We start from the raw sequence: 52,493 nt of genomic DNA on the forward strand, positions 1-52,493 counted from the left end.
TAAGGATATCCTTAAATTAACTTTTGGATATCACTTCTATAAACCAACTAACAAATGTTGTTTTGTTGGGTAGTTCATTGTAATCCTACAATGTGATTTGCCTAAGAGCAAATGAACGAGAGATAGAACTCAAAGAATAGGTTCTTTGAGAGACAAGATAGTAATCAACAAATATAACAACCTAGTTCCTATACCACAAGCTCCAAGGTAATCGAGAAGGATTTATAAACCGTCCCAGTTGAATGGTTTGAACTTTATGACTATGTCATAGAGTTACACCTCTTAATTCGAAAGAAATAAGAATGAAAATCCTTATGACTACATTGAGTGTATATATATGATATATACTTAAGGCAATGGTAAAGTACCATTTGACCCGAAATAATGAAACCTTCATAAGCTAATTGGTAGCTTAAGGTGACTACAATCAAAGAGAATGGTTGACTTTGAAGGAACCATCTTTGACGTAGTCTTAGTTTCAATTAATTCGAAGATTGCTAGCTACAACTAAATGGTGATTCAATGTTTGGACATAATTTGGGTTTTCGAAACCATTATTAAGATAGTCTTGATAATATATGTCTAAAACTATGAATCACAAGACATGTAAGTTGTAGAGATCCATCCATCATGGATCTTAGCAAGCTAGTGGGAGCTATAAGCGTCTTATGAGAGAAAGGTCAAATCGTTTGCTTTCTCATAAAGATGTAAATGAATCTTTTGTTTACTAGGTTTACAAAAGATTAGTGGGAGTTAATCATATTCCTAAATTTATATATATATATATATAAATATATATGTGATATATATGAATGTATATATGATATATTAATTTTGGAAATGAAAAGAATATTTCTTCGTTAAAGTTATGACTTTGAACATTCTATAAAGATAGAATGTATATGGGAGACATAGTCTATATACATGGGATGGAAATCTATATTGATAGATTTTAGGATATAATTTGATTATATCAATCCCTAATAATAGACAAAAGATGCTAGGAAGTTTTTCATATGATGATAAACTTTAATTAGAAGAACAACTCTAGTGAGACTAGGAGGTAGCTCTTCTCAAAGGGAACGTACCCTTTGACTCCCAAAGAAATAATGCGTAAATAAGAATCCTTTATGCATACGCATAAAGGTGATTTATGTATTTCATATTGTATGAAAAACATTGATATGAGTTGTACCTAGAACGGTACAAGACGATATCAGTGCAAGCCCAGGATCAGAACCATGGCAACTGTCAAGTGAGTCCTTAAGTATTTAAGAAATACTAAAGGATAAATTCCTCAAAGATCGAGGAAGAATTAGAGTAACGTAAAGGAAGCGTAAATGTATTAGATTATGAATCTAATCCATCATTGGATATTTCTTCATTATGAATGAAGAAATAAACAAATATCTCTTTATTATGACTAAAGAGATATTTGGATGGAAACATTAAAGTAATGACTTTAGTGTGTTCCATTATGAATGCAAAATATATTGCCATATAGAAGCTTACAACAATGTTGTTTGGATGGGAAAGTTCATTTATGAACTCTCTATTCGGTTCCAACCAGAAAGTGTATCTAGTGTACTGACACTATGACACTAATAGGGCGATAGCTCAAGCCAGGGAATCAAGGTCTCATCAAGGTCCGAACTCATATGAGAGACTGAACCACATGATTGAGAATCATGTATAATGGTGATGTCGTTATTCTCAAGGTTGCTTCTATGGATAACATATAGATATCCATTGTCTAGGCCTACTATTCAGCCATTTATAAAATGACTACAGAAGAGGTATCATCACTGATGACCAAGCTGATTGGCTCTAGTGCAAGTGGGAGATTGTTGGAAATGTGCCCTAAAACCAATCATGTGATGATACTTTACGGACATTTCACATGTTAAACTAATCTAGTTTAATATAAAGGGCAAAGATTATTGTTTGAGCCGTCTCATATAAATGTTATATGCTTAAACGATAAAGTCCAAGGAATATGTGATTGGGAGAATGCAATCTAATGAAGTTAGATTCATGAGACCATTCTTTCGTAGACACATCCTAAATGTTCCTGATCATAGGATTGCCAATTGGGCATTGACAGTCCGTCAAGATCGGTACGTGCTATGTCTTCTCTCAGGGAGAGTGACTAGTCTCGAGTCATTGATAGGAGCATATTTATGCGACTTAGTATGTTTGTTTTCTTGCATTTATGTTCTTAGTTCTTAGTTATGTTAGTAGTTTAAGCCATTTTTGTGTGTTTGTAGGTTCTATGGGCCAAGGATGCAAGAAGATGCATTTTGGAGCACTTTGGAGCATTTTTGGGCCAAGATTGGATGGTGCAAACATGGAGACATGAGGATGGACGAATTTGATGATTCAATGGGCTAGAAATCTACATGTGTGTGTGCAAAGTGTTGGCCTACAACTTCAAACATCATAGCTGCCATGTGATGGCAGAAAATGTGTTTATTGCTAGCTAAATGGATGAAGAACATGCATGTGCAAGTATAAACACCACATGGGCAGCAAGAAGGAAAGAAAACAGCAACACACACACCACATGGGCAGCAAGGAATCAGAAATTAAAGCATGGAAGAGTGGGAAGTGATGATGACAACACAAACACACACACACGGCAATGGAATGGAGTTGGCAGATTTCTACAACTTTGATCAGCTGACTTTGGGAGCAAATTGCGAACAGCTCAGAATGAATTAGAGAATGAGCCTTATATGCTTGGAAAGCTACAGATGTCTATTTTCTAGAACATTTCGCGGATTGTTAATATCATTTTTCTAGAAGAAGTTATAGGCATTTGAGTAAGGGAAGGTCTAGCTGACGACAACTTGCAGATTGGAATTGAAAGCAAACAAAAGAAAAGAAATAAAACAAGGGGAGTGAATGGACAGCAGAAAAGCAAGGAAATTGGACCACTATGAAGTGGATTTCTTGTTGGTCTCCCACTTATAGCTTTGGGTGGCTTTGGCATGATTATTTCTAGGTGGAAAGAGCACAAAGACAGCACACACACACAAGGCAAAAAGCTGGCAGCATCTTCCTTCATTGCCGTGGGTTTTTTTTCCCTTGTCCATTACCTTGCAATTGCTTGACATTTCCAACCTCTATATAAGCACCATTCAGCCTTCAAGGATGACACACAGCCATTCATACACATTTCCATTAGTTCCAAGGCTTGCAAAGAAGGAGGAGTGCTTGGAGTTGTGCTAGCCATTCCATTGGAGTTGTTGGAGCATTCTAGGTGTCTTCTACTTTGTTTCTCTATGTTTAATATCAATTGTTTTTGTTTAATTGCAAGTATGAGGAACTAAACCCTTACTTAGCTAGGGTGAAGTTCGAAGCCATGAACATGTTTGAGATATGAATTGATTTCTTCCAATTGTGATTTAATAAGTTGTGAATGCAATTCAATTAACTACTTTCTTCAAAACTAATTCTTGTATGTTGATTAAGGATGCATACTTAGTTTTCATGCATGAATTTGATGCTAGGATATAAATGAGTTTCACCTAATCGTTACAAGTTTATATTCATTGGTAGTGAAGGTTGCTAGTCACAATCGCGTTAATTGAATTCTTGGCAAACGTATCATGCATTCATAGTTACGAATGCCTCGTTAACACTTATGATTTTCATAGAACGTAATGATCTTTAATTGTATCTCTATTATGCATTCATGTAGAGGACTTTTGGAGAATAATTTGGATTGTCGTATGCATTCATCCAATTCAATAAATCAAGGAAAATCTGAGAATTAATTAGTGCATCACGGTTAATCTGGGGTGTTGAGTTTCATAATCTATTGAAAAGCAATTGGAAATCAATTCATGTACAAGTGTGTCATGTGTGAAGAATGGATCTCTAGCTAATCCATCAACCATCTATTTAGTTTTACTTTTTGTTGTTATCTCAATCTCATCCAAACCAATACCTCCCATTTACTTTCTTGTATCGAAGTGTGTTTAAGTTTGTTTAGTTTGTGCCTTAAAGTGTTTTGAACTCTTTGAGTCTAGTTTAGTGTTTTAAAACCTACTTTTGTGTTTTTAAGTTTCTTCTTATATTCTTGAGTCTTATATTTGTTGATTAGCATCCCTAGTTAATCCCCGGTCTAGAACGATCCCTACTTGCATCATTACTACAATTGTCATCAATAGGGTTTAATTTGTGTGTCAAGTAATTCTCACATCAAATTTTGGCGCCGTTGCCGGGGATTAGCAAATTGCTAATCCCTTGTGTTTTTGCCGTGTGTTTTTAGTGTAATTTACCTAGTTTCTTATTTTGTTTTGTTTTCTTGGTTTAGGTACTAATGCATGACGCGGAGTTCTCAAACTGTGCATATCTTGGACTTTAACAACGATTTTGAACGTGATTTGAGAAGAAAGAGGAGGCATCCCGAACCTAGTGAACCTAGTTCAAGTTCAGAGGCCGAATCTGAGTTTGAAGAAGAGAAAGAAGAAGTTATGGCAGCGGACAATCGGACCATTAAAGAGCTTTCGGCCTCGGGGTTGACCAATGCCGCACCATTATGCATTCAATACCCCGCGGCTGCCCAAGGCAAGACCGATGAATTCGAGTTGAAGTCAAGCTTGTTGCACCACATTCCGAAATACCATGGGCTTTCCATGGAAGAGCCAAACAAGCATCTCAAGGAATTCGAGGTTGTTTGTTCGAGCATGACACCCATAAATGTCGACGGGAACATTCTGATGATGAAGGCTTTTCCATTCTCACTTTTGGAAAAGGCGAAGGATTGGCTTTACGAGTTAGCACCCGGAACGGTTACATCTTGGGATAGTATGAAAAGAGCTTTCTTGGAGAAGTTTTTCCCAACTTCAAGAGTCATTCTCTTGAGGAAACGGATTAGTGGCATCCAACAAAATCAAGGTGAATCGTTTCCTTCTTATTATGAACGTTTTAAATCACTTGTTGCTTCTTGTCCACAACATCAAATGAAGGAGGAGCTGCTCATTCAATACTTCTACGAAGGACTCCTTCCCATGGAACGCCAAATGCTTGATGCCTCGGCGGGAGGTGCGCTGGTGGATAAAACTCCGGGGGCTGCAAAAGTTCTAATTGCCAACCGAGCACATAATGCACAACAATACGAAGGTGTTGGACAAAGAGACCACCCACGGCCACAAGTGAATGAGGTAAGTTCTATGCCCGAAATTCAATCCCAATTAGCTAACCTTACTTCTATTGTTTCTCAGTTGGCCGAGGGAATGAAGATTCATGGACCAAGTGTGTGTGGCGTGTGCTCTATGCAAGGACATGCAAATGATCAATGCCCTCAATTGATTGAGAATGGGGGTTGGGAATCTGCCAATGCCGTGGGTTTTGGGAACCAAAATCAACCACGCCATGATCCATACTCTAATACCTACAATCCGGGGTGGAGAGACCATCCAAATTTCAAATGGCGGGATCCTCAACAACCCCAACAACAAGGAGGATTTAGGCAGCAACCACCGGGCTTTTATACAAAGCCATTCGTCCCCAATCAAAACCAAGTGCAATCTGCCCCAACAACCTCAGGTATGTCTTTGGATAATGATCACATTGTTAAGTTACTTACTACTTTGACGCAGGAAGTACAAACTCAAAATAAGGAGAGACAAATCCAAGACAAACGGGTGGACAATTTGGAGAAGCAAATGGGTCAAATTGCAGAATTTATGGGGCAAATTAGAGAACAAGGCAGATTGCCTAGTTCAACCGTTATGAACCCGAAGGGAGGATTTGAAACCGCTAAGGCCATCATGTTAAAAAGTGGTAAACAGGTTGGAACGGACTCCAATACATCCAAATCAAGTCAAGACGAGGAGGACAAGTTGCTGCAAGAAGAAGCACAGGGAGAAAAGCCCAAGGCCAAGGAAGACCAAACCTTGCCGAATTCATCTAGTCCTCCTAAACCATCCCAAACCACCAAGGTAAGTCCCAATTCAACTTTTTCTAGTTCTATTCCACTAAATGTGCCCTTTCCTGGCAGGTTTAGGCAATCAAAGAAGGAAGAAGCTGAGAAGGACATTCTAGAGACCTTTCGGAAAGTTCAAGTCAATATCCCGCTCCTTGATGCGATTAAGCAAGTCCCGAGGTATGCTAAGTTTTTAAAAGAACTTTGTACAACAAGGAGAAGGATTTCGAACAAAGAGGTGGTTCAAGTAAGTGAAAATGTCTCTGCCGTGTTACAAAGGAAATTACCCCCTAAATGCAAAGATCCGGGTAGTTTTACAATTCCGTGCGTTATTGGTAATACTAAGTTTGAACAATGCATGTTAGACTTAGGGGCTTCAATTAATGTTATGCCATACTCTATTTATGCATCTATGAACTTAGGTGAGCTTAAAAATGATGGTGTGATAATTCAATTAGCCGATCGTTCTAATGCATATCCAAAGGGTGTTTTGGAAGATGTTTTGGTGCAGGTTGGTGACTTGATTTTTCCAGCGGATTTCTACGTGCTTGACATGGAAGATTCACCCCATTCCACCCCATTGCCGATTCTATTAGGGAGGCCCTTCATGAAAACAGCCCGCACCAAGATAGATGTGTTTAAAGGAACTTTAACGATGGAATTTGATGGGGAAGTCATTGATTTCAATCTTTCTGAAAGTATTAAATTTCCTAAGGACGATCATTCTTGCTTTTCTATTGATATAATTGATGATTTGGCGCAGGATTTTCTCGATTGTTTGGAGAGGGATACACTTGAAACAACAATTGCACAAGGAATTGGGCAAAAATCTGGTTTTGCCGTGCCTAGAAGTGTGGAGGAGGCCGAGATAGTGGCTGCCCTTGAGTCACTACCTCAATATCATGGTAAGCCTTCTAACCCAATTTCAATTTCAGTCTCCACTAATAAGTTGTTACCCTCAGTAACTCAGGCACCCGTACTTGAGCTTAAACCGTTGCCCGATCATTTAAAGTACGCCTTTCTGGGAGATAACGAGACATTGCCCGTCATTGTCTCCTCATCACTCACGGCCATAGAGGAGGAGAAGTTGATCCGAGTGTTGAAAGAGCACAAGACGGCCATTGGGTGGACTTTGGCCGATATTAGGGGAATTAGCCCGACTACGTGCATGCATCGCATACTTCTAGAGGAGGGGGCTAAACCAACTCGAGAGGCTCAGCGCCGTCTCAACCCTCCAATGATGGAAGTTGTGAAAAAGGAGATTATCAAACTTCTTGATTGTGGAGTAATTTATCCGATCTCTGATAGTCGTTGGGTATCACCGGTGCAATGTGTTCCAAAGAAGTCCGGAGTGACAGTGGTGAAAAATGCCGAGAATGAGCTTGTGCCAACCCGTATCCAAACAGGTTGGAGAGTGTGCATTGATTATAGGAAGCTCAACGCCACCACAAGGAAGGACCACTTCCCTTTGCCGTTCATTGATCAAATGCTTGAAAGGTTAGCCGGTCATTCTTTTTATTGTTTCCTTGATGGTTATTCTGGATATAATCAGATTGTCATAGCGCCGGATGACCAAGAAAAGACAACTTTCACATGCCCCTTTGGTACTTTTGCTTATCGTCGCATGCCTTTTGGTTTATGCAATGCTCCGGCCACGTTTCAAAGGTGTATGGTAAGTATCTTTTCAGATTTTGTGGAAAAGATTATTGAGGTATTTATGGATGATTTCAGTGTGTTTGGTGATTCATTTGATGGTTGTTTGGAAAATCTCACAATAATTTTGAAACGATGTGTAGAAACTAACCTTGTGCTTAATTGGGAAAAATGTCACTTTATGGTTAGACAAGGCATAGTTCTAGGGCATATTGTTTCAGAAAGAGGAATTGAAGTGGATAAATCGAAAATAGATCTTATACGCTACTTACCCTCTCCTACTTCGGTTCGAGAGATTCGTTCGTTTCTTGGTCATGCAGGATTTTATAGGCGATTTATCAAGGACTTCTCCAAGATCTCAAACCCTCTTTGCCGTCTCCTCCAAAAAGATGTGGCGTTTAACTTCAACGAGGAGTGTGAGAAGGCGTTCAATCACCTAAAAGAAATGCTAACTTCGGCCCCTATCATAGTTCCACCAGATTGGAGCTTTCCTTTTGAGCTTATGTGTGATGCTTCCGATTATGCATTAGGAGCTGTTTTGGGGCAAAGGAAGGAAAAGAGGCCGCATGTTATCTATTATGCCTCTCGGACTTTAAATGATGCACAATTGAATTATTCTACCACTGAAAAAGAACTTCTTGCTGTTGTATTTGCTTTAGATAAATTCCGTTCTTATTTGCTTGGTACTAAAGTTATTATTTATACTGACCATGCAGCATTGAAGTATTTATTCACCAAGAAGGAAGCCAAACCACGACTCATTCGTTGGATGCTTCTTCTCCAAGAGTTCGATATCGAAATCCGGGATAAGAAGGGAAGTGAAAACGTGGTGGCTGACCACTTGAGCCGTATGGTGCATGAGGAGGATGTCGTGCCTATCATAGAGACATTCCCAGATGAGCAACTGATGTCCGTCAAGGTAAGTGAACCGTGGTATGCTGATTTGGTGAATTATTTGGTGTCTAAACATGTTCCTAGTGAATTACTTAAACACCAATGTGATAAATTGAAGAAAGAGGCACGGTTTTATGTGTGGGATGACCCGTATTTATGGAAATATTGCCCTGACCAAGTTATACGTAGGTGTGTACACGATTCTGAGTTTAATGCAATTCTAACCTTTTGTCACACTTATGCTTGTGGGGGACACTTTGGCACTCAAAGAACAGCACTTAAGGTGTTAGAATGTGGTTTCTATTGGCCTACCATCTTTAGGGATGCTAGAACATTTTGCATGTCTTGTGATAGATGCCAAAGAACGGGCAATATTGGTCCTAAACAACAAATGCCGCAAACCCCCATTTTTAGTGTTGAAATCTTTGATGTTTGGGGTATAGATTTCATGGGTCCTTTCCCTCCATCTTTTGGTTTCACTTATATCTTGCTAGCTGTTGATTATGTTTCCAAATGGGTGGAAGCCAAAGCCACCCGAACTAACGATTCAAAGGTTGTTGCAGATTTTGTGAAAACTAATATCTTTGCTAGGTTTGGCATGCCTAGAGTTCTCATTAGTGATGGAGGCTCTCACTTTTGTAATCGAACCATTGAAGCTTTGCTCAAGAAGTACAAAGTGACGCATAAGGTATCCACCCCTTATCATCCTCAAACCAATGGGCAAGCGGAAGTTTCAAATCGGGAGATCAAGCAAATTCTTGAGAAAACCGTGGGGCCTTCAAGGAGAGATTGGAGTTTGCGCTTGGACGATGCATTGTGGGCCTATCGTACGGCCTACAAAACCCCTCTAGGTATGTCACCTTTTCGTCTCATTTATGGTAAACCATGTCATTTGCCCGTTGAATTGGAACATAGGGCGCATTGGGCTGTGAAGACCTTCAACATGGACATAGATGCAGCCGGGGTGCATAGAAAGCTCCAACTAAATGAACTCGAGGAGATTAGGCATGACGCTTATGAGAACGCTCGAATTTACAAGGACAAGACCAAGGCGTATCATGACAAGATGCTTCGTACCAAAACATTCTCCAAGGGACAGAAAGTGCTCCTATTTGACTCTCGCCTTCGGTTATTCCCCGGTAAGTTACGTTCCAAGTGGATTGGGCCATTTATTGTTACTAATGTCTTTCCTCATGGTGCAGTCCAAGTCCAAAGCTTGAAAACAGGACATGAAATCAAGGTTAATGGGCATCGATTGAAGCCCTATTACGACCTGTTTGAGGAGCATGTGGTGGAGGATCTATCCCTCCATGCCGTGGGCACCAAAGATCATTGATGAATGATAGACGTCCGGCTGCACGACGTTAAAGAAAGCGCTTCTTGGGAGGCAACCCATGGAAATAGAGAAGACCTAGGAATTTCCGACTCCAAAACCAGGTGTTTGCGTTCTTTAACCCTCCTCTCTGTTGCTTTTACTTTGCCATGTTTATCATGTTTCCTCATTGTTTGTTTGTTTGCTTTTTTGTGAGTTTATGTTTGAAACATTGAGGACAATGTTAGATTTAAGTGTGGGGGGGTAAACAAGTTGCTATTGCATGATTTTCGTGGGATTTTATTCACCTATCACTTACAATGTTGTTTCTTGCTGTTTTAAGTGTTTTTAGTGTGTTTTTAAGCATGTTAGTATGTTTTGACATAAAAATCCGAAAATTTGACAAAAATATAAAAAAATATAAAAAAAAATAAAAAAAAATAATAAAAAAAATTGTTTTGAAAAAGCCAAAAAGAGTTGTTTTTGTGTGTTTGTTTGTGTCTTAGGGTACCTTCCAACACAAATAATGAGGATTTGGTTTTTAATTGCATGACTGTTAAAGAAAGTTATAAACATGGATGGAAGTTTGATATGCTCTTGATTTATGCTTGGTTATAGTTATAGTTTACGAATTCACATGTAATCACAAAAAAAAAATAAAATAAAATAAAATCAGTTTTTGTAACATGCTTGAAGGAAGGAACTCAAACTAACACTACAACCTTGAGAGACTTGAGCCTAATACGTTCTTTGGAGAGTTATTAATCTGTGCATTTTTGTTTTCTAAAGTCGTTGCATGATCTCATCATTCTTTGCCTGGTTGCTACTTAGAAGGCGTTTCATCATTTAGTTCCAAATACTAGAACTTATGCCCGTTCCATTCAAAGCATGACATTGATTTGCATAACACATATTCAAGATGAAGTTCTGTAGTGAACTAGAGCCAAAAAGCTTATCCCGTGCATATTTGTTTAAGTTTAACCCCGTTGAGCCTTGTTTAGCCTGTTTTCTTTGTTAAACCACATTTCCCTTACCTAGCCTAGATTAGGACTATCCTTACCCTTGTTTTTAAAGCATAATGAAGCATGACTTAAAATGAATTCCTTTTGATTGTCCTTATGCAGAAAACAAGTGTGGGGGAATGAGAGTTTTGTGTTTAGTGTGCCAAAAGAAAGTAATAAGGCACGGGTTAAAAAAAAAAAAAAACAAAAAAAAAGAGTTTGAAATAAGTGAGGAAAGGCTCACAAGTGTTGTTTGTTGTAGAAAGGGTCCAAAAAGTTGAAATCGGCCCTAAAAAGTTGAATGAATAACCCCATTGTGTTTAAAGTTAGTTGCTGCATTCAAAAGGAATTCTAAGCATCAATTTCATTACTTTGCTTATTATGCTTTAAAAAACGTTTGTTTCCTTACCTTTCATTGTTAGCCAATCACCCCTAACCCCGTTACAACCCTTAACTTCAATCTTGAGTGTTATGTGTTTCAATATGTGGAGTTTGGGATTGGTACGAGCATATGGTATCCCTGGTTCTCGCATCTAAGTAGTAGCATTCCAGTCATGAGATCATATCTATACATGCTTAATAACTCCAGAAATTGCTTTCTTTGCTTTAAACATATGTGAGTGTTCGTTTTCATGTTTACATCAATCTTCTCACATACACCTAGTGTAGGGTGTGTAGTCAGAAATTCAGAGTGAAAATAAGAGTGTATCTTGTAAGGAATTGAGCAAATTCTCTAAGGCATGTTACTACATTCAAAACATCGTTTTAATTGGTTATATGTGAACTAGTATATGGTGACTATGATTAAGTATGTGCTCAAGGGTAGGGAAGGCCAAAATATGTGGTTATGATGATCTTTTGCATGTCATGTTGCATTGAAAATCCCTAAGGTAAATGTTGGAAGGTTTAGGTTTTGTTTTGTTCTTATGTTTTGTTTCTTTGTTTTGCTCGAGGACAAGCAAAAGCTAAGTGTGGGGGAATTTGATAGGAGCATATTTATGCGACTTAGTATGTTTGTTTTCTTGCATTTATGTTCTTAGTTCTTAGTTATGTTAGTAGTTTAAGCCATTTTTGTGTGTTTGTAGGTTCTATGGGCCAAGGATGCAAGAAGATGCATTTTGGAGCACTTTGGAGCATTTTTGGGCCAAGATTGGATGGTGCAAACATGGAGACATGAGGATGGACGAATTTGATGATTCAATGGGCTAGAAATCTACATGTGTGTGTGCAAAGTGTTGGCCTACAACTTCAAACATCATAGCTGCCATGTGATGGCAGAAAATGTGTTTATTGCTAGCTAAATGGATGAAGAACATGCATGTGCAAGTATAAACACCACATGGGCAGCAAGAAGGAAAGAAAACAGCAACACACACACCACATGGGCAGCAAGGAATCAGAAATTAAAGCATGGAAGAGTGGGAAGTGATGATGACAACACAAACACACACACACGGCAATGGAATGGAGTTGGCAGATTTCTACAACTTTGATCAGCTGACTTTGGGAGCAAATTGCGAACAGCTCAGAATGAATTAGAGAATGAGCCTTATATGCTTGGAAAGCTACAGATGTCTATTTTCTAGAACATTTCGCGGATTGTTAATATCATTTTTCTAGAAGAAGTTATAGGCATTTGAGTAAGGGAAGGTCTAGCTGACGACAACTTGCAGATTGGAATTGAAAGCAAACAAAAGAAAAGAAATAAAACAAGGGGAGTGAATGGACAGCAGAAAAGCAAGGAAATTGGACCACTATGAAGTGGATTTCTTGTTGGTCTCCCACTTATAGCTTTGGGTGGCTTTGGCATGATTATTTCTAGGTGGAAAGAGCACAAAGACAGCACACACACACAAGGCAAAAAGCTGGCAGCATCTTCCTTCATTGCCGTGGGTTTTTTTTCCCTTGTCCATTACCTTGCAATTGCTTGACATTTCCAACCTCTATATAAGCACCATTCAGCCTTCAAGGATGACACACAGCCATTCATACACATTTCCATTAGTTCCAAGGCTTGCAAAGAAGGAGGAGTGCTTGGAGTTGTGCTAGCCATTCCATTGGAGTTGTTGGAGCATTCTAGGTGTCTTCTACTTTGTTTCTCTATGTTTAATATCAATTGTTTTTGTTTAATTGCAAGTATGAGGAACTAAACCCTTACTTAGCTAGGGTGAAGTTCGAAGCCATGAACATGTTTGAGATATGAATTGATTTCTTCCAATTGTGATTTAATAAGTTGTGAATGCAATTCAATTAACTACTTTCTTCAAAACTAATTCTTGTATGTTGATTAAGGATGCATACTTAGTTTTCATGCATGAATTTGATGCTAGGATATAAATGAGTTTCACCTAATCGTTACAAGTTTATATTCATTGGTAGTGAAGGTTGCTAGTCACAATCGCGTTAATTGAATTCTTGGCAAACGTATCATGCATTCATAGTTACGAATGCCTCGTTAACACTTATGATTTTCATAGAACGTAATGATCTTTAATTGTATCTCTATTATGCATTCATGTAGAGGACTTTTGGAGAATAATTTGGATTGTCGTATGCATTCATCCAATTCAATAAATCAAGGAAAATCTGAGAATTAATTAGTGCATCACGGTTAATCTGGGGTGTTGAGTTTCATAATCTATTGAAAAGCAATTGGAAATCAATTCATGTACAAGTGTGTCATGTGTGAAGAATGGATCTCTAGCTAATCCATCAACCATCTATTTAGTTTTACTTTTTGTTGTTATCTCAATCTCATCCAAACCAATACCTCCCATTTACTTTCTTGTATCGAAGTGTGTTTAAGTTTGTTTAGTTTGTGCCTTAAAGTGTTTTGAACTCTTTGAGTCTAGTTTAGTGTTTTAAAACCTACTTTTGTGTTTTTAAGTTTCTTCTTATATTCTTGAGTCTTATATTTGTTGATTAGCATCCCTAGTTAATCCCCGGTCTAGAACGATCCCTACTTGCATCATTACTACAATTGTCATCAATAGGGTTTAATTTGTGTGTCAAGTAATTCTCACATCAGTCATTGGTGTGTGTGACATCAAGACAAGTACGTAGGTGCTCAGTAGAGAATGAGTTCACTGAACGCGATCAACGAAGAGTTCTCATACTCATGTCACATGAGAACTCATGGTTGGGATAATGCAAAGTACTCCTTTGACCTGAGTCATCACAATTGTCTTGTGGTTAAGTCCTTGATCTTTGATTATGTCAAACGTCATTCCATTGGAGTGTCCACGGCATCGTTGGGGTTAAGCCACTTAGCCATGGAGGCAAGTGAATGCGCAACAAGGGATCTCTAACCTTCAAACTGTTTGAGGGAGAATACTCTATGATATGATTTAGAATCTCTGGCCAGAGTATGAATGAGATTTAGAAAAGTCGTTCTAAATCACATTCAAGGTAATCATATAAGCATACGAATCACATTGGATAGTAGACATGGATAAATAAACTATCAAACCAAACAATGTGGTCAGGAGTATTAGATTAGAGAAAGACCGTATTGCATTTGTAATCCCAAACTGAATAGGTTTTCTCTACCTCTTCTGATTAGCTTGGGTAACCATGATATGCTGCAAGGTGTCACTCATGGTTTGTGGAAGCCCTAAACGTGTGTAATCACTAAAGGGAGAATTGAAAGTAAGTTTCAATTCACAATCGATATAAAATGGTTTTAATCGCCCACTGCCTCGCTAAAAGGAACCTAATGGATCGCACACCGTGTAAGGTGGAGATTGAAGAAATAATGGAGATGAGTAAGAATGATTAAATGGTTTAATCATTTATTTATGGCAAGGATTAATTAATATGTTAATTAAGCAAACGAATAAGTTCGTTAAAGACCTCGGGATAGTTTTGGACATTAAGGCCCAATGGGCTTTGAACGTCAAGCCCATTGACTTAAGTTGTATGACAACTTAATGAATAATGATTCACAAAGGCCTAATTAGCCCAAAAATACCCTAGGGCCGGCCATGATGCTAAGGGTAGTGAACTTGGACTTATTTACAAGTTTGCCACTCAAATGAATAAAGGTATAAATATGACTTTATAGCCTAAAATTCATTAGGGTTTGTTTTGGAGAAAATTGGAGAGAACATGTCTCTCCATTTCTCTCTAAAGAGGCCGGCCACCTTGAGGGTGCATCTTGCAATCCCACTACTCCAAGGTCACTCATTTCTTCTCCAATCTCTCCTTGGTGAAGAGACTTAGAGGTTCCCTATTTTGGGAACTTAGAGAAACCTATTCATCCATCCAAATCTATAGATTTAAGATGCGAGGAATGAAGGCCCTCTCTTTGGGTGATTAGCCTTTGCTTATGCAAAGAGGAATCTACAAAGGTATAAATTTCAACTCACTTTGTTTTGAGTTGAGTTTTGGTTCACCAATCTACTAGGCTTTGAATTTCATGGTTAATGTTTTGTTTTTAAGTGCATGCAAGCATGATTCCGCCTTTAATTGTTAATTGCATGCTTATTGATGTTGCTTAAATGAACATGTTTTCACAAAATAATCCTTCAAAATGTCCGTAAAGTATCATCACATGATTGGTTTTAGGGCACATTTCCAACAAAGTTGTGAATGAAATATGGATGAAATGATAGCTAAAGGATTCTCTCCACACAAGAATCATATGCATACAAATCGATTTCCAGTTATTCTTCCTATAAACCATGAATGACAATGCCGCAAATTAACTATGAACAACACCAATTAACACTAAGATTTTCTTAAGTTCATTGAATTGGACTCAGCGACGCAACCAAATTATTCTTCTCAAGTTCCCTAACTATGAAAAACATGATATAGATGTCAAAGATCATTAAGTTCTATGAAAATCATAAGCATTGACAAAGCATTCATAACTATGAAAAGCATGATACTCATGCCAAGAATTTACTTAACTGAATCATGACTAATGACTTTTACTACTTGCAAATATAAATTCATAACGATTAGGTGAAATTCCCTTATATTCTAGCATCAAATCTCCGCATGGAAACTAAGTATGCATCCTTAATAAACATACAAGAATAAGTTCTCTATAAAGTAGATAGGTAAATTGCATTCATGTTTTATGAAACAATTACTGGATGTAATCAATTTATATAAAATTTATGATCAATGCTTCGAATTCACCTCTAGCTAAAAAGAAACTTAGTTAAACATGTTCATCATAATTGAAAAGCAATCTAAATTAAACATTGAAACTTAAAAAAAAAAGAGAAAGAACTCTGAAAATTCCATCAACTTCAATGGATGAATGGTAGGTGCAGCACACCTCTTTTTTCAACGTTGCAGAACACTTCATATATATATAGGGCACAACTAGGGTTTTCTTTAGAATGAATGAAAAGAGAGGAAAAATAGGTAATCAGAATTGAGAAATTTGCCTGGCAAGTAAAAATGACAAAAAGGCAAGTTTTTATGGGGTAAATGAGGCTACAAGATATTCCAAAGTGATCCCAGCAACATAGCCCTTATTTTGCACGTTTTTGCCTTATTTGGCACCTCCAAATCCGGCTAGATATCCCAATTCCTTTCCCATTCTATTCCTGGTCATCTAACAAGCCAAATTCATTTTTGATTCTTTATTTGGACTTCAAAACAAGTAACAACTTCTCTCCAACTAGGATTCCTCTTTCTTGTGTAATTCCTTACCTTCCAACCCTCAACTTTAATTTCTCTAGATTTTAGCACATGTTTAACACCTTTTAAACACCACAACGTCCATCTCATATGCTATCCAATCCAAGTCCAAAACTGCTCCAAATTGCTCCATTTAACTATTTATTGTCCTCTTTACCAACTGGACCTACAATAAAACGAAAATAACTTAAATTACTATAATAAATGGAAATTAATTAAGTAAGTGCAAAGAAATAAGATAACAAAGTCGCATAAATATGCTCCTATCATTCATCCACACTCAAAACTCCACCCATTCTATACACTCTAACATCACCGAAGGCTCATCCCGACAGGCTGTTCTTGGAGAAGTTCAACATCAGAATTGCTTCAAGGGTTTCCTCTCTCTTTGATTTAGTTTCACTCATGTTGTGTATTTCCAATTTCATCTCTATGAACATGATGTGTAACTAAATTCATAGCTATGGATTTCGATGTAACCTTGCACAATTAACCCATGTTTTTATGTTAAAATATTCAATTCACCAATCTGTCTCTTGTTTCATTCATTGAATCTTTTGTTAAATTTGTTTGTTAATTTTAATGATTGATCACCATTAGGTTTTCTTACAGATCATTTGATCAAGATTATAGTAAGACATGTGAATGAATGAAGAGAATGCTATGCAAACATCCTGCCATGTATTTTCTTTGGTTCTTGAACGTTTTCTTGCATGCTAAAGACTCTTAATTTGGAACCGAAGTTGAACATCCCAATTAGGTTGTAGATTAGGAGAATTTGATCAAAACCACACATCATATGGTTGATCATGTATATGTAAAACGAACTCTGGAAACAAGTTGGTAATTGAATACGATTTAACTTTGTAAACATGGAATTGGTTTTGTAATGGTAAACTCGAAATCCCTGGACCCATCCTCATCGTTTCTTAATCAACATATCATTCGTTGTTACATTTTTCTTGCATTTTTAGTTATTCTCATTAACAGCACAAAACCTACATTCAATTTGTTATTTTCATTGTTTAGTTAGAGTTCTTTCAAGGCTAGTAATTTATAAAGGTCTAATCAGTCCCTGTGGTTTGATACCCTTACTTGTGCCATTATACTAACCATTTATTGTACTCGGAAGGAACACAACAAAATTATGGCATCATTGCCTGGGACTGATTTCAGCCCCCTATAATTGCTTGTTCTTCAAACCTTATCTATTTTCATTTTTAGTTTAGATTTCTAAATTTCATTTTTTTTCTTTCTATTTCTTAGGTAGTATATGTCCGATAAACTTACTAAGATAGGCCAAAGACTTGAACATATAAAGAGCAACACTTTTGAGAACTTTCTATCAACTAGTGCTCAAATTAACCGTGAAGAAGAGGACGATCAATCTTCTAGATCAGCGAGGGTTGGTTAATGGCTTTAGCACCTGGTTCGCTCACTACTTGGGATGCCGTAGCTAAGAAATTTTTGAAGAAATTTTTCTCTACTCGAAAGACAACTACTTTGAGAAGGCAAATCTTCAACTTTACACAATATGATGGAGAACCTTTCAATGAATGTTGGGAGCATTTTAAAGGGCTTTTGCTCAATGTCCACACCATGGGTTACCTTTTTACTTACAAATGCAATTTTTTTATGATAGATTAACCCAAACATGTCAATCTACTGTTGACAATGCAGCAGGTGGAGCTTTGAAGAAAAATAATGCTCAAGAGTCATATAACATCTATGAGATGTTGGGATCTAGTGCTTAACACAAAGATACAAGAGGTATATGAGTTGGAGTGTATGAAATGAGCTCTAATAATGATCTTGCATTGCAGGTGGCTGGTTTGGAAAAGAAGCTTGATTTTGTGCTCAATATGGTGCCTAAGATAACTGAGGTGTGTGCCATTTGCAACATACCAGGTCATCCTCTTTATCAATGCTCAAGTAATGAGGCTTATCCCGAATTCATCCAAGAGCAAGTGAATCTTATGAACTCTTACAAATTATAGGCCACGAAATGACCCATTCTCTAATACATACAACCTTGGTTAGAGAGATCATCCCAATCTCTCATGGAAAAATAACAATCAGTTTCAAAATTTCCAACCAAAGCATGCTAATACACTTGAAGATACAGTCAAATTGCTAGCCTAAAACACCGTTCAATTCTAGCAAACTACCAATAGTACTCTCCAACAACATTTGGCTGCTTTATTGATGTGAAACTAGCACACAAATTAAACCCTCTTTTAATATTTGTAGTATGTGTAAGTAGGGATCGTTCTAGGCCGGGGATTAGGAGGGACTGCTAATCAACTCAAATTAGACTCAATTATACTTAACTAGACTTAAAAACACTAAACTAGACTCTTATGACTCGAGACTGACTCAAACTACTCAAAACTACACAAAACAAATAAATTGACTCAAAACTAACACTAAGGATGACTTTGGATGAAATTTGAACTAAAAAGACTCAAAACATTAAAAAGACACCAGTTGGACAGATTCTAACCTAAAACACGAAATAGAAAGGGGGGTTGGTTTTTGGACGAATTTAAGACTTAAACTAAATTGCTTGCAGAAAACAAACTAATTGCTATGAATTTAGGGTGTTTTAAGAGGTGAATGGCTAGCTAGAAGGCCCTTCTCCACACATGACACATATACATACGAATCAATTTCCAGTTATTCTTCCTATAAACCATGAATGACAATGCCATAAATTAACTGTGAACATCACTAATTAACCCTCAGATTTTCCTAAGTTCATTGAATTGGACTCAGTGTTGCAACCAAATTATTCTTATCAAGTTCCCTGCACGAATAGCACGATAGAGATACATATCAAAGATCATTAAGTTCTATGAAAATCATAAGCATTGACAAGGTATTCGTAACTATGAACAACATGATACTCTTGCCAGGAATTTTACTTAACACGATCATGACCAGTGACCTCCACTACTCGTAAAGATAAGTTCATAACTATTAGGTGAAACTCCCTTATATTTTAGCATCAAATTCATGCATGCAAACCAAGTGTGCACCCTTAATCAACATACAAGAATAAGTTCTGAATTAAACAGTTAAGCAAATTGCATTCAGGATTCATGGACTAATAACTGAAAGTAATCAATTCATATGCAATATATGTTCATGGCTTTGAATTCATCTCTAGCCAAAACGAGTTTAGTTCTTCATGTCCACACTTAAACAAAGATAATTTAAATTAAACATTGAAAACAAAAGATAAAATACACCTAAGAATGCTCCAGCAATCCAATGGTCTTGAATGGCAAGGCACGGCAAAGGGTCTTATCTCCTTTCTCCTTGCAAAGCTGTGGCACAAGAAGGATTTTCTGTGTATGATGGATGTGTGGTGTTTGGTGCGAAATTGTGGTGAGAAATGGGTAAATTCTGAGTGTTGTGGGAATTGTATTTATAGGGAGAAGGGAAGGCATGGCATAGGCTGAGAATGAAGGGAATTAGGACTCCAAATTAGCAAGGAAAGATGACACTTCTCATCAGATTCCATCGAGGAAACTGAATAGTCTTTGCATTAGGAAATATAGCTTCTAGAAGGGCTAGGTGTGGCACCAATTTAAGGATAGGGTCTTGGCTTCTAGAAACCTGATTTGTAGGTGCTTTAATGTGAAATTGATCCCCCATTTCAGCTGGAATTAAGGTAGGATAAGATTAGGAAAGGATAAGATAAGATAAGGTTAGTTTGGATAAGATAAGGTTGGATAATATTTTGGATAATGTTCCTTCTTTTTAGCTGATTCCTTATGTTCTTTGTCTTGACTTTATTTTCTTTATCTTTTCAGCATATTCCTAGCCTCTTGAACTTCAAAAATGTTCATCCACCTTGCTCCATGCATGTGTTATCCATTCTTGGCCCAAAACTGCTTCAAAATGCTCCAAATTGCACTTTCTTGCCAACTTTGTCATTCAAACCTAAAAACACACGAAAATAGCTTAAATCACTATGATAAACAGAAACTAGCTATGAAAATGCAAGAAAACATGCTGACTAAGTCGCATAAATATGCTCCTATCATCTAACTAAAATTAAGACACAATTAGGTCAGATTGCCGATGCTTTGAGTCAAAGAGAGCTGGGAAGTTTCCGAGACAATCAATGATACTTCAAAGGAACCAAGAGCAAGCCAAAACAATTATTACACTTAGAAGTGGTAAGGTTATTAATAATGGAGTTGGCAGTGAAGTTACTAATGAATTTGATCATGTTAATATAGGTGCAACTCAAGAAGAGAATGAGAAACCAAATGACGAACCAAGCAATATCACTTCTTCATTTGAATCACCAAATCTCCACAAGGTTGAAAAACCTTACACTCCTCCCATCCCATTTCCTAGAAGACTTGCCAAAAGCAAGCATGATAAGTCATTTAAAGAAATTTTTGATATTTTAAGTAAAGTGAATGTTAATTTACCATTGCTTTATGTCTCCAACAACTATAAGAGGAAGTATGGACCTAATGAGAAGGTGATAGTGTCTGAAAATGTGAGTGTTGTGCTTCAAAGAAAGCTCCCACCAAAACTCAAAGATCCAAGCAGTTTTTCTATCAATGTCACTATTGGAGACAAGTTAGTTGACAAGGCTATGCTCGATTTGGGTGCTAGCATCAATCTAATGCCTTATTTAGTGTATTTTCAACTAGGTTTGGGGGATTTGAAGGCAACAACCATTTCATTGCAACTTGCTGATTGATCAGTGAAATATGCAAGAGGTATAGTTGAAGATATCTTAGTTCAAGTTGACAAACTAATTTTGCATGCTGATTTTGTAGTTTTGGACATGGAAGAGGCTCCTATACATGGTCGTGAGTTACTAATTTTGCTTGCGAGACCTTTTATGGCCACTAGAAAGACTATCATAGACGTGCAAAATGGTCTTCTCACCATGATCGTGCTAAGAGAAACTATACAATTCAAAGTGTTTGAATCTCTTTCTTACCCTTCTAGTTCACTTGATTGTTGTTCGATTGATGTGTTTGATACACTTGTTCAGTGTTCTAAAAAAGGGCCTAGGCGGCGCCTAGGTACTAGGCAGGTTGGAATCGAGGCAATTTTGTGCAAAACGGCTAAAAAAATCAGGCTGGCTCTAGGCGGCCCTCGGCGGCGCCTAGGAGGGCTAGGCAGTGCTAGGCGGCTGGGCGATTTTTATTAAGCCTAAGTTCAAAGTTCTAACCCGTGCCCTGCACTTTCTTTTACTCTGTCTAATTTCACAAACAAAAACAAAACCAAGCTGCCGTCGTCTCGCTCAAACTCTCAACTGCAGTACACAATGCTTGCAAGTGATTGTGCTTCCAGTCTCCAAGACCAAGTGCTTGCGAATCTCGATTGTGCTTCCAATAGCTTTGCCGATTTCACCTCAGGTAAGAATACAGGTAATCTTTCCATCTTCTTCCCTTTTCTCTTCTTCTCCTATCTTATAGTGTCATGGGTAAAGAAAAAATGTTACTAGTGAATTTCTGCAGTCGTCTATGATGATGAGAGAAGATAGTCGTATGTGAAGATGAGAGAAGAAAGAGTGCGAAGAGAGAGAGAGAGAAAGAGAGATAAATATTTCAATATGGTGGTGCAAGTTGCGGGATCTCAAATCCGCGGAGCTGATGGTTTGAAGTTTGAAAACCATGGACTTTGATGGTTTTAATAATGAAAACCACCCAAGGTGGACATATGATGTGGAAAGGCAGAGGTTTGGTGGACGGGTTGATGGTTTGAATAATAAAAACAACCCATTATGTGGGCTTTTTATATTTTTAGAAGTTTGGTATATATGTTGTGTGTGGGTGTGTGTATAAATCTTATATAAAGTATAAATTATTTAGATAATTTTTTTTTCCTAGGCAAGCATATCATATATTTGACATAAAACATTCACATATGTATGTTCTTCTATAAGAAATAACATGTTAGTCAATAATTCTTTACATTTGATATAGTAAATTTAATTAATTCATAAAATATATAAGAAATTTACCTAAATCCGCCTAAGCTGCCTAGGCGCCCGCCTAGACCCTACCTAGCCACCTAGGCGCTAGGCGCTAGCCAGCCGCCTGACTAGCGCCTAGCGTTTTTTAGAACCTTGCACTTGTTTTCTCTAAGTTTTTGCAGACACAATCTAATGATTCATTACAATTTGTTTTGAGTCAATCTCAAGATGATTTTGACGAATAATCTGCACTCATGGAAATGGCGGCTGCCTTGGAAGCATTAAATGTTGGAAGTATGCCCACAAAGCCACTTATTTGATGTAATAGCTTTTGGAATACTTATTGTATTAAACTATTATATGTTTAATGAAGGGTAAAGCTTATTGTTAATCACTATTTATTGTATCATGTGTTTAAGCAATAAGGGAATCCAAGGAAAGTATTTAATCTGAGAGAAGTAATCTAAGTAAGATAGATTAAAGACCTTTCTCTTATGTTCATTCCTAAAACGTTCCTAGCCATAGGATTGCCAATTGGGCATTGACAATCCGCTAAGGTTAGTATTGTTATGTCAACTCAAGCGTGAGTATGACTAGTCTCAAGTCATTTAGTGTTGGACACTAAGACAAACACGTAGGTGCTCGAAAGGGTAATCGAGTACACTGAACAACGATCAAAAGAGAGTTCGAACATACATGTCATGTAAGAACTCGTTAGTTGCAATATGCAAAGTAGTCATTTGACCTGAGGCATCATAGATGTCTAATGGTTAGGTCCTTGATCTTTGATGATGTCAAAGGCATTCCATCGAGAGTGTCCACGACATTGTTGGGGTCAAGATATCTAGTCATGTAGGCATATGAATACACAACAAGGGATCCCTAACCTTCCATGGTGGAGGGAGAATACTCTAAGATATGATTCAGGAGTCTTTGGCCAAAGCATATGAATATGACTTAGGAAGTTTGTTCCAAATCATATTCAATTGAATCATATAAAGAAGTATCACATTGGATAGTAGACATGAAACAAACTATCACTCAAACAATGTGATTAAGAGTATTGTATTAGAAAATGACCGTATTGCATTGTAATTGTAACTGGATAGATTCTCCAACCACTTCTACTTAGCTTGGGTAGCCATGACATACTGCTAGGTGTCACTCATGGTTTGTGGAAGCCCTGAAGATTAGCAAATACTAATCTTCAACAAAGGGAGAATTGAAATGTTGTTTCAATTCACAATCGATCGTTAAAAGTAACAATTGCCCACTGCCTCGCTAATTGGAACCTAATGGATCGTACACCGAGTAAGGATGAAAGTGAAGAAATATAAATGAGATGGATAAGCGATTAAATGGTTTAATTGAGAATGGTCAAGATTAATTAATTAGTTAATTAATTTTACGAAAGGTTCGTATTAGGCTTTTAAGTTGGTTTTGGGTTTCGGGGCCCAAAAGCGTTTTGGTCCACAAGGCCCATTATGTTTAAGTTGTATGACAACTAAAACAAAATGGGCAATTAGCCCAATAACAAAGACAAGGCCGGCCATAAGGGTAAGTGGATGCAAACTTGAATTAATTACAAGTTTGCAGTTCACATGTGATGCTGTATAAAGTCAACTTTATAGCTTTTTCTCATTAGGGTTTTCTTGACGCAAAGAAGAGAAACATTTTCTCTCTTTTTCTCTAAAAGGAGGCTGGCCACTTAGGGAAGAATTAGCTAGCAATCTTTTCTTCTCTAAGTCATCCATTTCATCTTCACACCTTATCCTTGGTGTGGAGACTTAGAGACACCAAATCTTTGGTGTTCTTGGAGATCCTTTCCTCACATCCTCAAGGAGCAAAGGAGAATCAAAAGGAAGAAAAACACAAGGAAGATCCAAAGAGCTAGGAGGTGACTTGAAGACCCTCCACTTGGGTGAATCCCTTGTGTAAACAAGGATGAGCTTCAAGGGTAATGAATCTCTAAATCCTTCCTTCTCTTTAATATTGTTAAAGAGTCTTGTGGTTCACCATTCACTAGGCTTTGAAAGTCATGGGTTTTAGAATTTTTTTTTAATGCATGCCTACTTTAATGTGTTATTAGTTTGCATATGTGTTCAAATGTTCTCACATGTTCTTAGCTAGGACAAAATTTTCCTTCATTAAAACCATATCCCTCCACTATTTCATGTCTTATAGAGTCATTACAACCATTGGCCACACATATAATCCCTTCCATTGTTAAACCTTCAAAACTTGAACTTAAACCACTTCCACCACATCTAAAATATGCTTACCTCGCTGAATTTGAAACTTTCCCAGTTATCATAGCATCTGACCTCAATCCATTGGAAGAAGATAAACAAATTAGGGTGTTAAAAGAGTGAAGGGAAATTGTGAGATTTCATGTGGGATTTCTAGTGACTAGCATGCATATACAATTCAAAATTTATATACGAAAGCAACGGAAGCATGTTATCAAATAATATCAAAGCTATAGTCATGCAAATCCCCTTCAAGATGCATAGGTTTATGTATGATGCATCAAAAACAATTTATTGAAGAACAAAGTGTAGGAGTAGTTTTATACCTCTTGATCTAGACTTTAGACCAAGGATGGACCACCTCCAAGCCCTTTGTTGTTGGAACTCCTTGAGCCTAGCCTCCTTCCTTGCCTCCTCCACTTTGTTAGAATGAGTGCTCCTTGGTTCTCCTTAAGTCTCCAAAGTTGAAGACCTCTAAAGATCCTCACCCACTAGAGTAGTGAGAAGGATGAAGGAATAACCAAACGGGTGAGAAGATGATTAGCTAAACCCCCCTTTGGTAGCCGACCCTTTGAGTGTTGAGAGAGATATTTTCTTTTTTTTCTCTTTTTTTTGTTTTAACATTTCAAAAAACCCTGATGAAACTTTGTGCTATAAAGTTCCTTTTATAACCAAAAAGAAACAAGTCAACATTTGACTCTCTCTCTCCCTCCTTTGGCCGGCCCCTTTAGTGTTGTTTGGGCTTTGGGCTTTTATTATTTCAAGTCATCCTATGCTTGAATAAAAGCCCAATGGGTTTAGGCCCAATGGGCCCAATTAGACCCGAACTTTTCTTTAAGCCCAAAACGATCTTTTATCGCTTTTATGATTTCTTTAGACATTCTAATTAATCACAACACTTAATTAATCCAATTAATTATTTCCATCATCCATTAGTTACTCACTACAAGAGTGTATTGGTGAACAATCATTTTCGGTTCTAATTAGCAAGGCAGTGAGGTGATTGGCACCAATCCAATTGATTATTTTTAATCCAATCACTTAGTGAATTAAAACTTACTTTTAATTCACCTTCTTCTTTGATGACTACATTTAATCATCTAGAAGAACTCACAAGTCATGAGTGACATCTAACCATATATCATGGCTACCCAAGTTAATGTAGAATTTGTTCGGAGAACCTATTCAGTTGGAATTACAATGTAATTCGATCCTTCTCTAAAACAATACTCTCAATCACATTACTAGGGTATAGATATATTATGTCAAACCCCTAATGTGATTATTCCTTCTTATATGATTCATTTGAGTCGTATAGGAACGCTTTCCTTTATTACGCACGATACTTCGGCCGAAGATTCCCGAATCATATCTTAGAGTATTCATCCTCTTTTAACGAGGATTAGAGATTCCTTGTTGCGCATTCACTTGCCTCCATGACTAAGTGGCTTAACCCCAACTATGCCGTGGACACCCGCGGATGGAGTGACTTTGACATAATCAAAGATCAAGTACCTAACCACAAGACAACTATGATGCCTCAGGTGAAAGGACTACTTACATTATTCCAACCATTAGAGTTACTTGCTTGACATGTGAGTAGACCTCCATGCAAGTACTCTCGTTCGATCGTGTTCAGTGAACTCATTCCCTTAATGAGCACATACATACCTGTCTTAGTGTCACTACAAGAATGGGACAAGACTTTCCATCCTTCCAATTGAAGCGGACATAGTATGTACCGGTCTATGCATTGTCAGTATCCCTCCGACAATCCTATGACCAAGAACCTTTTGGACATGATGCTTATGTGAAGAAGGTCTCTGTAGTCTAACATCATTAGATTACTTCTTCCATCAATCCATTATCCATGGATTCACTATTTAGGACATATATCGTGTGTTGAGATAGTCCTAATTAGTATCTTTGCCATTTGATGTACAAGAATCATCTATACATCCATTCATTGTCCTGAAAGGTTTCTTTCAAAGATGGACTTTCAGGGCATATTTCCAACAATCTCCCACTTGCACTAAAGTCAATCACTAGTGTATCTCATAGATGTTGGAAATGTGCCCTAAAACCAATCATATGATGATACTTTACGAACATTTCACATGTTAAACTAATCTCGTTTAATATCAAGGGCAAAGATTATTGTTTGAGCCGTCTCATATAAATGTTATACGCCTAAACGATAAGTCCAAGGAATATGTGATTGGGAGAATGCGATCCAAAGAAGTTAGATTCATGAGAACATTCTTTCGTAGACACATCCAAAACGTTCCTGATCATAGGATTGCCAATTGGGCATTGACAGTCCGTTAAGATTAGTACGTGCTGTGTCTTCTCTCAGGGAGAGTGACTAGTCTCGAGTCATTGGTGTGTGTGACATCAAGACAAGCATGTAGGTGCTCAATAATGAATGAGTCCACTGAACACGATCAACGAGGAGTTCTCATACTCATGTCACATGAGAACTCATGGTTGAGATAATGCAAAGTAGTCATTTGACCTGAGGCATCATAGTTGTCTTGTGGTTAAGTCCTTGATCTTTGATTATGTCAAAGTCACTCCATCAGGCGGGTGTCCACGGCATCGTCGGGGTTAAGCCACTTAGCCATGGAGGCAAGTGAATGCGTAACAAGGGATCTCTAACCTTCAAACCGTTTGAGGGAGAATACTCTATGATACGATTAAGAATCTCTGGCCAGAGTATGAATGATATTTAGGAAGTCGTTACAAATCACATTCAAGGTAATCATATAAGCACACGAATCACATTGGATAGTAGACAAGAATAAACAATCAATCCAAACAATGTGATCAAGAGTATTGTATTAGAGAAAGACCGTATTGCATTTGTAATCCTAAACTGAATAGGTTCTCCACCTCTTCTGATTAGCTTGGGTAACCATGACATACTGCTAGGTGTCACTCATGGTTTGTGGAAGCCCTAAACGTGTATAATCACTAAAGGGAGAATTGAAAGTAAGTTTCAATTCACAATCGATTTGAAATGGTTTTAATCGCCTATTGCCTCGTTAAAAGGAACCTAATGTTGGAAATGTGCCCTAAAGCCAATCATATGATGATACTTTACGGGCATTTCACATGTTAAACTAATCTAGTTTAACTATAAAAGGCAAAGATTATTGTTTGAGCCGTCTCATATAAATGTTATATGCTTAAACGATAAAGTCCAAGGAATATGTGATTGGGAGAATGCGATCTAATGAAGTTAGATTCATGAGACCATTCTTTCGTAGACACATCCTAAATGTTCCTGATCATAGGATTGCCAATTGGGCATTGACAGTCCGTTAAGATCCGTACGTACTGTGTCTTCTCTCAGGGAGAGTGACTAGTCTCAAGTCATTGGTGTGTGTGACATCAAGACAAGTACGTAGGTGCTCAATAGAGAATGAGTTCACTGAACACGATCAACAAAGAGTTCTCATATTCATGTCACATGAGAACTCATGGTTGGGATAATGCAAAGTAATCCTTTGACCTGAGGCATCGTCGTTGTCTTGTGGTTAAGTCCTTGATCTTTGATTATGTCAAACGTCATTCCATTGGAGTGTCCACGGCATCGTTGGGGTTAAGCCACTTAGCCATGGAGGCAAGTGAATGCGCAACAAGGGATCTCTAACCTTCAAACTGTTTGAGGGAGAATACTCTATGATATGATTAGAATCTCTGGCCAGAGTATGAATGAGATTTAGGAATGCGTTCCAAATCACATTCAAGGTAATCATATAAGCACACGAATCACATTGGATAGTAGACATGAATAAATAAACTATCAAACCAAACAATGTGGTCAAGAGTATTGTATTAGAGAAAAACCGTATTGCATTTGTAATCCTAATCTGAATAGGTTCTCCACCTCTTCTGATTAGCTTGGGTAACCATGATATGCTGCTAGGTGTCACTCTTGGTTTGTGGAAGCCCTAAACGTGTATAATTACTAAAGGGAGAATTGAAAGTAAGTTTCAATTCACAATCGATTTGAAAGAGTTTGAATCGCTCACTGCCTCGCTAAAAGGAACCTAATGGATCGTACAACGTGTAAGGTGGAGATTGAAGAAACAATGGAGATGAGTAAGAATAATTAAATGGTTTAATTATTTATGGCAAGGATTAATTAATATGTTAATTAATCAAACGAATAAGTTCGTTAAAGACCTCGGGATAGTTTTGGACGTTTAGGCCCAATGGGCTTCGAACGTCAAGCCCATTGACTTAAGTTGTATGACAACTTAATTCACAAAACCCAAAACCCCAAACAACACCCTAAGGCCGGCCATATGGTTATGGGTAGTGAACTTGGACTTATTTACAAGTTTGCCACTCAAATGAATAAAGGTATAAATATGACTTTATAGCCAAAATTCATTTAGGGTTTGTTTTAGAGAAAATTGGAGAGAACATGTCTCTCCCTTTCTCTCTAAAGAGGCCGCCCCCTTGGAGGGTGCATCTAGCAATCCCACTACTCCAAGGTCACTCATTTCTTCTCCAATCTAACCTTGGTGAAGATACTTAGAGGTTCTCTATTTTGGGAACTTGGAGAATCCTATTCTTCCATCCAAATCCATAGATTTAATATGCAAGGAATGAAGGCCCTCTCTTTGGGTGATTAGCCTTTGCTTATGCAAAGAGGAATCTACAAAGGTATAAATTTCAACTCACTTTGTTTTGAGTTGATTCATGGTTCACCAATCTACTAGGCTTTGAATTTCATGGTTAATGTTTTGTTTTTAAGTGCATGCAAGCATGATTCCGCCTTTAATTGTTAATTGCATGCTTATTGATGTTGCTTAAATGAACATGTTTTCACAAAATATTCCTTCACCTAATGGATCGTACACTGTGTAAGGTGGAGATTGAAGAAACAATGGAGATGAGTAAGAATAATTAAATGGTTTAATTATTTATGGCAAGGATTAATTAATATGTTAATTAATCAAACGAATAAGTTCGTTAAACACCTCGGGATAGTTTTGGACCTTAAGGCCCAATGGGCTTCGAACGTCAAGCCCATTGACTTAAGTTGTATGACAACTTAATGAATAATGATTCACAAAGGCCCAATTAGCCCAATAATACCCTAAGGCCGGCCATTTAGAGATGGAGTGAGTTTTGGACTTATTTACAAGTTTGCCACTCCAATGAATTAAGGTATAAATATGACTTTATAGCCAAAATTCATTTAGGGTTTCTTTTGGAGAAAATTGGAGAGAACATGTCTCTCCCTTTCTCTCTAAAGAGGCCGGCCTCCTTGGAGGGTGTAGCTAGCAATCCTACTACTCCAAGGTCACTCATTTCTTCTCCAATCTAACCTTGGTGAAGAGACTTAGAGGTTCTCAATTTTGGGAACTTGGAGAACCATTTCATCCATCCAAATCCATAGATCTAAGATGCAAGGAATGAAGGCCCTCTCTTTGGGTGATTAGCCTTTGCTTATGCAAAGAGGAATCTACAAAGGTATAATTTCTCAACTCACTTTGATTTGAGTTGAGTCTTGGTTCACCAATCTACTAAGCTTTGAATTTCATGGTTAATGTTTTGCTTTAAGTGCATACAAGCATCATTCCGCCTTTTAATTGTTAATTGCATGCTATAGATGTTGCTTAAATGAACATGTTTTTCATAAAATTTCCTTCAAGTGGTATCAGAGCCTAGGTCTAGTAGTTGGTGAATCCTTTTGGGTTTTGTATTATCATAGTTTATGATTTGAATGTTGTAATTGTTACAAGCTTTATTCTTGCTTCTTTGAATGTAAATTTTGTTAGAAAATTTGCCATCTCAAATGTTGTAGATGTAGTTCATATGAGCATGAATATTGGAGCTAAAATTTGGTGTCATGATTTTGGGAAAATTCGGCCAAATCCAAAGGGTGGATTTTTGGGTTCTTGTTTGACTTGTTAAAAGTGTTTTAAAGTGACTTTTGGAACCCCTAAGTACCCTAGGATGTTAGCCCCATTTTGAGTGATGAAAATTTGAGTTTTATTGAGTGAAAATGTTCATGGAGCTCTTATGGGTTTTCATGGATGTTCTTCATTGTTCTTGATGTTCTTGCCAAGAACATAAAGTTTGGTGTTTTGATTCAAAGTTTTGGTTAATTTCATAAAGTCTTTGTTTTGTGCTTTATCAAATGTTTAATGTGATTGAAATTGTGTAAGGTGATAGAAATGTTGATGGATGTGTAAGAAGTACTTCTCTTACACACACACCAACTTATTTCCACTTGCATGGTTGCACTTGCAAGGCTTTATGAATTTGTTGAAAAAAAATTTCCAAATTTTTGTAGACTTATATTTTCTCTCTTTTCTCCCTAAAACCGGCCACCCTATTAAAATAGGGTATTTTTGGGGCTTTTATGCAATTACATAAAGTTTTGATACTTTTGTGTATTTGTATTTTGACCCGAAAGTTTACGTTTTGACATTAAGGCCTAAAAACGCTGAAGGACAAATTGTTTTGCTCCTTTAATGAAGCTTTTATATTTATTGAAATTTTTGGGTTCTAGTTGTAATTACATGAAGTTGTGGACTTTTGTGTTTTTACAAAGTGACCCCAAAAGTTTGTGTTTTTACAATATGGCCCAAAAGTTCAGGTTATTGCATTTTGGCCCAAATTAAGTTGAGAACAAAATTGTTTTGTCTCTTCAAATGAGAATTGGATTTTCATTTCATTTAGCTCCATTTAAATCAATTTTATGGATACAAAAACCAAATGAAAATGTTGCATTCAAGTTTAATTAGTTAAAGCGTTAATTAATTAAAGGGTGATTATGAACCTAAGTCTACGATAATTGAGCTATGTGAAAGGCCGTTTCAAATTTGTTTGAACCATGGGAATGTGTAGATTAGATTTTGGTTGTAATTTGATTTGATCAAATGTTGTAAAAGAGCATAAGCTCTTCTTTACTTTAAAGTAATTTGTTTTATTCAAATGTTGTAAAGAGCATAAGCTCATCTTTACTTTGAAGTACTCCTTTCTTATATTATTTGATATGCATGAAAATGGAGTAGAGGGTCCAACGCCCCTAAGACAACACGCCTTAATGTGATTAAACGCGTAACTAAAATCAATCACCATCCCTAGACCGAGATTCAACACTAGGCTCGTGTTGAATCTAATCAAAGGTTCATAGTCATCCTAAGGCCCTAAGGCAACTATATAGTCCATCAAATGAATGCAAAGTTTATGTTAGTAGTATCATATACTCTTGCTTTAAAAACCGTTTTATAAGCATAGTGGGAGTATTATATACAACTAAATTCAATCAAATGGACCAATAGTTGTAATAGGACCAAAATTGTTTTAATAAAGATTAAAATGAATATTTATATGTGATGAGACCTAAAACCCTCAACCAAACCATTATTAAGTTGATAAGCGAGAGATGCTTTGAACATCTCTTCGTAGGCCTTCCACCATGGTGGGCTTCAATCGTTTGTGACTCATACACAGTATTCGTCCAGTTCTGGGGTATGCAAAGTATGTGCTTACATTCAGGAGAAGCCTATAAACATATGATGAAGTGAAGGTAGGCAACGAGTATGGTCAATATGATATTCTTCTGAGGCCATTCTTGAACCCCTACTTGAACTAGCATGGTGGGAATGACTTAACTAAGTGCAATGGTGCCAATATGATATTCTTCTGAGGCATCATTTTCTAGAGGCCAAATTAGATGGGTAATTACAAAAGTTGTAAATGGCTAAAGCGTTATCCTCTCAACATTATTGTTGCTAGCCAATATGATATTCTTCTGAGGTGGGCTTGGTAATGGTGAGTCTCCCATACCCTACTAAGAGTTTCCTCCAAAACTCTCGAATTCCAATGAGGGATATGGAATTTGCCAAAAATAGTGGGTGGTGCTATTTGATTTAAAGACCCGGATCAAATGGCTTAAAATCAATCGATTTATATTCGTTATGTATTTATTTACCAATATATTTGCAAACGCTATCCAACACTTGACAAATAAAAGCCGAAAGCTTTAGTTTCCGGACTTGGTACTACAAAACCATAGATTGTCTTTAATGGCTTGTAAATGTACCTAAGTAGTCTCATCCTCTCAATCTTCCTATTGATAATGTATCATTAGAAGAATATGTTAGAAAAAGTCTATCATAAAGAGGATAACACTTTTAATGTCATAATTCTTCAATTACAAATTGTTGTATAAAGAAATAAGAGTTGCTTTGAACAACCCTTAGCTAATGCAAACACTAGTGCTTGTTTCTTTGTTAAATGAACAAAGAACTTGAGAAGAAAGCACAAGGGCATGGACACTTTATGTTCCATGATTCTTCACTTACAAATTGTTGTATGAAGAAATGAGAGTTGCCTTGGACAACTCTTGAAAGTTTGTAATTATGTTTAGAACATAATGGTTGGTTGACAAAAATAGTCCATCAACATGGACTTATGATGATTTTGAATCATTGAGTGTTGAAGTGTTAAACCACTTAACGAGACGGAAACTAGGCTAGGACTTCACCTTTATGTCCCTATCCAAATGGTTCACTAAGTTTATTGTAAACTATATAGTGAACAATAACCACACACTCTCCAAATCGTTTGATGTGTATAACACAATTGAAATAAGTTTCAAGAGAGATAGTGGGAGTTTAGGGACCATGACTATTGTAGACAAAGGAGAAGTCAAATGAAGAAAGCGAAATAACTCCAAGGGAACAAACTTTCTTTATGAAAGGATGGACAATGGAAGGGGTATTTGCAAGAAATGTCTAGCAAGTGTCAAGAACACACCTTTCGAAGGTGTTGTAAATTGTTCTTGAATAGTTCAAAACAGTTGGTTCTTCTACTTGAATGCTTGATTCCGTATTAGTAACTATGTTTTACAATCGTTGTAAAAGTGTGACTAATAAGAAGTAGAAGATATATGAGAGAAGAAAAAGGTACTTCACATTCGGAACGTGAATAAAATAAAGATCTCTGCGAAAGCAGATAGTACTTACTTCCTCATATGAACTACCAAAGAAATTGGAAAAACAAAAGATTGTCTTTACATTCCAATTTTAAGGAACTTAATTCCGTCACTATAGTAGAGATGGATGAATGTTTTGTTTGACAAAACATTGTTCTTTATTAATCAATGATTGGATTATAGTAATCTAATTGATTGTCTCTATAGTAGAGATGATATGGTAGTGTTAACTGTTTAGAATATAAGGATGCTTAAAACCCAAAAGGTTGCAAGATAGTGACTAATCCCAACTGAGTTGTGATACCTCTAAAAACATAAAATACGAGTTGGTCATAGATGGATGCTTTGGATCGTTAGATCCAGATCCAATACCTTCTTGTTAAAATTGTATAGAGGCGAAATGTTCGAATCTTTATTCTTTTGGAAAGAAGAAAGAATCACAAAGTTGTTCAGGTTAATTCACTTAGATGTTAGTGGCACTTGTCCACAACATAATACTACTCATGTTGTATGACATTCACCGAAGATCACTCTCGGTTGGACTATAGTTTATTTTGAATAAACACAAGTCCGAAAACTTTGCAAAAGGTTTCAAAGAATTCAAGAAATGTAAGTTGATGAGTAAGATGTCTAAAGTATTTGCCTCCTTAGATTTGATCCAAGGAAAGATAACACTTTAGAACAGTTTCCTTGAAAAATATCAAGGAAAGAAGCATCAAAAGATAATGGATTTCTCCATTAGGAGAAGAACGAACTTGAATAAGATTTAGTTCGTTGGATGTTATCAATTACCCATATATAGGATATATGCTTCTAAGACAATATGATTGTCAATTAGAAGATCTTCCAAAATTTTCATGACTCCATAAGATGTAGTTGGAAAGAAAGACAAATCTTAATCATGTTAAGATTTGGGGTTGTGTGCTAATAAGCAATATTTGTTTGAGAATTATCTTGTGGATATCCTTAAATTAACATTTGGATATCACTTCTATAAACCAACTAACAAATGTTTTTTGTTGGGTAGTTCATTGTAATCCTACACTAGGATTTGCCCAAGATGGAGCAAATGAACGAGGGATAGAACTCAAAGAATGGTTCTTTAAGAAACAAGATAGTGATCAACAAATATAACAACCTAGTTCCTATACCACAAGCTCCAAGGTAGTCGAGAAGGATTTATAAACCGTCTCAGTTGAATGGTTTGAACTTTATGACTATGTCATAGAGTTACACCTCTTAATTCGAAAGAAATAAGAATGAAAATCCTTATGACGACTACATTGAGTGTATATACGATATATACTCAAGGAAATGGTAAAGTACCATTTGACCCGAAATAATGAAACCTTAAATAGCTAATTGGTAGCTTAAGGTGACTACAATCAAAGAGAATGGTTAACTTTGAAGAAACCATCTTTGACGTAGTCTTGTTTTCAATTAATTCGAAGATTGCTAGCTACAACTAAATGGTGATTCAATGTTTGGACATAATATGGGTTTCCGAAACCATTATTAAGATAGTCTTGATAATATATGTCTAAAACTATGAATCACAAGACATGTAAGTTGTAGAGATCCATCCATCATGGATCTTAGCAAGCTAGTGGGAGCTATAAGCGTCTTATGAGAGAAAGATCAAATCGTTTGATTTCTTATAAAGATGTGAATGAATCTTTTGTTTACTAGGTTTACATAAGATTAGTGGGAGTTAATCATATTCCTAAATTTAAATATATATATATATATATATATACACATATATGATATATTAATTTTGGAAATAAAAAGAATACTTCTTCGTTAAAGTTATGACTTTAAACATTCTATAACGATAGAATGTACATGGGAGATATAGTCTAAAAACATGGGATAGAAATCTATAATGATATACTTCAAGATATAATTCGATTATATCAATCCCTAATAATAGACAAGAGATGCTAGGAAGTTTCTCATATGATGATAAACTTCAATTAGAAGGACGACTTAGTGAGACTAGCAAGTTGCCCTTCTCAAAGGGAACGTACCCTTTGACTCCCAAAGAAATAATGCGTAAATAGAATCCTTTATGCATACGCAGAAAGGTGATTTATGTATTTCATATTGTATGAAAAACATTGATATGAGTTGTACCTAGAAAGGTACAAGACGATATCAGTGCAAGCCCAGGATCAGAACCATGGCAACTGTCAAGTGAGTCCTTGAGTATTTAAGAAATACTAAAGGATAGATTCTTCAAACCGAATGAGGAAGAATTAGAGTAACGTAATGGAAGCATAAATGTATTAGATTATGAATCTAATCCATCATTGGATACTTCTTCATTATGAATGAAGAGATAATCAAATATCTCTTTATTATGACTAAAGAGATATTTGGATGGAAACATTAAAAGTAATGACTTTAGTGTGTTCCATTATGAATGCAAAATATATTGCCATATAGAAGCTTACAACAATGTTGTTTGGATGGGAAAGTTCATTTATGAACTCTCAATTCGGTTCCAACCAGAAAGTTTCTCTAGTGTACCGACACTACGACACTAATGGGGCGATAGCTCAAGCCAAGGAATCAAGGTCTCATCAAGATCCAAACTCATATGAGAGACTGAACCACATGATTAAGAATCATGTATAATGGTGACGTCGTTATTCTCAAGGTTGCTTCTATGGATAACATATAGATATCCATTGTCTAGGCCTACTACTCAGGCATTTATGAAATGACCACAGAAGAGGTATCATCACTGATGACCAAGCTGATTGGCTCTAGTGCAAGTGGGAGATTGTTGGAAATGTGCCCTAAAACCAATCATATGATGATACTTTACGGACATTTCACATGTTAAACTAATCTAGTTTAATATCAAGGGCAAAGATTATTGTTTGAGCCGTCTCATATAAATGTTATACGCCTAAACGATAAGTCCAAGGAATATGTGATTGGGAGAATGCGATCTAAAGAAGTTAGATTCATGAGACCATTCTTTCGTAGACACATCCTAAACGTTCCTGATCATAGGATTGCCAATTGGGCATTGACAGTCCGTTAAGATCAGTACGTGCTGTGTCTTCTCTCAGGGAGAGTGACTAGTCTCGAGTCATTGGTGTGTGTGACATCAAGACAGGCATGTACGTGCTCAATAATAAATGAGTCCACTGAACACGATCAACGAGGTGTTCTCATACTCATGTCACATGAAAACTCATGGTTGGGATAATGCAAAGTAGTCCTTTGACTTGAGGCATCATAGTTGTCTTGAGGTTAATTCCTTGATCTTTGATTATGTCAAAGTCACTCCATCAGGCGGGTGTCCACGGCATCGTCGGGGTTAAGCCACTTAGCCATGGAGGCAAATGAATGCGCAACAAGGGATCTCTAACCTTCAAACCGTTTGAGGGAGAATACTCTATGATATGATTAAGAATCTTTGGCAGGAGTATGAATGATATTTAGGAAGTCGTTCCAAATCACATTCAAGGTAATCATATAAGCACACGAATCACATTGGATAGTAGACATGAATAAACTATCAATCCAAACAATGTGATCAAGAGTATTGTATTAGAGAAAGACCGTATTGCATTGTAATCCTAAACTGAATAGGTTCTCCACCTCTTCTGATTAGCTTGGGTAACCATGACATACTGCTAGGTGTCACTCATGGTTTGTGGAAGCCCTAAACGTGTATAATCACTAAAGGGAGAATTGAAAGTAAGTTTCATTTCACAATCGATTTGAAATGGTTTTAATCGCCCACTGCCTCGCTAAAAGGAACCTAATGGATCGTACACCGTGTAAGGTGGAGATTGAAGAAACAATGGAGATGAGTAAGAATAATTAAATGGTTTAATTATTTATGGCAAGGATTAATTAATATGTTAATTAATCAAACGAATAAGTTCGTTAAAGACCTCGGGATAGTTTTGGACCTTAAGGCCCAATGGGCTTCGAACGTCAAGCCCATTGACTTAAGTTGTATGACAACTTAATGAATAATGATTCACAAAGGCCCAATTAGCCCAATAATACCCTAAGGCCGGCCATTTAGAGATGGAGTGAGTTTTGGACTTATTTACAAGTTTGCCACTCCAATGAATTAAGGTATAAATATGACTTTATAGCCAAAATTCATTTAGGGTTTCTTTTGGAGAAAATTGGATAGAACATGTCTCTCCCTTTCTCTCTAAAGAGGCTAGCCTCCTTGAAGGGTGTAGCTAGCAATCCTACTACTCCAAGGTCACTCATTTCTTCTCCAATCTAACCTTGGTGAAGAGACTTAGAGGTTCTCAATTTTGGGAACTTGGATAACCATTTCATCCATCCAAATCCATAGATCTAAGATGCAAGGAATGAAGGCCCTCTCTTTGGGTGATTAGCCTTTGCTTATGCAAAGAGGAATCTACAAAGGTATAATTTCTCAACTCACTTTGATTTGAGTTGAGTCTTGGTTCACCAATCTACTAGGCTTTGAATTTCATGGTTAATGTTTTGTTTTTAAGTGCATACAAGCATGATTCCGCCTTTTAATTGTAAATTGCATGCTATAGATGTTGCTTAAATGAACATGTTTTTCATAAAATTTCCTTCATCCAGCCCATATGCTATCCAATCCAAGTCCAAAACTGCTCCAATTTGCTCCATTTGGCTATTTATTGTCGTCTTTACCAATTGGACCTACAATAATACGAAAATAACTTAAATTACTACAATAAATGGAAATTAACTAAATAAATGTAAACAAAAAAAATAACAAAGTCGCATAAATATGGTCCTATCAAATTTTCCCACACTTAGCTTTTGCTAGTCCCCGAGCAAAACAACAACAACAACAACAACAAAGCCTTTTCCCATTAAGTGGGGTCGGCTATATGAATCCTAGAACGCCATTGCGCTTGGTTTTGTGTCATGTCCTCTGTTAGATCCAAGTACTCTAAGTCTTTTCTTAGAGTCTCTTATAAAGTTTTCCTAGGTCTTCCTCTACCCCTTCGGCCCTGGACCTCTGTCCCGTAGTCGCATCTTCTAACCGGAGTGTCAGTAGGCCTTCTTTGCACAAGTCCCTGAGCAAAACAAAGAAAACAAAACAAAACCTAAACTTTCCAACAATTGCCTCAGGGATTTCTAATTAAACATGACATGTTAAAAATCACTACTCACATAGATTTTAGCCATCATTACTCTTGAGCTTCTACTTAACTGCAGTAACCACTCATTAGCTTTCATGTAATCAATTAAAACAATATTTGAAAGTAGTACCATGCCTTAGAGAATTCCCTCAATTCCTCACCGGATATAGAGAACCAAGGATTCCATATGCTCATACCAATTTCAAAATCCACATATTGAAACGCATAACAATCAAGATAAAAGTCTAAGAGTTGTAATGGGGCTAAGGTATTGGCTAACAAAGAAAGGTTAAGGATAAACAAAGTTTCTTAAAGTGATAGTAAGCAAAGTAATGAAATCAACACTTAGAATTCAACTTTTGATTGCAGCACCCAACTATAAACACAAAGGGGAGATTCGTACAACTTTAGGATCAGATTCACATTTTTGGACCATTTTTCAATAACCATCACTTATGAACTCATTCTCACTTCTTTTCAACCTTTTTTTTTCTTTTCCTTTTCTTTTTTTTCTTTTTCTTTTTTCGAAACATAAAACATACGCTCTACTTCACTGGATTCAAAAGAACAAATTCTTTCCCCACACTTGTTTTTCTGCAAATCGTAAATCAAAAGGAATTCTCAATAAGTCATGCTTCACTATTCTTTAAGAACAAGGGTATGGATATTCCTATACTGGGCTAGGTAGGGATAATGTAGACTAACAAAGAAAATAGGCTAAATAAGGCTCAAAAAGGGTTAAACCTACAATACATGTGCAAGGGATAAGGATTTTTTGCTCTGGGGGTAACTAAACAATATCATCTTGTTATTTGTTATGCAATCAATTTCATGCTTTGAATGAAAAGTTCTAGTATTTTCAACTAAAATGATGAAAAAGCATTCTAAGTAGCAACCAATCAAAGAGATAATGAGATCATGCAACGACTTTAGAAAATGAGAATATCATAGATTAATAACTCTCCAAACAAAGAATAGGCTCAAGTCTCACAGGGTTGTAGCGTTAGTTTGAGTTTCTTCCTTCAAGCATGTACATAAACTGATTTTTTTTCTCATTGTGTTTACATGTGAATTCGTAAATGACAACTACAATTAAGTATTAACCAAAGAGCATATCAAACTTTCACCCATGTTTGTAACTTTCTTTTACAGTCATGCAAATGAAAACCAAATCCTCATCATTGTGTTGGAAGGTAACCTAAGACACAAACAAGCAACAAAAATGACTCTTTTTATGGTATTTCTCAAACTTTTTCAATATTTTTTTCAAATTTTGTTTTTATGACACACAATAAACACTTTAAAATAGTGACTAACAACATTAGTAGTGATAGGTGGTAAAATTTGAAAAGAAATCATGAAAAACAATATGTTTACTCCCCCCCCCCACACACACACACACATAAACCCAACATTGTCATCAATGTTTCAAAAATAAACTTAAACAAGAAAGCAATAAAAGATAACTAGCAAACAAGGCAATCATGGCAAAGGAAAAAAATAAAGAGAAAGGTAAAAGATAGCAAATCTGGTTGTAGGAGCCAGAAATTCCTTTGTATTTGAACACATGGGTTGCCTCCCAAGAAGCAATTGCTTTAACGTCTTCCATCCAGACGATACCTCCATTTAATCTTGACTATGACCAGCGGCATGGAGTTGATTTTTGAATGGAAGGAGATACTTGATAATAATCTGATAATGGTTTAAATTCTAGAGTGGGTGCCTGAATCATTGAAATCAACAACATGTTAGTAGAAAACGAAATTGAAATTTAAGGAGGTGGCTTACCTATGTGCTACGACAAGAACTCAAGGACAAAGACTACTTCTAAAGTTTCAGGAATGTTGCACTCAACCAAATTTGGTGTAAGGGCAATGACTTGTCCTGTGTTAGAAAATCCAACTTCTTTGGGGATGGTTGTCTCAAGTACATCCTCTTTGATGAATTCTAGATATTCCCTAGCCACTTCTTTCTCTTGAATCCTTCTTCTTGTTGTACAAAACTCTTTAAAAAATTCAGTACATTCTGGAACTTGCTTTATTGTACCAAGAACCTGGATATTAATTGCAAGTTTTGGGAAGGCTTCTAAGATATCTTTTTCAGTCTCTTTTTTTCTTAAAGTGCATAAACCTGCGAGGACAAGGTACATTTAGTGGAATAAGGTTAGAAAAAAATTGAATTTGGAATAACCTTACTAGAACTGGATGGTGGTGGAGCTAGGGTAGCTGCAACAATAGGATTAGAGATGATTAGGTGCTGTGGCAAGGCTTCTTCTAAGATTGTCGTGGCTGAGTCTTCCTCCTCCTCTTTGAGCAACAACTCTTTGTCCACTTCTAGGCTAGGTTTGGACATCTTTGGTTCAGCTCTGTTGGAAATGTGCCCTAAAACCAATCATATGATGATACTTTACGAACATTTCACATGTTAAACTAATATAGTTTAATATAAAGGGCAAAGATTATTGTTTGAAGCCATCTCATATAAATGTTATACGCTTAAACGATAAGCCCAAGGAATATATAATTAGGAGAATGCGATCAAAAGAAGTTAGATTCATGAGACCATTCTCTTTCGTATACATATCCTAAACGTTCCTGATCCTAGGATTGCCAATTGGGCATTGACAATCCGTTAAGATCAGTACGTGCTATGTCTTCTCTTAGGGAGAGTGACTGGTCTCGAGTCATTGGGGTGACTGACACCAAGACAAGCATGTAGGTGCTCAATAGAGAATGAGTTCACTAAACACGATCAACAAGGAGTTCTCATGTAGTGACTGGTCTCGAGGCAAGTGAATGCGCAACAAGGGATCTCTAACCTTAAAACCGTTTGAGGAAGAATACTCTATGATATGATTAAGAATCTCTGGCCAGAGTATGAATGAGATTTAGGAAATCGTTCCAAATCACTTTAGGAAATCGTTCCAAATCACATTCAAGGTAATCATATAAGTAAAAGAATCACATTGGATAGTAGACATGAATAAACTATCAAACCAAACAATGTGGTCAAGAGTATTGTATTAGAGAAATACCGTATTGCATTGTAATCCTAAACTGAATAGGTTCTCCACCTCTTCTGATTAGCTTGGGTAACCATGACATACGGCTAGGTGTCACTCATGGTTTATGGAAGCCCTAAACGTGTATAATCACTAAAGGGAGAATTGAAAGTAAGTTTCATTTCACAATCGATTTGAAAGAGTTCTAATCGCCCACTGCCTCGTTAAAAGGAACCTAATGGATCGTACACCGTGTAAGGTAGAGATTGAAGAAACAACGGAGTTGAGTAAGGATAATTAAATGGTTTAATTATTTATGGCAAGGATTAATTAATATGTTAATTAATCAAAGGAATAAAGTTCGTTAAAGACCTCGGGTTAGTTTTGGGCCTCAAGGCCAAATGGGCTTCGAACGTCAAGCCCATTGACTTAAGTTGTATGACAACTTAATGACTAATAATTCACAAAGGCTCAAACAGCCCAATAAAACCCTATGGCTGGCCATATTGATAAAATAGTGGATTTTGGACTTATTACAAGTTTGCCACTCCAATGAAGGTAGGTATAAATGTGACTTTATAGCCTTTTCTTCATCAGGGTTTCTTTTGGAGAAAAGATGAGAACACAATGTCTCTCCCTTTCTCTCTAGGAGGCCGGCCCCCTTGGAGGAGATTAGCTAGCAATCTTCCCTCCTCCAAGGTCACTCATCTCTTCTTCGAGTCTCTCCTTGGTGTAGAAAAATTAGAGGTTCTCAACTTTGGGAACTTGGAGAATCCTTTCAACCATTCTTATCCAAGAAATCCATGGAGCTAAGAAGCAAGGAATGAAGGCCCTCTCCTTGGGTGATTAGCCTTTGCTTATGCAAAGAGGAATCAACAAAGGTATAAGATTTCTCAACTCACTTTGTTCTTGAGTTGAGTCTTGGTTCACCCTTCTACTAGGCTTTGAATTTCATGGGTAATGTTTTGTTTTTGAGTGCATACAAGCATGATTCGCCTTTAATTGTTAATTGCATGCCATAGATGTTGCTCAAATGAACATGTTTTTTACAAAATTTCCTTCAAGCTCCAACCTCCATACCACTTCCCAAAGTGATAGCTGCAACGATTTCAAAATCTCTCATTGAATTGACAATAGTTAAGCTGGAGAGTTCGCTTTGTTCTCAAATTTGTCCCATGAATTTTACGATCTGTCCAAGTTAATTTTTCAATTCGACCATCTCTTTAGCTTCGTTTTCTAGATCATGAGTCAAAGAAGCACCAAAAATATTTAGTGTTTGAAGAATTTTAACCTGATCCATGGACATACTTGAATTTTGTTGGAATTGTTGTGGGGGAGGCTGTGGTGGCTACATAGGTCTTGAATAGAACTCCTAAGATGGCTGCCAATATCCTTCTTGTTGAACTTGTTGAGGTTCCCTCCACATAAAATTTGAATGATCTCTCCCACCTAGATTGTAAGTGTTGGAAAACAAGTAGCTCCTTGATTGATTATGGCCTTAATCACCTCTAGCATTGACGCTATCCCAACCTCCATTCTCAATTAATTGAGGATGTTGATTAGTTTGATATCCTTGCCTAGAGGACACACCAAATGTAGCCATACTTTGCATTGTGGATCTTTCAATATATTGTGACATAAGAGAAGTAAGATTCGCCATTTGAGCTTGAAGATTAGCAATTGCCATGTCTTGCTTCCCTAGTACCTAAAATCAAAGAAATAAAACAAAATCAAATATCAAAAGAAAAAACAAATGAGAAACATGTAGTGATTGGCAATTTTACTAATCCCCAGCAATGGCACCAAAATTTGATGTGGTAGAAACTAACACACAAATTAAACCCTGTAAATTATGCAATCATAGTACGAGTAAGTAGGGATCGTTCTATTTCGGGGATTAGAAGGGATGCTAATCAACACAAATTAAACTTATAAAACTGAAAACTAAGTTAAACTAACATCAAAACAATGACTGGTGGGATTTTGGACGAATTTAATAAAAAAAAAAAGTAAATGGCAGCAAGTAAATTAAGTTGTGAATGAAATATGGATGAAAGGATGGCTAAAGGATTCTTCTCCACACATGAATCATATGCATGCAAATCGATTTCCAGTTATTCTTCTTATAAACCATGAATGACAATGCCCCAAATTAAATGTGAACAACACTAATTAACTCTCAGATTTTCCTAAGTTCATTGAATTGGACTTAGCGACGCAACCAAATTATTTTTCTCAAGTTCCCTAACTATGAAAAGCATGATAGGGATACATCTAAAAGATCATTAAGTTCTATGAAAATCATAAGCATTGACAAAGCATTCATAATTATGAAAAGGATGATACTCCTGACAAGAATTTACTTAACTTAATCATGACTAGTGACTTTTACTACTTACAAATATAAGTTCATAACAATTAGGTGAAATTCCTTTATATTCTAGCATCAAATCCCTGCATGCAAACTAAGTGTGCACCCTTAATAAACATACAAGAATAAGTTCTCTATAAAGCAGATAAGTAAATTGCATTCATGTCTCATGAAACAATAACTAAATGTAATCAATTTATATAAAACATATGATCATGGCTTTGAATTCACCTCTAGCTAAAAAGATTGAATTCACCTCTAGCTAAAAAGAAACTTAGTACACATGTTCATCGTAACTGAAGAGCAATCTAAAATAAACATTGAAACTTAAAACAAAGAGAGAAAAAATCTAAAAATTCCAGCAACTTCAATGGATGAATGGCAGGTGCAACATAATCTAAGTCACTGCAGGAATTTCATATATATATGGGGGAAAGGCTGAATCCAAGGAGGAAAAGGTTTTGGCATTTTGAATTATTTTAGGACTCTAAGAATCATGTAGAAAGTTTTGGAATGTGATTAAGATTCCTCCTTACAGCTGGAGATAAGATAAGATAAGGTTGGATAAGATAGGATAAGATAAGATAATGTTCCTCTCCAACTAGGATTCCTCTTTCTTGTGTAATTCCTTGCCTTCCAAGCCTCAACTTTAATTTCTCCAAATTTTAGCACATATCTAGCACCATTTAAACACCAAAAACGTCCAGCCTATATGCTATCCAATCTAAGTCCAAAACTGGTCCAAATTGCTCCATTTGGCTATTTATTGTCATCTTTACCAACTGGACCTAAAATAATATGAAATAACTTAAATTACTACAATTAATGGACTTTAACTAAATAAATGTAAAGAAATAAAATAAAAAAGTCGCATAAATATGGGTGAGTCCCACTCAAGTTATTCTGAAAAAGTCTAGTCTAACTGTAGTTAAAAATAATAAAGATGAATTAGTTCCTACTAGAGTCATTTCTAGTTGGCGCATTTGTATTGACTACAAAAAAATCTAATCTTGTAACTCGAAAGGATCATTTTCCTTTGCCTTTGATAGACTAGATTTTAGAACGGGTGGCTAGGCATGCATTTTATTGCTTTTTGGATGGTTATATAGGTTATTATCAAATTGAAATTGCCATTAAAGATCAAGATAAAACTACATTCACATGTCCCTTTGGTACTTTTGCTTTCATAGAATGTTGTTTGGATTGTGTAATGCTCTCGCTATATTTCAAATATGCATGCTTAGTATTTTTAGTGATACGGTGGAGCAAGTTCTTGAAGATTTTATGGATGATATATCTGTGTTTGGGGATTCTTTTGATGATTGCTTGACTAACTTAACTCAAAACACTTAAAAACACAACTAGGACATATTCTAACTAATTAGACACTCTAAAGTAAAGGGGGATTTTGTTTTGGACAAAAATAAAGTGAAACAAATAAATAAAGACTTAGACAGATTTTTGAACGAATTTGGTTGAATTAGATGGATGATGGGCTAGCTAGAAGGTCTTTCTCCACACATGGCACACTTGCATATAAAATAATTTCTAGTTGCTTTTCAATAAACCATGAACCTCAACACCCCAGATTAATTAGGTACGCTTCAATTAATCCTCATATTTTCCTTATGTCATTGAATTGGACGGAAATAGCGTGTCGTAATCAAATTACTCTTCAAAAGTTCCTTACATGAAAGATCATAATAGAGATACAATCAAAGATCATTAGGTTCTATGAAAATCATAAGTATTGACAAGGCATTCGTAACTATGAAAGTGCATGATACTTATGCCAGGAATTTATTTAACACGATTGTGACTAGCAACCTCCACTACTCATGAATATAAGTTTGTAACGATTAGGTGAAACTCTCTTATATCCTAGCATCAGATTTATGCATGCAAATTAAGTGTGCACTCTCAACCCACATACACAAACAAGTTTAATTCAAACAGATAAGTAAATTGAATTCACAATTTATGGAATCACAACTGGATGTAATCAAATTATATTGCAAGTAAAATCATAGTTTCGAAATTCCCCCTAGCTAAGAAGGGTTTAGTTCCTCATACTCACAAAACAAAGATTATTAAACTTAAACATTGAAAACAAAAGAAAGATTACACCTAAAACGTTCCAGCAACTCTAACTTGAATAGCAAGCACGTCTAAGGGCTCTCCTTCTTCTTCTTTGTTGTGGCACAAGGGTTGGGTGAAGGTTTGAGTGGTGGTTTTTATGGACGAATGGCTGAAAGTATGTATGGTGGTGAATGGTTACGGCTGGAAGTGGATGGATGTGTAGAATGGTGAATGGATTGTGGTGGAGGATGAATGAAATCTAGTGAAGGATGGATTATTTAAATGGTGTGGCAAAGGCTTTTATTTATAGGAGAAGGAAAGGCATAGGGGACAAGGAAGGGTTATGACACAAAGTGAAAGGTAAAGAAAAAGTTATGACACAAAGAGAAAGGGAAAGGGAAAGTTATGACACAAAGTGAAAGGTAAAGAGAAAGTTATGACACAAAGTGAAAGGTAAAGAGAAAGTTATGATACAATGTGAAAGGGAAAGGGAAAGTTATGACACAAAGTGAAAGGTAAAGAGAAAGTTATGACACAAAGTAAAAGGGAAAGTTTGATGCAACAAGGGGACATGGAACACATGGCTCCAAATTCTTCCCTCCTTCATGACTTAATTCCTTCATCTTCTTAGCACATTCCTAGTCTCTTTTGGTCTTCAAATTCGTCCATCCACTTTGCTCCATGCATGTGCTATCCATTCCAAGCCCAAAATTGCTCCAAAATGCGCCAAAATGCACCTTATTGCTTCATAAGGCCTATGGACCTACAAACACACGAAAATAACTTAAAATACTAAAATAACTAAGAAATAATTAAGTAAATGCAAGGAAACAAGCTAATTAAGTCGCATAAATATGCTCCTATCAGCAACCACATGATTGGACTTTGCCTTTTGAAATCATGTATGATGCAAGTGACTATGCAATTGGGGCTGTGTTGGGGCAACGAAGGGATAAGTAACCATATGTCATTTACTATGCAAGTAGAACTTTGAATGGTACTCAAATGAATTATTCAACAACTGAAAAAAAAATACTTCATGTTGTAGTATTTACTTTGGACAAATTTTGGGCTTATCTTGTTGGTTCTCCTATTATTGTTTATACTGACCATGCAGCCTTCAAATACCTTCTTACTAAGAAGGATATGAAAGTTCGTTTCATCAGGTGGATTCTCTTACTCCAAGAATTTGATATCACCATCAAAGACAAAAATGGGGTAGAGAATGTGGTGGCGGATCATTGGTCCATATTGGTTTTTGATGATTCTTCTGAACCAAGTTGAGCTTGCCAACCAGGAGATAAAACAAATTTTAGAGAAAATGGTTAACCCAAATCGCAAAATTGGTCTATTTGGCAAACCGATGCATTATAGGCTTATTGTATAACTTTTAAAACCCCACTTGGTATGTCTCCCTGTGGAAATGGAACACAAAGCCTACTGGGCTATTAAGATGTTCAATTTTAACTTGGATGTTGCCAGCTTGAATAGAAAACTTCAATTGAATGAATTGGCAGAAATTAGGAATTATGTCTATAAGAGTTCTAAAATTTACAAGGAATGAATGAAAGTTTTCCATGATAAAAATATTTTGAGAAAAACTTTTAAGCCTTTACAGAAAGTACTCTTGTACAATTCGAGATTGCATTTGTTTCCTGGTAAACTTTGTTCTAGATGGGCAGGTCCTTATGTGGTGAAAAGAGTATTTCTTTTTGGAACTGTGGAGTCATAAGAACCAAAGATTTGGAATTTTCTGTATATTATTGATATGAACGAGGAAGTAAAATATATATAGAGATTATACGTGATTAACTCCATGAAAAAAAAAGTTGACTTCCTAACTAAGTAAATATACATAAGGTAAATATACAACAATTAGGGATTTGATTCGTAGATTTCTCAATGCTCCCCCTCAAGTTGGAGAGTGAATGTTGTAAAATCCCAACTTGTTTTTTAGAGAATTGAAGGTATGTCTTCCTAGTGCCTTCGTGAATATGTTAGCCAATTGAATTCATGAAGGAACATAGGAGGGAGAAATTAATCTAGCTTGTAGCTTCTCTCGAAAAATGTGGCAATCAATTTCGATATGCTTTTTGTAAATAATGAATAATCTGCCTTAGACTGTTGAAATCCAGCTTGTTGAATAGCACTAGAAAACTTGGAGAACCAGTTACGAGAGGCTTGTTTGAGACCATACAAAGACTTGTTGAGCCTACACACCAAGTGCACCCCCTGTCGCCAACACACCAAGTGCACCCCCTATCGGCGAAGTCTGGGAGGAAGATCCATGTACACCTCATTGTCCAAGTCGCCATGGATAAAGACGTTTTGAACGTCGAGCTGATGAATATTCCAATTGTGAGAAGCAGCGACTGCGAGAATGCAACGAAGAGTGGTGAGTTTGGCAGTTGGGGAAAACGTTTCAATGTCATCGACGCCTTCAACTTGGGTGTAGCCTTTTGCCACAAGACGAGCTTTGTAGTGTTCAATGGTCCCATCTAAATGATATTTAATGCGATAAACCCATTTACATCCAATAGGGTTATGCCCCGTAGGTAAAGGAACCAACGTCCATGTATTATTTTGTTGCAAAGCATTGAGTTCGGCAGTCATGGCTTGCTGCCAATTAGGGTAGCTTGTGAATAAGATGTGGGTTCTTTGTGGCTTGAGACAGTAGCTAAAAAAATGGGTGGGGTGGTGGCCTCTGAATCATGAGATGTAGTTGGTGATGGATGGGTAGAAGATGAGGAAATAATGGGTGGGGTGGTGGAGCCCACATATTGACTAGGAGAATAAGGGTGAACTATGGGTAAAACAATTTGAGTTTTGATGGTGGTCTTCTGGAGTTAGAGATGCATAGGGAAAAATATTTTCATTGAATTTCACATCTTTACTAACAAGAAATTGTTTTGTCCTCAAATTATAAAGCTTATATCCCTTTTGACTTGTTAGATAGCCAGCAAAAATACATTGATGGGCATGTGAATCAAATTTTTGTAGTAGTTGAACAATAGTAGCATAACAAAGGAACCCAAATACCATGAGATGAACGAGCTTAGGGCATTGATTGTATAACCTTTCATAGTGTGACTTATTTGATAGTAATGGAGTGGGTAGCCTATTGATAAGATAAATTGTAGTGCGAACACACTTCCCCCCAAAACTGAGTGGCAAATTGGCTTGGAAGAGCAAAGCACGAGCCGCAATGAGAATGTGGCGATGCTTGCGTTCAACTACGCCATTTTGTTGTGGAGTGTAAACACATGAACATTGAAATTCAACCCCATTATTAAGGAAAAAATCTCGTAATGAGAAAATTTTGGCTCCCTTATTGAACTTTATTGCTTTGATGGTGGTACTAAATTGACTACGAACAAATGTGACAAAGGATTTCATGAGGGATTGTGTTTCGGACTTAGGGGTCAACAAAAATATCCAAGTGCACCTAGTGCAATCATCAATAATGGTAAGAAAGTAACGTGCCCCAAAAGTAGATTTAAGTTTGTGAGGACCCCAAATATCACAATGTAATAAAGCAAAGGGCACATTAGAAGTGATGGTACTTAATGAAAAAGGCAATCTTGTCTGTTTAGCCATGGGACAAACATCACAATTATGTTCAATAGAAACTATTTGTACCATACTTGACCAATCCCGAAACTACTGAGCACAGGTCAACGTTATACCGTCAAGGACCCAGAAGAGTTTCCCTCCAACCAGGAGGCCAATCACAGCGTGACACGTGTCGATATCAGAAGCCAATCATAGCACGACACGTGTCAACATCAGAAGCCAATCACAACACGATACATGTCAATGTTAGAATAAAGCTAGAAACTCTCTTCTATAAAAGGAGATCATTCTCCCACAATATTTCCTAATGTCATTTGTACTAAATCATTCACTAGTACTCACAAAAGGATAGTTTGAACCTATGTACTTATGTAAACCCATCACAATTAATGAGAACTCCTCTACTCCGTGGACATAGCCAATCTGGGTGAACCACGTACATCTTGTGTTTGCTTCCCTGTCTCTATCCATTTACATACTTATCCACACTAGTGACTGAAGCAATCTAGCGAAGGTCACAAACTTAACACTTTATGTTGTACCAAAGCCCTCACTGATTTTGTGCATCAACAGAAACAATACCAAAATGAAGCAAATTGGAAAGTAATTTGAGTCGAGCTGGTGAAGGATGACCAAGGCATCGATGCCATATGCTGGATGTGTGGGAAACATGACATGAAAAAGGGGCTGTGGGGGCTGTATTTAGTGGTGACATGTAATAAAGACCTCATCGCTGTTTACCCAAGCCCATTGTCCTCCCCATAGCCAAGTCCTGCAAAACACAAAAGTCAGGAAAAAGAATGACACAACAATTGGAGGATTTAGTGACTTTGTTGGCAGACATCAAATTAAGACGGAATAAGGGAACACAAAGAACATTGTTCAAAGTGATATTCTTGCCAAAAGTATTGAGCCAATTGAAGAAATAGGAGCAGATGAACCAGTGAGTAAATTAACTGAAGGCATGGAAGAACTGTGTGTTTGAGTGAAAAGAGAAGAGTCAGATGCAAAATGATTAGTCGCTCCACTATCCATATTTTCAAATGCATTGCAATTTTCTGATTTTTGTAATTTTACCATGGATATAACTATAAGATGTTGAAGTTGTTCTAGTGTGAGCCCAGCAAGCAATTTGAAAAATGTCTGCTGATCGGAGATAGAATTGGAGTTAATGTTTGAATTTTCTTCCATTCCCATGATTAAACTATGATTCAAGGCAAGGGAAAAAAAATGTCTCGCTCATGAAAGCTTCAAAAGCACATGAACAGAAAAAGGAAAACCAGGAGCCACCACGAAGGGGCTCTGATACCATCATAAGAACCCAAGCTTTGGAATTTTTTGTATATATTGGTATGAACGGGGAAGTAAAATATATACAAAGATTATACATGATTAACTCCATGAAAGAAGGAGTTGACTTCCTAACTAAGTAAATATACATAAGGTAAATATACAACAATCAAGGATTTGATTCAAAGATTTCCCAACATGGAGGTCGAGGATCCAAAGAATGGTAATGTATTGACAGTTAATGGTCATCAGCTTAAGCCCTTTTTGGAAAGTATTGCCTTGTAGGATGAGACCATTGGTTTAGGGGATCCTGTTTATCAAGACTCATTTCTCTACTCCTAGCCCATATTTTCTTTTATTTTTCTGTTTTGTGTGTTTTTTTTTCTTTTCAGTTTGTCAATGTGTCGCCGACAAGTTGCTGGAAGAATTTCAAATCCTTCTTAGACCTTTAGGTGTATTCTTTCCTGATTCTTTGTTCAATTTAAATTGCGTGTCTTTCTTGCTTGTTATTCTTATGAATATTAACATTGAGGACAATGTCAGTTTTAAGTTGGGAAGAGTAGATGTATATTTTACTTGCTTTTAGTGACATGTCAAGTTGTTTTTCATTTTATTTTTATATAATTTTCGTCCCTATTCTAAAGAAAAATATATATATTTTTGTTGTAGGCCTATTTAACTGAGCTATTCTAAGGGAATAGAGGGAGGGAGGCTGGCGGCAACAAGAGAAAAAAGAGAGAGATTTGATTGTGAGGTGTGTGTTGTATCACCCCATTTTAAGATTACAACTACTAAAGAGAATATTCAAAGATATCCCTAGATGCACTAGGATTTACATAATCACATTCTTATTCTAAATATGACTGCAACACTCCCCTTTGAGTGTGTAAATACTCAAACAAAACATCACATTAGATCTTCAGGAGATAAGGTAAACAGTTGATGAAGTCGGCAGCACAACGGGCGAATGCGAGTCTCAAATTTAAAGAACGTATGCATTGGTAGTAAAATTCACAAAACCTCGCTATGGTAAAACCCAAGGTGGGAGAAAAACTCATAGGCTAAGGAGAAAAGTGAGAAGTATGCATAATGTTTAAAACAAACATCAAACAGAACGAAGTATGATCATCCCATGATGGGTTCCTCATTAAAACCTCGTTCGGTAGCAAAAACTCAGTGGGAAAAATGCTCCTAATCGTAGGAAAAAGAGTACATTAAGATCAAGTGAGTATACTTCTGGATACTCCTTCTGAGTTAGACATAACTTCCAAATTTGGTAGTAGCGAGAACATAAACTTTTCCAATTGCAAAATATTGACGTCAAATTATCATTGGTGGGTTGCTAATATCAGCCAATACATGGGCAAAACTGTTTCTGCAACATTCTATGAGTCATTTGTTAGTGTCCCACGAGTTATATCATCCAA

The 52,493-nt window shown here is 36.7% G+C and overlaps 1 protein-coding gene and 1 non-coding gene across 2 annotated transcripts; one reads left to right on the plus strand and one right to left on the minus strand.

Annotated features, from left to right (window-relative positions):
• Nucleotides 1-17,953: 17,953 nt before the first annotated feature.
• LOC114826696 (small nucleolar RNA R71) lies at nucleotides 17,954-18,059 on the minus strand. The gene has a single exon (XR_003775752.1). It is a non-coding gene; the product is annotated as a small nucleolar RNA R71 (small nucleolar RNA).
• A 2,526-nt stretch (nucleotides 18,060-20,585) lies between these two features.
• On the plus strand, nucleotides 20,586-21,179 carry LOC114826283 (uncharacterized). Its single transcript, XM_029106370.2, has one exon. It carries the CDS (start codon nucleotides 20,586-20,588, stop codon nucleotides 21,177-21,179), a length of 594 nt encoding a protein of 197 aa, XP_028962203.2.
• Nucleotides 21,180-52,493: the final 31,314 nt, after the last annotated feature.

This window comes from Malus domestica, chromosome 08, assembly GCF_042453785.1.
Source record: "Malus domestica chromosome 08, GDT2T_hap1".
Classification (NCBI taxonomy): Eukaryota; Viridiplantae; Streptophyta; class Magnoliopsida; order Rosales; family Rosaceae; genus Malus; species Malus domestica.

Coding starts and splice junctions, on each gene's coding strand:
- LOC114826283 (XM_029106370.2), top strand. CDS start 20,586: ATGATACTTCAAAGGAACCAAGAGCAAGCCAAAACAATTATTACACTT.